This window comes from Gastrolobium bilobum, unplaced genomic scaffold (genome assembly GCF_033153095.1).
Source record: "Gastrolobium bilobum isolate Gb01-03AN ecotype WA unplaced genomic scaffold, APGP_CSIRO_Gbil_v1 utg48211, whole genome shotgun sequence".
NCBI lineage: Eukaryota > Viridiplantae > Streptophyta > Magnoliopsida > Fabales > Fabaceae > Gastrolobium > Gastrolobium bilobum.
This window is the reverse complement of record NW_026899981.1, coordinates 12,996-85,084: the sequence shown is the minus strand read 5'-3', so window position 1 is coordinate 85,084 and position 72,089 is coordinate 12,996. Positions and strand designations below refer to the sequence as shown.

At 32.0% G+C, this 72,089-nt stretch overlaps 3 protein-coding genes and 1 non-coding gene across 7 annotated transcripts; 2 read left to right on the top strand and 2 right to left on the bottom strand.

The window, feature by feature from the left end:
* Positions 1 to 7,967: 7,967 nt before the first annotated feature.
* On the bottom strand, positions 7,968 to 9,791 carry LOC133294614 (2-oxoglutarate-dependent dioxygenase 19-like). The gene is made up of 4 exons (XM_061493318.1): positions 9,324 to 9,791; positions 9,001 to 9,236; positions 8,561 to 8,888; positions 7,968 to 8,434 (listed from the first exon to the last, which is right to left on the bottom strand). Exons 1-4 carry the CDS (start codon positions 9,594 to 9,596, stop codon positions 8,189 to 8,191), a joined length of 1,083 nt encoding a protein of 360 aa, XP_061349302.1. The 5' UTR covers positions 9,597 to 9,791; the 3' UTR covers positions 7,968 to 8,188.
* Positions 9,792 to 11,226: 1,435 nt separating this feature from the next.
* TRNAA-CGC (transfer RNA alanine (anticodon CGC)) lies at positions 11,227 to 11,299 on the bottom strand. Its single transcript has one exon. It is a non-coding gene; the product is annotated as a tRNA-Ala (tRNA).
* A 12,604-nt stretch (positions 11,300 to 23,903) lies between these two features.
* LOC133294615 (protein BOBBER 1-like) lies at positions 23,904 to 29,530 on the top strand. Its single transcript, XM_061493319.1, has 6 exons — positions 23,904 to 24,330; positions 27,939 to 28,111; positions 28,279 to 28,327; positions 28,564 to 28,730; positions 29,106 to 29,189; positions 29,294 to 29,530. The coding sequence occupies exons 1-6, from the start codon at positions 23,976 to 23,978 to the stop codon at positions 29,330 to 29,332; spliced, it is 867 nt and encodes a 288-aa protein (XP_061349303.1). The 5' UTR covers positions 23,904 to 23,975; the 3' UTR covers positions 29,333 to 29,530.
* Positions 29,531 to 62,546: 33,016 nt separating this feature from the next.
* LOC133294616 (uncharacterized) lies at positions 62,547 to 68,593 on the top strand. 4 transcript variants are annotated; one of them, XM_061493322.1, is made up of 5 exons: positions 63,078 to 63,173; positions 64,155 to 64,223; positions 65,938 to 66,435; positions 67,553 to 67,699; positions 68,215 to 68,593. In XM_061493322.1, the coding sequence occupies exons 3-5, from the start codon at positions 65,962 to 65,964 to the stop codon at positions 68,302 to 68,304; spliced, it is 711 nt and encodes a 236-aa protein (XP_061349306.1). In that variant the 5' UTR covers positions 63,078 to 63,173; positions 64,155 to 64,223; positions 65,938 to 65,961; the 3' UTR covers positions 68,305 to 68,593. The 4 variants fall into 4 exon arrangements, with proteins under 4 accessions (XP_061349307.1, XP_061349304.1, XP_061349306.1 ...); XM_061493323.1 differs by lacking the exons at positions 63,078 to 63,173; positions 64,155 to 64,223 and adding an exon at positions 62,547 to 62,653; XM_061493320.1 differs by lacking the exon at positions 64,155 to 64,223 and having other exon boundaries at positions 62,938 to 63,173.
* Positions 68,594 to 72,089: the final 3,496 nt, after the last annotated feature.

Sequence of the window (72,089 nt, the reverse complement as noted above, 5' to 3'; positions counted from 1 at the left end):
CTTCACACCACTATGTTGTGCAGTTGATGCTGCAATTCCTGAGGAGCAAGTCCACCATATGCTTCGTGAGTGGAAAGCTGAGTTCAATGAGCCCTCTCATGCTTCTTCTTTGCATCAAGTAAGCTCATGCAGTATTTCACTCTGTCAGTATTTTGGATCTCACTCGTAATTATAACGAGTTTCTTAGTTTTTAACATCTTCCAAAAAAATGTCCTAAGTTGTGGTTCATCTTTTTCCATTCCTCGTGTTTTAAACATTGAGCTGTGGCATTTAAGTGCAACGAGTGCTAATGGCTTGTTTTTGTGTTATGTGCAATGGGCACTTTGTTGTGAATTTTTTTAACGTGCTCCAGAAGCATGTTACTGTTTTGTGATCCTTTTTCAAGAAAGGCAAAATTTTATCTCATTTATACCCTTATTTCTTTCCAAATTCCCTCCTAATCTTTCCCCCCCTTATATTTGGAAAGGGAACACTTGCCCTGACCATAGAAAATGAGCTCGTTCATTAGGAGCTATGACTGGAGATTTGATAGGCCAAGAGACTGAGAGTGGCTTCATTCGAGGGGATGTTGTTGGTGCCATATCGAGAGAGAGAGAGAGAGAGACAGAGCTGAGACAGATACATAAAGCATAGACCAAAAGATTATCTGCAGCATCCTAAATCCATTGAGGAAATTAATAATACATTAGTTTATCTCATTCCCAAGATCCGAAAACCTATGTTGGAGGCTCAATACAGACCCATAGCATTTTGCAATGTGCTTTATAAGGGTATGAGTAAAGTCATAGTTGGGAGGCCTAAAAAGGTGATGGAAAAATTGATTTCAGTCAATCGAGCCAGTTTTGTTCCTAGCAAAAACTTACAAGACAACATTATTGTGGCAATGGAAGTTACTCATACAATGTCAAGATTTAAAGGCAGAAAAGGTGTTATGGCTATCAAAATTGACCTTGAGAAAGCTTATGACAAGCTTAGTTGGTCATTCATCGATAAGGTTCTTGATGAAATTCATCTCTCTATATGGATGATTGATTTTATTATGGCGTCTATCACAACAAATAGATTTCAGATTTTATTTAACGGTGGAATGACAGATACAGTTACTCCTGAAAAAGGTATTCGATAAGGTGATACTCTTTCTCCATATATTTTTGTTCTTTGTATTGAAAAGCTATCTCTTCTCATCACACAAAGGGTGGAAAATGATATGTGGAAGCCAATCAAAGTTAGTCGAGGTGGTCCAGCTATTTCCCATCTCGTGTTTGCAGATGACATTATTCTATTCACTAAAGCCTCAACGGATCAAGCTCATCTGATAATGGATTCTTTAAATCAGTTTTGCAAGATGTCAGGCCAAAGTGTAAGCATCCATAAATCAACAATTTATTTCTCCCCTAACACCAACGATAGTATTACAGATTCAATTATTAATCTTACGGGCTACAAAAAAATAAAGTGTATCAGTAGATATTTGGGCTCATTTATTAATCAAGGTCGAGATTTAAAAAACAATTATGCAACTCTTATAGACCGCATTAGAAGTAAGCTTGATGGCAGGAAAAACCAGTATTTGTCCTCTGTTGGGAGAGTGACTCTTGCTAAATCTGTAACTAGTGCTATCCTTGCTTTTCATATGCAAAATAGCTTGTTGCCTGTTACATTGTGTGATGAGGTGGAACAGTTACAACGTGCTTTTATTTAGGGCAGCAACAGTGCTCATTTGGTTTCATGGGATACCATGTATAAATCATTGGAGATGGGAGGTTTTAGGATTATCAACCTTTGGATTCAAAATGAGGCTTATATGCATAAACTTGGGTGGAGAATTCTAACAAGAAATGATGATCTTTGGGTAAAGGTTTTGACTGATAAATATGGAAGAGGTGAATACTTGAGACATGGGATCATATCCAAGTCATATAACTCGAAGTTATGGCGTGATCTTAGTAAATGTTGGAACCGTTTCCTTTCAAGCCTCCATTGGGAAGTAAGAAATGGTGAGACAGCTAAATTATGGATGGATAATTGGTTGGGGCTAGACGAAAATCTTAGCTCTCTTGCTCATCAATCGATTCCCTTGTCGGATATCCATAAAACCATTGCTGATGTAGCCTCTTTAGGAGTTTGGGATACTCAATACATCAAAAATTTCTCGAATGAAGAAATTGTTTCCAAGATTGTATGCCAACCATATGATCTGATCAACAATTTGGAGGATAGGGTTGTTAGGAGTCAGAATCATGTATCTTCCTCTCTTGTTAAAATAGCTTATAGGAACCTGATGGATTTCCCAGCTTCACAGGATAATGCCTTATGGACGAAATTATGGTCTTGGAAAGGACCAAAAAGAATGAAGACCACAATGTGGTTGTCATTGCTCAACAGACTTCCGGTGAGAAGTAGAATAAGCAAATGGAACGGAGGTCCAAATGTGTGCAAAAGTTGATGCAATAAAGAAGAAACTACCATCCATATTCTCCGGGATTGCAAGCATGCTCAAAGCATCTGGAGAGATTGGTTTGGTTGTCGCTTGTAACACCACGTGTTAACCCGGTTTGTTAACATGTCATCGTATTAAGCCACGCTTAATATAAAAATGCGGAATAACTTTTTATGTTCAATTATGACGTCATTATACTTAGCCAAGTTGAATTATTAAAATCCAATTACAAAATATCGTCTGTATGTAAATTGCAAATGACAGCTAACTGAAATACCTCATAACATAGATGTGAGTATCTAAGTCACGGAACTACAACACGTAGTCCAGACAATATCCTGATACATTATTATTTACAACTGGAAACATGTAAAACATAAAGTCAAGTCCATGTGGCATGGACAATCCTCATGCTCACCAAATATGGCAACAAAGCCCAATAGCAGTCTCAACAATAACATCATGAAGCTAAAAGCATAAAAGCAACAGTCAATATCCACCATCCAACATAAGCAGCATAACAGCATATAAATCAGCTAAGCTCCGGCCTCCTGCCGCTAGAGGTCTCAACCCCCGCATTACCTGAACCTGAAATATGTGCCCCAAACATGGGATGAGATCTCTAAACAGAAATCTCAGTAAGATAAGGGGTCCTTAAGGATCTTCCACCCCAAGCTCATTTACATGTGCAATATAAGTTCCAAAAGCAGTTACACAGTATAAGTTCCAAAATAGTGCAATGCAGCAGATAATCATGTCATGTGTGTTATAACAATTCTACTGATCAGAAAAGTGCAAGAATATGTCTATTTCCCACACAGTACCAGCCCATGCTGTACCCGCCCCCAGTACCACCCCATGGCTTCCTGGCTAGGCGAAACACCACATACATATCATAAGCATTTTGCACTTAACAGCTCCATAGCATTTCAATAAAACAGTACATGAAAACACATCATGCATATAAATCATCCCCTCATGGGACATGGTGGAACATACAATGGCTAAACCGAGGACACGAAAGCTTACCTCTTAAGCAATACGTCCAAACCAAGAGCTCACACTAGCTCAAGCCCACAAACAACACAATCACAATCTGTTTATACAGTAAATAATTATCAATAACCATTACTCCAGGTTACATTAAGTGATTAAGGCTTTCCATATCATTTTAAGTCATTTTAGGCAGTTTCTGCAGGAGGTATTCGAATACTCCTGCTATCCAGAAATTATTCGACTACTTTCACTGAAGTATTCGAATACCACATGGTATTCGAATACCCACACCCCAGTATTCGAATACTACCCAGTATTCGACTACTTCTTGAAGGTATCCTAATACTTTTCTTCCCAGAAAAGTATCCTAATACTCCTGCAAGGAGTATTCGACTACCAGTGAACAAGTATTCGAATACTACACGAAAAGTATTCGAATACTTCTTCACCAGAATGCAGAAATACGAACAGTGATCTGCATAATCCCATTTTTAGGGGTCCAAATGCGATTGGGAGTCCAATGACTCCCTAAACAAATATTCATTAACATGTTATGAACTCAGAAACACATTTCTTTACTCAAATGCTTAAAGTTTCTCTTTTTAACCGATTAAACAAGCTTAAAACCTCAAAACGACAAAGGCTATGCTCATAGTATACCTCAAGCTCCAAAACTCCGAAAATGAGACACACAAGGGGCACTCTACACAGCACCAAGGTTCTGACTTTGCCAAGCCACAAAAATACAACACAAGCTTGGACTTTCCACTCAACGATGGCTCCAAGAAGCCTCCAATAGCATGAATAATGGCTCACACCAAGAATAACACCAACTCAGCCCACAAAACCCCCCACAAGACAGAAACCAACTCAGAAACAAGGCACCCTCACCTCCCCACCATGTACTACTAAATGTTTACAAGGTTAAGTGTGAAGAAATCTAAGTAAAAAAGTGAGTTCTTGGCCCTCAAAAAAGCACAAGGGTCCAAGCTTCAAGGGAAGGGACAATGGCGGAAGAGAATCAGCACTCAAGTCACTCACGTAGCAGCCAAATTATGGCCTAGGATTTTGTGCCTTTTAGCTTAAATAGGTCTACTTAAAATAACACTCAGTATTAACATTAACAGCGACGCTTAGCATTTTAATCCCAAAATTTAGATTCTGAACCTACTCATTTTTTTAAGATTTATCATATTTTTATTTTATTTTTCGCAGCACCTTTTCGGTACGCGCTTTTCCATAGCCAGTATCAGTTCTGGCACCAGTTCTCATTATTTTAACTTGAATTTTTTTTTACAAGTCCTATATATTATTCTAGTAACATATATACACTTTTTATAATTTTCTGGGATACTTCATCGGTACGCATTTATACCGAGTAACAGAACCAGTATCTGCACTTTTCGTCAGAAAAGCGACTTTCAGCATTATTACTCACTTACCATGATTATTTAAGCCTCATAATAATCATTAGGGTTTATTATGGAATTATTTCCTAATTTCACATAATTAATTAACTTCCTTAATTAACGGTGCGAGTTCTTACATCGCTTGCCTCACAACTTCTTTAGTTTGGACTTGAGTGATTGGATGCACATGAACTTGTGTGGTTCTTGGGGCCAAACTGATCATACAAATTGGATTGATGTATTCATTCCAACGTGCTAGTATCTAAGGACTGGGAGAAATCAAGATATTCATGATGCAAACTTTCACAGGCCACATAGAGGAAAGTGTGTGATTTCTGATTTTCTTCATCATATTTATGCTGCTAGAAACAAAATTAAGAGGAATATTTAGAGTACGCCTAAAGATCAGAATAAGCAATGGCAACCTCCAGAGCAAGGACGGTTGAAGTTAAATACTAATGGAGCTTCTTCATCTCTTAGAAAGCATGCTAGTTGCGGGGGTCTCATCAGAGATCGTAATGGTACTTTCATTAGAGGCTTCAAACAACAGCTTAGATATATTAACCCATTGGACGCAGAGCTATGGGGAATTCTGAAAGGTTTGGAACTAGCTTGGGGCACAAGAATAAGAAGATTAGTAGTGAAATATGATTATGTGAATGCCACATCCTTAATTCATAGCAGTGATCATAGTCCTAGGGAATCTTATATTGTCTCTCAAATACGAAAGTGGCTTCAAGAGGACTGGACAGTGCAATACAATCATATTTGCAGGGGGAAAAATACTTGCGCTCACTGGATTGCTACTTATCATCATAATGAAGACATGAATGTAGTTGTTTTCAACGGCTTTGCCCCTCTTTACTTACAAAAAAAAAAAAAAAATTGTGCCGAAGAGATTTTTTTACTTATCATCATAATGAAGACATGAATGATCGGTGAGAGAGAGAGACTTGAGGGAAAATGAACTGTGAATAAAAAATGAGGCTGAATAAAAAACAAGGCTGAATAATTTTTACTTATATAAAGGTTAATTTTGTAAATTTGGTCTGCAAATCTCAACAATATTTTAAAATCAACCAAACATGAAATCAGTAAACTTGAGTCAATATTAGTGGGAATATTTTAGTATACTGAACAACTTTTTGATAATATTCATGTGAAAATCACTTTCTCAGCATATTTCTGAAATCATAATTTTCGAGAACAATTTTTTTTTTCATATACCAAACAGCCCTAAAAGAAAATATAAAAATAAAATAAAAGAAAAGAGAGTGTTCCAAAAGCACTGATGTAAATAGGTCGGACTCGGTTGGGATTTGATATAAATAGGACCGGTCTATGACGCAATCTATTGCCTAATGGAAGCAAAATAATAGGTTTGGTCCGTCCTGTTTTTAGATGATTGGAAGGTCTATCTACAAGGCCTACTAAACCTATTATAATTTAAATTGTAATAAATTAAATATGGATTATTGAGAAATTAAAACACAAGAATAATTTTATAAAAAAGCATAAGAATAAACAGTCTCTTAAAAAACTTTTTGAAGTTAAGGAAAGATAAATTATTTATGCAAATTTGAGTATTCAATCTAAAATATGATATATTTTTTTTAAGGGTTCTCCACTTCTGCAACGACAAAATATGAGAAATTTTGTAGCAAACATATTTACACTAGAATCCGCGTGCATATCCTGGTATTTAAAAAAAAAAAATCAGGATTATTTTGATTTTCTATGTGATGCTGCAAAATTTCTTATCTGCAGCAACAGAAAAAGTATTAAAGCTTTTTTTTTCAAGGAAAAAGTGTTTGTCCTTTTAAATTTCACTCTCACAAAAAAGTGGGACCCACACTTTTATTTTATTTTTTGTCCACTCTCTCTCCTGTGGCGGACCCAGAAATTTTTATGATAGAGGGCGAAAATTAAAAATTAAAGTTACAAATATCATTAAAATTAATAAGAGAAGTTAAATATTATAAATATTTTTTAGGGAGGGGCTAATTATTAGGATTAATAGTCTATTGTTATTAAAAATATTATTTTATATATATAATAATAATTATTATCAAAATTTAGGGAGGGGCAACTGACGACCCTTGCCCCTCCCTTTGGTCCGCCATTGTCTCTTTTTCTCATGATCTATCTCTTTCTCTTACTTAAAATGACATAATTTTATATACTTAGAATGAAACACATTTTTCCTTTTTTTTCAATAGCAAACAAATTATTATATGATACTAAAAAGCAACATAAACAATGTTAGTCGGTGCACTTGTAATCATAGGCCAATTGGTGAAACTTTTTTAAAAAATAAATAAATTAATATATACATAAGTTAATCTTTAAATGACTAATTTAAAGCTTTACGGTTCAAGAATTATACGGCCTTTAGTTCATATAATTTTATCATTGAGACCCTGCATCAGTTTTTTGCGGTACAGAAAATGATGCATAAGTTTCACGGCATGCTCTGTGTGCGGTTCAAGGAACAAATGCTTTGCGTTTAACAGACTAATTTTGCTTCTTGTCAAAGGATTTGATGCTTGAAATGAACAATAGCTAGGATATACTATATGACCCACTACATTAATGGTGGTTCATGTATATCATGCACCCAAATAATTCAGGACCAAAAGTTTATGGTAAGAGAAAGACTAATGGTGGTTCATGTATATCATACACTATAAATGGGTATATGAATTACCTTTTCACTCAAGTGACAAGCTACCGATCCATCATGTACTGTTATAATGTCTCAAACATGATGTTAGTGGGGATTCGTGTGTCCATATTATAGAGTCCCAAACAAAAGCTATTTGTAGTGTGTGTATGAGAAGGACCACACAAAGTAGTAACCGAGTCACGAGATTGATATATATATATATATATGATCATGGCCACCAATTTGTAAACCATGATCATAATTGCCTGGAAAGCCACTTGAGTTAATCACAGGATGTGGTTACTATTATGCCTACGTTAAGGAGTCCTGTTCAGCAGTTTAAGACAGAAGTGTTATATCAATGAGTGGGCTACCTTGTACTGCAAAACCATATGCACAAGAAACACCAAATATGATATGATATGATGTCACTTACTCTAATAATTGACTAAGATTTTCAATTTATTACTTACTCTGATATGATATTAATTCGCTAATTTTGGTAATCACCGGGGCTTAAGCATATTTAGACACCACACCACACCACCAAATATGAACTACGTACATTATCACACACAAACAAATACAACTAACATTCACCATATTCAGATCTTTAAATTTGGGCAATTTCCATCCCATGTTCTTGAAAGGACTAGACCATAGTATATATAGTTTTTTTTAAGCATTAAGCCGAATCACGTCCAAGCCACTTTTGTCAGCAAATCGTCCCTTCTGCTGAAGGTTGTAATAGTCTTGGAACTTGATGCTTTTGAACAATGGTTTTTCTTTCTCCAATAGCTCCGGGGCAGGTCCAATTTCCTTATCAAGTGCGGGTCCATTCACCAGCACAAGACTTATCCTAGTGTCTTTGTTGTTGAGAATCGCTCGGTGTAAAACGCTCTTGTACCTCCCGTTACTCACAGCCTAATAATACAGAGGAAATTAAGGAAAGTAAACAATTCTTTCACTCATTATTTAAAAAAAAAAAAAAAAAAGTACTATAAAAGGAAAGCAACGTGATGTTATCATAGAAGAGAAATAAATAGTGACCTCAAGTTGATCATTAATGTTGACAACTAGGCATTTAGGAATGGGATTAACGTTAACCCATTTGCCATCATGCTTAACCTGAAGACCTCCAATTCCATTCTGTGTGAGTAGGGTGATTAAGCCATGATCAGAATGTGCCGGCATCCCCAGAGCAAGGTCTGGCTGTGGACATGGTGGGTAAAGGTTGACAGCAAAGATCTGAAACCCAGAGTCAAAACCTGTTGACTCAATTATGGAATTGGGTTCTAATCCCAAGCTCTCTGTTACTCCTTCAAGCAACTTCCACACCACTGCTCTGACTTTTTGGCAATACTCAAAAGCAACCTCCCTGCAGAAAAAAAAAAAAAAAAAAAAAACTTTTTTAAGGCCAAGAAAGAAACAGTGACAATAGTGCATGCAGAGGAGAGGAGAGAGGGTTTTGAAGTTAATTAATTAATTACCTGTAACCTGGTGGTTTGTTGGGGAAATTGAATTCAGGGTGTGTTATAACCTTGAGATAATCTCTCCAAAAATGATGCTTTTCTGCTTGAGGATGGAAGCTGGTGCCATGCCTGATGGGTGAGAAAGTTCCTTTGTCACCATACTCATTCTTTGCCTCCACAGGCAAATCATGAAACTCTTTTGAGTACCTCATCACTTCTTGTATCAGATTTTCGGGTATTCCATGATTTGTGAGCTGAACAGTGAGCAACACACTTGGGTTTAGTTTAATTTAGTGTATGTAAAGTTTTGTTGGGGGAAAGGAAAAAGGTTGAGGACTTACCATGAAGAAACCCCATTCAGCACAGGCCTTGGCGAGTTCATGGACAGCTGGAGAGTGGATTTGAGGGTCGTGTGAAGTGAGGAGAGAGAAGTCAATGACTGGGATGGAAGATGCAAGCTCGTCAGCGACATCATCACGGGGTTCAGTGAGAGAGTAGTAGGTTGAAGGGATGGGAGAGGCTCCGTTTGATTCTGCAAAGGCTTTGATGCTTGAAATGTCTGATGCATGAACCTTTGGTGGTTCTGATGAGGAAACGGTTGTAGCTGAAGCCATGGATACTTTTTAGTGAGTGAATGAATGGGAGTGATATTTCATTGTTTGAAGATAATGCGAAATTGTCGTCATCTGAGGAAGGTGATTTTGATAATAAACAAAAAATTACAGACAAAATCTGTGTCAGCTTAGCAGGGGAATTGTCCTACCACTAATGGATTCTAACGTCGATGGCTTTAGTTTTGAACTCTTTTCTCCCTCCTCAATTTCACCCCGTCTCTCTCATTTTTTAATCATTAATATTAATTTCCATATACTTTTTTCATTTCCCTCCATGTCCATCAATCACCTTCACCATCAGCATCACCCACTGCCCACTCCATGATCAATTTTCAATTAATTAAGAAATTAATATTTCCTGTTTGTAGTTTTTTTAAGGAAAGAATTATTTTTTTAATTTGTGTAACATCAGTTCTCCCATCATCACTAAATTATTAAATTACTGTAGTTTAAAAGAAAATCAAGTGTGAGATCACTCCATTGAATACTTTTTTTCATCACTTCTTGTATCAGATTTTCAGGTATAATGATTTTTTTTCATCAAAATAATTTTATCAATATTTTAAACACTTTTATATCTTTATGATTTTTTTATATTATAATTTTTTATCTATCTTTCGATTTTACGTAAAATCTCAATTTTAATTAAATTGATATGGGTAGAAGAAACTTGGTGAGGAGGGGGTGACAAAACTACCCCGGACTAATTTTGTTTCGAAAAACATTATATTAGTAAAAACAACAAATTATTTGATATTACAAGTCTACAATGGTGAGTCATCTGTTTCACGTTTCAAGTAAGCAATGCATATGTCGTTTGCATAGACAATGTGGACACACACACAATACAATGTCGTTTGTTTAGCCCGTATAATATAATATTCGCCGTTTTAAAACAGCGAAAGAGACAACACATTGTAGTCGACTCGATCAATCCAAGTGTCCCCTTCGCTCTTCTTGATCATGTCGTCCTTTTACGCAAGTTTGTCAAACTTTTTCCCTTTCAAAACGCAACGATTGCAAAGATCCAAGACTTGATCACGAATTATTGGATTAGAACAACCACAACTAATGCCCCTGCTTTTTTTGCTTTATTTATTTGTTTGATCTATTTGTCTTTGGATTTTAGAAACTCGGATATTTTTTAGTTATTTACCAAAATGTGTTACTTCTCTTAATTTTCTCCATTTTTCTTTATCTGAGGTGATATTAACCAATTCCCTCTTGCCAGCTCTACGCACCTTTTATAATCGTAGTCGCAACATTATTCCCTTCAGTTCAACACAAGACTTTCAGTTAAAAATTGTGATGTGGCATCATGCTATCATCAAAATTCAATGCATGCTTTAATCATATTATTGTGTTAATAAGTTTTATAATTAAAATGCTGTGAGAAGAGTTTTAGCTCAAAATAAGTATTTATTAAATTAAATTAAATAAATGATAAGAGGATGAGATTAGAGTAGTGATAAAATTATTTCTTTATATCTGTAATTACAATCTTATCCCTACGCTCGTTAATGAAAGTTTAATAATAATGGATTTTTTTAAATAAAGTCAAGAGTTCAGAATGACCCTGGGCCTGTATAACGAGGAAGAAAAAGACGGGGAAACATGACAAAAAGAACATTGGAGCTGCGGGGAATCGAACCCCGTGCCTCTCGCATGCGAAGCGAGCGCTCTACCATATGAGCTACAACCCCTTTGAATAGGTGCGTCCAATTATACATTAATGATAACTAGACCATAACCATTACGAACATTTGTAACCAAGATTAACAAATGACAAATATTAGTTTATTGGTTTGGTGTTTGTCATTTTAAATTATATAAGTTATGTAATTTTAGGAGAGAGATAGACACAAAAAATGAAAATCATGGGAGAGAGAAAGTGTGTGATTTTTTTAGTTTAAATTTTAAATCTAAAAAATTATTTTATGTCTATCTCTTTCTTAAAATGACATATTTTTATGTCATTTAAAGTAACAAACACTTAGTCTATATATATATATATAATTGTTTATGCGAGCTGATGTTACTTTTAATATAATTTCTCAAATCATTTTTTATATAAAAAATTAAATATATGAATACATTGTTATGTATACCAATGATCACCCTTCGTTTACTTTGACAAAAAATGTGCAACGTATATTATGACATTTGCAGAAAATATTAAATTTAAAAGAGACGCTAGGGTTGAGAAAAGTTAGACGATAATATTTTTTATTTATTTATTTTTTGGTTTTTAAGAAGGGCGGGAACTTATAATGCACCGATGCTTCAAAATATCTGACGTGTTGTGTCCGACACTCAATAATAAAGTCACGTTAAGGCAGGATTGGGCCTTGGTCCAACCTAATTTTTGAAAATTAGCCATGTTTTAAACGTGGCTAAATCACCATATCTAATTTATAGGCTAATTTTTAAAATTTAACCACGTTTTAAATGTGACAAAATAACCTTAGCTAGGTTTGGCACATGCTGATTTTGTTTAGCCCCGGCTAAGTTTTTAAGTTGGCTCTGCTACTGCCAATACTTTGACACTTTACCATGAGTTGTAGAGACTCAAAAAAGATTCAAAAGTTGCATTGCGTTGTGTTTTTAGTTTTAACTACTAGATTCATTGGATTACGATTATCATTTTATTGAATTTAATATAAATATTTGTGATATCTTATTTTTTCGGAAAATTGATGGGTATTATAAGTTTAGTTTTATTTTTTTGTTAAATTATTGAATATTAAATATAATATATACTACATAACTTAAAAATATTAATTAATATGAAAATGTATCCTAACATGTTGAAATATAATATATTTTAAAATTAATGTGTCGTAATATCGTGTTCTATATCGATGTCTGCGCAACATACGCTAGAAGTGCAAGTGAAAAAATGTGGTTCCATTTAATTTAATATTTTTTTTTATAATTCTCTCTCGATCGCTCTTTTTTTTTTTTTTTTTAGAAGAAATCATAGTGCTTTCGAAAAACTAAAAAAGCGCTCCTAAACAACAGCTACATTAAGGTGCGAGGAAACTCCGACAAGATCATATAGTAAACTCCTACACATATTAATGCAGTGAAGTCTAGAGCGAAGCTAGCAAGCTAACATGCTATTCAGTTATCTCTCTTAAACCATGCTACAAGCCTATAACCAAATTTAAAAATAATTTTTTATGCATTTAATTTTATAAACTTAACTTTGATTAAAAAAAATGAGATTAGAGTAACTAAAATCTTGCCAAACATGTTAGTTTGAGAGACAAACTATTGTTATTTGGGAACAGTGACCAAAGTGCCACTGTTCCACAACTTATTTCTCTAAATGTCAAGCTAACAATACAATTTTCTAATATGCCACGCGAGCAAAATTTTTACAGTACCCAGCGAACTTGGTAGCCAATAATTTTGTTACACGTGACATATTTTGGCAGAAAAAGTTAACTACCACGTGTCCAAGTTCGTTACTACTGGTAGCGAACTTAGTAGCCAATGATTTCGTGACATGTGGCACACTTTTGTTGTAGAAAAAGCTGACTGAACGAAGTTCGCTACCAGGGGTAGCGAACTTGGTGTGCTAGGTGGCACAATCTCATTGCCCGATCAGAATTAATGTTCCAATCACAATAAAAAAACAGAAAATGAAGGAAAATGACAATTAATTGTCATTAATGTATTAATCATAATTAATATACCAATCACAATTAATGTATCAATCGCAATTAATTTTGATCGGTACATTAATTGTTTGTGATATCATTGTTACAAATTCGAACGATGTTTGTGAGAGATAAAATATGACAAATGAGGTGTCATTGGGTAGATCTCGAAAAATTATATGAAATAAAATAAAATATATCTGATTTGGATATCTGAATCAAAAGTTATGGCACTCTGAAGTGATTGGTGATTGGTACATTAATTGTGATTGGTAAAATCAAAAGTTAATCCTATTTGTACGCTAATTATGATTGACACATTAATTGTGATTGCTAATTGACACATTAATTTTGATTGGCACATTAATCAAATTTCCATTTTCCTTCATTTTCTGTGTTTTATTGTGATTGATATATTAATTCTGATTGTGTCACGTGGCACCTAGTTCGCTTGGACCTTTAGCGAACTTGGTGCATGTCAGACACGTGGCACACCTAGTTCGCTGCATGTGGCAGCGAACTTCTCCAATGTGTCAGCATTTATTGCAACATAGTTTGCTACTGCAAGTAGCGAACTTGTTGTCCACCAGAAACGTGCCACATCAGCAAACCAAGTTCGGTCAGCAAACCAAGTTCGCTTGGCACTGTAGTGAACTTGCCCACGTGACATATTGGAAAATAACATTATTCGCCTGACATTTAGGTAAAAAAACTGATGAACAGTGACATTTTGATCACTATTTCTGTTATTTGCATGTTTGCTACGAAGCTATGCTTTGGACTACGCAAATATCCCCCCAACGTGTTCTATGTTTCCCTTGGTGCTCGAGGACGCCGCTTCCACAAATGTTATTTTTTGATTTTCAACGGAAGGGGAGTAAGAAATTTATAGGAAATGATTAAGGATTTTTTTTTTTTTTTTGTAAATAAAGAGGGGCTAAGCCCCAGAAACAGAAAGAAAATACAAATCAGAAATTAACAAGCTAGACATATTTCTAGCATCAGCAACTATAAGTTCCATCAACTGAGGAGGAGGATCTTTAAAAATCTTGAAATGGAGATTATTAGTCTGCCCAGCTTTAGCTAACCAATGAGCACATTTGTTGTTTTCTCTCTTGGTATGAACAAGATGAATAGTCCAATCTGCTTTTAACCATAATCTCAATCTGCTAGTGACTTGAGAGTCCCTAAGATCTTCATGCTGCTCCTTTAACATCTGGATGGCTTGGCTAGAATCAAATTCTAGCTCTATTCTTTTTAATCATGTTCCCCAAAGCAGTTCCAAACCTTTCAGTAATCCCCATAATTCTGCATCAAGAGGATTGCATGAACCTAAATTACAATAGAAGCTTCCCAAAAAGGATCCATTGTGATCTCTTAATGATTAAGGATTTTTAATTGATATGGCCTTGAGTCAGTGTCAATGAGTAATAGGACTCATTTATTCGATAATAAATAATATGGCTTTTTGACCTTAGTAGGTTGATTTTTATAAGGTTTTACCGGAATAATTCCTTGATCAAAAGTATTACCTATATAATGCATAACGACGCGGTACCATGGGAATCACGTTAGAACGTGGCACTTTAGCAACCGCGTTCTTTGCATTTGTTCCTAACGACTGGAACGTGATACCCTGGCAATCACGTCCTATTCCCAAGACTACTGGAACGTGATACCCTGGCAATCACGTCCTATTCCCAAGACGCGGTACACTCTCAGCCGCGTGTCAGTGCGTCCCATCCCAAAAAAAATTCAATAGAAAGCGGTAGTGTATATGTCGCGTTCCAAGTTACAAGTCAAGTCGGAGTCAAGCACATATATATGTTTCACCTAAAATGTAGGCATATTGATATATTCATTGTAAAAGAGTTCATAAAATCCAATAAATCAAATAGTACCCAATCTTATACCTCTGTTTTGTGTTTGGTCTGCTTTCCCGATTTCCAATATGTGAAAGAAACAATTTAACAATTTAATCCAAAATTTCAACGTGATGAGTGAGAGTTTTTTTTAATGATTTATGTTAAGGTAAACAAAAAAAATAGAATCCATGCAAAATTCATACTTCAAACCCAAAGGGCTTTCGTATGAGTGAGTGTGTAAGTGAATAACTTGTTGCTTTTATTGGATTTCTGGAACTCTTTTACCGTGAATATATCAATATGTTTAAATTTTAGGTGAAATATATATATATATGTTTGACTCTGACTTGACTTGTAACCTGGAACGCGACTTATACACTACCGCTTCCTGTTGAGTTCTTTTTGGGATGGGACGCACTGACACGCGGCTGAGAGTGTACCGCGTCTTGGGAATAGGACGTGATTGCCAAGGTATCACGTTCCAGTAGTCTTGGGAATAGGACGTGATTGCCAGGGTATCACGTTCCAGTCGTCAGGAACAAATGCAAAGGACGCGGTTGCTAAAGTGTCACGTCTTAACGTGATTCCCATGATACCACGTCGTTATGCATTATATAGGTAATACTTTTGATCAAAAAATTATTCCGGTAAAACCTTATCAAAATCAACCTACTAAGGTCAAAAAGCCAAATAATATGCTAAGTTTTTTTTAATTTAAATGATTAAAATTGAAGTCTTTCTTATTTAAATAATTAAATTAATACTAGAATTAGTTTAAATCCAAAATAAGTCAAATTTTAAGTTTGTCGATTTTATTTTAAATACAAGTGGGAATTGAACCCATCTTAATATATCAAATCTTCGTCCAAATTTTGGAAACTTTGTTGACGTGTCAATCTGTCCTTGCTTTTCAGGTTTGTGTTCACACTTGGCAGATTTTGAAATGTTTCTTCTTTTGGCAACTTTCAAAATTCGAATTTTTAAATTCATGGGTGGAAAAAATAATTCAATTTTATGTGGTGGAAGACAGTTGTATTGCCACTATTTTTTCATGGATAAGTGGAAAAGTAATAATATCCCATTACTTTTTGCATTGGTAGGTGGAAAAGTATTCAAATTCAAAATTTAAACTTAAAGATGATAAAAATGTTCATCATTAATATCTCTCTACTTTCTGCATAGGTAATTATTAAAAAACAAAATTATTTTGTGTATAAATAGGATATGTGTTACTGGATCTTTTTATTTGGTAATTAGTTTTTGTGCATATGTTTCTTCTCTTCTCTATCTATTTATCTTCTTCGTCTTCTTAAGTTGTTCTTCTATTCGATGAACATATAATATTTTTCATTCTTTTTGTAGCACTATTGTAGAGTAAAGCTGACGGGATGATTTGGAATCACTAGAATATGAATTTCTTTACTTCCTCATAGGAAGGTATGACATTCTTCTCTATCTTCTTTTTTTTTGTACAATTCTCTATCTTTTTTTCTTCTACGAGTATTTTTTCCATAACACAATATCATGAACGAGATGATATAATAAAATGTCTTTACTTTTAAATAATTAAATATTTATGTTTAGCCTTCATTGTCTGTGCTTTGTGGGCACCATCTCAGAATTCAACACGGTAAAAATTTCTCTTTTATCTTAAAGTTCTTATTTTTTCTATTTGTAATACCTACAAAAGCAAGATGAGTTTTTTCTTTTATTTTTTTTATCCATACATAATTTGTTTCTCACTGTTGTTGTTGCTCTTTAATTTATTTTTGTTCTTGACAAATATGTTTACCGTGGTGGTGGAAATGATGAGTTTGGTATGAATGATACTATTTCGACCTCATAAAACCATCATCTATTTCTTTAAAGGATGATTGAAGTGTGTCTGATGCTAGACCAGTGCAACCCAACAACATAGTTTCAAATGGTGATTTAGAAGAAGACAAGATAGAATAAGCTAGAATGTTGCTCTAATTCTATACTTTTGTTGCTAGAATTTTGTTCTCACATGTTTGTCTTGAATAAGCTACATATCTTTTAATATTCCTTAAACCAATAATTATTATAGTTGTTACATATATTAGTCTATTAATTATTAAAATTCTCCAAATTTAACTCAACAAAAATGAGGAGCCATTCAAATATTATGTGAAAAAAATCCTAACTATAAAAAAGATAAGTGGTGTTTGCTACAACTATTTACTTGGAGGAAGATGATGTTGAACATTCACAATGGAGACAATTTATTAAACATAGCGTAAGAGTAATATTTAAGTTTAAGAAACATAAATATATTAGAATGAATCACCATTCAATGACTAAATTGACCATAATGTTTAAGTCAGTTCATTATAGAAACAACAATGGAATTTTTTTTTTTTTTTTTTGATAACAACAACAATGGAATTTTAAAAGTTGTTAAAAGGAACAAAACCACTAATTATTATAACTAATAGGATTAATAAATTTTTTGGGTCTAAAAATAATAATATTTATATTTACCAAAAAGAATAATTATTATTATGTCTATTCAGCTTAATTATTATATTATACCTATTAGTAAACTTTTCAAATTCAAAATTAAAGTAACTCAATAGGTGTGAAAAAAAATTCAACATTCTTTGGTCAGGCAAACAGCTATGTTCTTCCATTATTTTTTATATCGAAAATTGTTAAATCTATTAATAATATAGTTGGCAAACAATTGTATTATTCTACTATTTTTTTGCATCGAAAATTATTAAACTTATTAATAATATTTATTATTATGTGTATTAGAATTAATTATTATACCTATTATGATTAATTAATTTTTTTTTACAAAAATAATATAAAGTAATAAATTTGTTATTAATGTTTTTGTTCTGGGGAAGATTTGGAAGTTATTATCAGATATTGACTTCATTATTACATTGGAAGTTCCAAGAAGGATAATAAAAAATGAGTGGATGTGTTGGGAAAACGCGCGCATATGGCTATAGCAACCAAAATAGGCATTTAATATTAATTTTGGAAGACACTTTTGACACGCCACTCGGCGCACGTTAAAGTGGTATATGATTATAAATAATACTTATTGCACAATAATAATTTATATATATATATATAATACTTATTGCACAATAATAAATTTTATATCTTCTTCATTGGCAGTTAGGTTTGAATTAAAATGTAGATATATACAAGGGTAGATTGAATTAATTTTAAAAATAACGTAAAATTGTTACGTTTTCTTATAATATCCAGCCCGGCCAAAATAAAAATATTAAATAAAAATAATGCAAAACTGTTACAGTTACTTATTGCACAATATTTATTATGTACAGACTTCTATGCATGTTTCCCTTTATTGTTTGTATAAAAAATTGTTAAGCCTATTAATTTATTATTATGTCTATTCGGAGGGAAAATATTTACTACCTAAAATTTAAACTTTTTAAATTTGAATTTTGAACTTGAGAGGTGGGAAAAGATTCAGCATTTAATATTGTCCACTACTTTCTGCATGGAAAATTATTAAGTATATTAATGATAGTTATTATTATGTGTATTAGGCTTAATTATTATACCTATTAGAATTAATTATAAAACTGAAAAAAAGATATGTAAAAAATAAATTTAATTTTAACAAAAAAATATTACTTAAACGAAAAAATAATTAAAATTATAAAAATATACTTTAAAATAAAGTAAATTAAAATCTTAACTTAAAATAATGATACAAAAAGAAAAAAGAATTCGTACAAGAAACTTTTAAAAAAATACTTAAGATAAATATTTTAAATATATATATATTTATATGCATATAATATAAATTAAAAGAGAAAAAAATTATTTTTTAAAAGTATGTATAATTAATTCTATCAACATGTTGAATTTTAAAATTAAATATATTAGAAAGAAATCAAACATTCATTCATTTGATGTAACAATATAATTAACACAATTTCCTATGTCGTGAATGATTACCTAGAAGCTATTACTTGGAGAATTTGCATAGACTTCTATGCATGTTTTCCTTTTTTTTGCATACAAAATTGTTAAGCCTATTAATTTATTATTATGTCTATTGGGAGGGAAAATATTTAATACTTAAAATTTAAATTTTTTAAATTTGAATTTTAAACTTGAGAGGTGGGAAACGATTCAGCATTTAATATTACCCACTACTTTCTGCATGAGAAATTATTAAGCATATTAATGATAATTATTATTATGTCTATTGAGCTTAATTATTACACCTATTAGAATTAGTTATAAAACTGGAAAAAAAGATATAGATAAAATAAATTTAATTTTAATAAAAAAATATTTAAAATTATAAAAATATACTTTAAAATAAAGTAAATTAAAATCTTAACTTAAAATAATGATACAAAAAGCAAAATGAATTTGTACAAGAAACTTTTTAAAAAATACTTAAGATAAATATTTTAAATGTATATATACGTATATATATACATGTATGTAATATAAATTAAAAGAGAAAAAAATTATTTTTTAAAAGTATGTATAATTAATTCTATTATCATGTTGAATTTTAAATTTTAAAATTAAATATATTAGAAAGAAATCAAACATTCATTCTTTTGATGTAAGAGTATAATTAACACAATTTTCTATGTTGTGAATGATTACCTAGAAGCTATTACTTGGAGAATGTGCATAGACTTCTATGCATGTTTCCGTTTATTTTTTGCATAGAAAATTGTTAAGCCTATTAATTTTTTATTATGTCTATTGGGAGGGAAAATATTTAATACTTAAAATTTAAATTTTCTAAATTTGAATTTTGAACTTGAGAGGTGGGAAAAGATTCAGCATTCAATATTGTCCACTACTTTCTGCATGAAAAATTATTAAGCATATTAATGATACTTATTATTATGTCTATTTGGCTTAATTATTATACCAAAATTAATTATAAAACTAGAAAAAAGATATGCATAAAAAAATTTAATTTTAATAATAAATTATGAATTAAATGAAAAAATATTTAAAATTATAAAAATATAATTTAAAATAAAGTAAATTAAAATCTTAACTTAATGTAATGATACAAAAAGGAAAAAAATTTCGTACAAGAAACTTTTTAAAAAATACTTAAGATAAATATTTTAAATGTATATATATATATATACATATATATATATATATATGTATATAATATAAATTTAAAAAGAAATTTTTTTTAAAAAAAGTATGTATAATTAATTCTATTATCATGTTGAATTTTAAATTTTAAAAAAATATATTAGAAAGAAATCAAACTTTCATTCTTTTGATGTAAGAGTATAATTAACACAATTTTCTATATCATGAATGATTACCTAGAAGCTATTACTTGGAGAATGTGCACGGACTTCTAAGCATGTTTCTCTTTATTTTTTGCATAGAAAATTGTTAAGGTTATTAATTTATTATTATGTCTATTCGGAGTGAAAATATTTAATACTTAAAATATAATCTTTTTAAATTTGAATTTTGAACTTGAGAGGTGGAAAAAGACTCAGCATTTAATATTGGCCACTACTTTCTGCATGGAAAATTATTAAGCATATTAATGATAGTTATTATTATGCCTATTGGGCTTAATTATTATACCTATTAGAATTAATTATAAAACTGGAAAAAAGATATGCATAAAAAACTTAATTTTAATAAAAAAATTACGAACTAAACGAAAAAAATATTTAAAATTATAAAAATAAACTTTAAAATAAAGTAAATTATAATATTAACTTAAAGTAATGATACAAAAAGGAAAAAAATTTCGTACAAGAAACTTTTAAAAAAATACTTATGATAAATATTTTAAATGTGTATATATATATATATATGTGTGTGTATATAATATAAATTAAAAGAGAAAAAATTATTTTTTAAAAGTATGTATAATTAATTCTATTATCATGTTGAATTTTAAATTTTTAAAAAATATATTAGAAAGAAATCAAACTTTCATTCTTTTGATGTAAGAGTATAATTAACACAATTTTCTATATCGTGAATGATTACCTAGAAGCTATTACTTGTAGAATGTGCACAGACTTCTAAGTATGTTTTCTTTTATTTTTTGCATAGAAAATTGTTAAGGTTATTAATTTATTATTATGTCTATTCGGAGGGAAAATATTTAATACTTAATAAACTTTTTAAATTTGAATTTTGAACTTGAGAGGTGGGAAAAGATTCAGCATTTAATATTGCTCACTACTTTCTGCATGAAAAATTATTAAGCATATTAATGATAGTGATTATTATGTCTATTAGGCTTAATTATTATACCTATCAGAATTAATTATAAAACTGGAAGAAAGATATGCATAAAAAACTTAATTTTAATAAAAAATTACGAATTAAACGTAAAAAATATTTAAAATTATAAAATATATTGATAGATATAAAAATCTATTACATGCCTATATAAAAATGCTGACAGTTAGAGGTGACAAAATAAGCTCGGTCCGGAGGGCCGACCCGCCCATGCTCACCAACACTTTTTTATATCTATTATTATGTTTATTGTCTAACTACAGAAAACATAGATAGATAATAATCTAGACGCAACTATAAGAATCATTTTTGTGGATAAATATAAAAATATATTACATGCTGATATAAAATGCTGACAGTTATAGTTGGCGAATTGGGCTTAGTCCCGAGGGCCGGCCCACCCTGTGCACCAACAGCTTTTTTTTATTCTTATGTTTATTGTCTAATTATATAACACATAGATAGATAGTAATCTAGAGGTAACTATAAGAAACTTTTTTTTGTGGATAAATATAAAAACCTATTACATGCCGGTATAAAATGCTGACATACATATGTGGCTAAATGGGTTCGGCCCGGAGGGCCGGACCACCCCGCCCGCCAATATTTTTTTTCTTATGTTTACTGTCTAAATATAGAAAATATAGACATATAGGAATCTAGATGCAACTATAAGAAATTTTTGTTGTTGATAATAGATATAAAAACGTATTACATGCTTATATAAAATGCTGATAGATATAATTATTTTTATTTAGAATTTATCAGAATTGCAAGCGTAGGTTGGACTATCTTTAATTTACCTTGAAGTCAAGCACAATATGTCAATTTTTTTGTTCTTCGTATGATGCACGATTTGAATCTATTATAGACATCATTTGACATTACATTGAAATCAGTTTATCAGAATTGCTCTTTTCTTTGTGCAACACATATGCAATAAACTATTATTTCCATATTCGATGTCATTAATGTAACATTATTAAAGTCTTTTCCAGACTACTATCAAAATTAACTTACGACTCTCTTACATATTATATCTACCCGGTAAATTATTTTTTGAATTATTGTGCGCTATAAAATTCCAACTAACAATCTAATTTATATTTTACGCTAACTTTTACAAGACAAACAAACCGATTTTTTTCTCCGTGCATCGCACGGGTAATCAACTAGTAATCTAATACAACCTATCTAAACTTCTTACCACTAGATCAATTCTAGTGACTTAGTTTGTCTGTTTTTATTGATAATTGTCTAAATGATCACATCTTTTAGGGGTGTTCATTAACTGATTCAAACCGCGGTAACCGAACAGAAAATTCAAAAATCGAATTAACCGAAAATTGAAAATTAAAAAAAAACCGCAAAATTTAATTGATATGGATCAATTTTTGAATTGGTTGGTGAAAATCGATCTAATGCAAACCGATCCAATGATTCTCCAACCTTATCATCTACTTACTTGGGCATTTCTCCAATCATAGCCCAAAAATCATATACCAAAATTTTAAATCCAAGATCCATTAATCCATCATGTTGGAGAAAGTGGATTGTGCTTTATCTATATGTTTTTTTTGGTAAGATACATAATATATTTTTATTACATGATTATTGTTGTACAACACTCCTGCGATGAAAATTTGGGTTACTTCGTATCTCAGGCTTTTCAAAAAATCGAAAACCGATCCAATCCAAACCGAATAAAATTGGATTGGATTGGATCGGATCAGATTTGAAAAAAATCCAAATCGAATGGATGATTACATGATTAAACTAAAGGGATTGGATCAGATGATTTTTGCTTTCAAAATCGATCCAATCTAGACTGCGAGCACCCATAATATCTTTTACCATTTTTAATTAATCTTATAAACTATCATACTTAGAAAATTCATTTTATCTCAAATTTTGTTCAAATAAAAATTAAATTTTGAAAATTCAAATAATAATTCAACATGTTAAACTAAAATCCAACACCATTATACTTTGATATGTTAGTTACGGTGCAACCCCTAATTATCAATAATATTGTACGATATATACGATACAATTCATAAGCTCAATAATACGTATAGTTAGATATATCCGAAAAGAATATTTAACTAATGATACGATATTATATATTATATATTACGATACGATACATATCGTGTATCATATGATATGAAAATTAAATCAAAATTTATAATTTTTAATATATATACTTAAAAATTAATTTAAAAAATTTATATTAATAAAAAAAATAATTAAATAAATATTCTAAATCTCTAAGGAATAAATATTATAAATTTTTTTACATTTTTGGATTCGGTACAATTTAACATACATGATACAAAAAAAATAGTGAACACGATACAATATATTAAACAATCTTGGTACAAACAACCTAGTAAACATGATTTAGGCCTCGTCCAGTGATATCCAAAAGAATCATGGGTACTTATAAATAGCAATATTATAGTACTATCTCGAATTATGTACTGTTTGTATCCCCCTTGTTGATGTTCCAGATTTCAGTTAACTTAAACCCTACTCCACTCACATTCCAATTCTGAACTCGCGAGTTAGCCATGGCGATTATCTCTGATTTCCACGAAGACGAGCAGAAAGAGACTCAATCCAAAACCAAAGCCTCCCCATCACATTCTTCTTCGTCTTCGTTCAGTGCGAGTTTTGATCGATCCAATCCCGTTGCGTTTCTGGAGAGAGTCTTCGAATTCATCTCCCAAGAATGCGACTTTCTGGAGACAGAGACGGCCGAGAAGGAGGTAGCGTCTTTGGTGCGCGCCGTGGGAGAGAAGAGGAAGAAGAAGAAGAGAGAGGAGCTGAAGGCCTCGGAGGAGAGAGAAAAAGCTGAGAAAAGGTTGAAGGAAGAGAAGGAACTCAAAGTGGAAGACAATAAGAACGAGGAAAGCGGCTCCAGAGGTAAGTTAAAAAAGAAAATGGATCAATGTGCATTTTTAGTTTGCTCTTGCATTCTTTCTTCTTTTTTCCCCCTTTTGTTTGTGCTGAGCTGATTGTGTTGCATTTGCATTATTATGAATTCTGAGGGAATAGCCATACTTCAATGGTAAATTATTGCCTGTATATCGTTTATTGGTTTGGTATTTTATATTTGTAGTGGCAACGTACGTGATAGGTATTAAACGTGTTAGCTTGGGAGAGTGATTGTGATGTACTTCTGCGCTGATTGTGATGGGTTTTAATGTTGATGAATCTTAGGACAAATGACATTATTTGAAAGTTTTGCAACTTTAAATTCATTATTTTATATAAAATGTTGTCATAGAATTTGTGGGAATTTCATGAAGAAAGAGAGTTGCAGAAATACCTATTTGTGGTTATGGGTTTTGTGGAGAGATCCCAAGATTTCTCTACTTTTGGTCATGAATAAATTCTAGGAAAATATGTTTTTTTGCTCTCTGCCTACCTACTACCTAGCGCCTGGGCGCTCAAGACTCAATGCATAGGCACGGGAGACAAAGGGCAATTTCCGATGCACGAGGCTCGTCAACTTTGCGAGGATAGGGGTGATAGTCGATTGTTCGCAACCTTATCTTTGCATTTTTGCAAAAAAGTTGTTTCCCAAATTCGAACCCATGACCCAGACTCAACACATTGGCACTAGAGACAAAAAAGAAGAAAAAGAATACTCCATCCATTTAACATTGTGATTCTTAGCAGAGGATTTTAACATAAATATAATTTTAGCATAATTCTGAGTATTACATGTTATTAAGAATGCACAAAATGAGGTTAAATGACATATGCACTCATTATTAATATGTAAAGTATGCGCATACAATTATTCTCAATAATATCATGAAGGTTATATGCATAGTCTATGTGATTCTTATATAACATGATTATATGAAATACTACAATAATAGCATTATAGCATGATATTGATACAATGTGAGCATGACATTCCAAGCATATGACATCAATAAATTAACATGATATCATGAATTGAGCATGATAAACTATGCAAATATGTCATATGAAAGACATTATTTTGTGAGAAAAATGATCCCAAATGTTTGGTGAATCTCGATAACGAATAATCCCCAAAGGTTGGGTGACCTTGGCTGGTATTTTCGCATTACTCCAGGATAGAGATAATCCCATATGGGGGGATGACTCTCAACAAGATCTCCAATGATTGGGTGACTTTTGGAATGTACCTTCCTATACCAAAGTTGCTCTAGAGGATTGCTATAAGGATTCAAATAATCAATAGGCAAGTGGGATGCCTTTGCAATGATTATGGGCTCTAATTACAGAAAGAAGAAGTAGTGTGAAATGAAAGGCAAGCCAGAAATGAGAATGAAATGAAAGATCTGAAATGACATTAAAATGAAAGGCCAGAAATGGCAAGACAGAAGAGAATAGATGATGCCAAGAAATGAAAATAAATGAAAGTTATGCTGCATTAATCATGCATTTCACTAAAGCTAGTAATTTTAAGATTGTTTATTCGCATTGTTTCCAACTTTCCATATCATTGATTTGTATGTTGAACATGCATAGAATGTTTATACGTCACTTTATCCTATGTTTATATGCAATCTGAATGTTTATTTAAGTCAAAAATACAAAAGTGAGATTTTTTGTGATTTACTAAAGCTGGAAGTGGTCATATTTGAAAACTCAAAATCCGTGAGAATTCATTTCTCATTATTATTCTCTTTATTTTCTGCGCCCTTTAGAGAAAAAGTCCTTCAGATACCAAAGGGGATATGCATAATAATATTGTAGTGGCCATGCATTCTATTTTCTAAAATAATAGTTTGGATTTGAATGTTGATATTGGCTTTGCTTTTTTGGTAATTAACTAACTTGTCACCTGTAGGACAAGATGTATGTTGGAGGTCCTAGTGCTATTTTGTTGCAAATATTGTATTAATGGTTAGACAAGTGACATGATAGTTAATCTGTTATGTAAGCATGTTTTTAGTCAGCCTGTACTGGTATTGCATTGTGGAGTGGTGTAAATTTAAATGTTTTGCTACTACCAAATTATTATATTGTGTAATTCAAATGCAAAAAATTTCTGTTGTGAAATATAACCTTAACCAAGTTATAAGATAGGTGTGACAGTTCTAAGCTAGCTAGGGGTGTTACATTTGGTGGTATCAGAGCAGTTGGACTAGGTGGCACTAAAATAGTGAGTCAATGTAGTATCAGAGCAGTTGGTCTATGATGTTTATTGTGATTTCTCTATACCTTGATTTCGGAGTAAGAAGACTAATTACCTCAATACAATGTTCAATATGGCAAGTCATAGACAAGGACGTTCTGCATGAAATGCTAGCATAAATTTCATGGTACATGTTTTTGCTCAGGTGTAAAATGTCTTGAGGGAGCAAGCAGCTGCCACAAACAAGATCTTTGAGCAACTACAAGGGAACAACAATCATGCTCCAAGTGGAAATTATGGAAACCATGCATAACAAGTAGCAACCGGAGGACTTAAATTGTTATTTCTGGGGATTAGTGGAGTTTAGGAAGAGTAAGCCTCCTTCATTTAAGGGGGAGTATGACCTGGTAGTAGCTACTGATTGGCTGAAGGAATTAGCGAAATTTATTTGAGTCTTAGAATGTATGGATATGCAAAAGGTGAATTTTGCAACTTTTATGTTAGTCGGTGTGGTGGAGCATTGTGCCCACACTGCACATGTCAGTTGGAGCGTATATGGCAAAATTTGAGGAGTTGGCAAAGTTGTTCTCATATGTGAGGAATCAACATGATGAGGAATGGGTGACTGCAAAATTTGAATCAAGTTTGAAATATGAGTTGAGGAACATAGTAGGAGCTTTGGAGATAAGGGATTTTTTGGCTTTGGTTATACATGTCGTATTATAGAATAGAATTTGAGGGATGTGGAATCTGACAAGCAGAAACAAGGTTGGTGGAAAAGAAAGAGGGAGGAAGATAAGCAGAAAGGGGGACAGATCTATATTTCAGCCCCAGGAAATAAGTACAAAAGAGATTTAAATAACGGCAAACAGATACAGATTAGCAATAGAATTCCCACATGTCCTAAATGTAAGAAGTCCTAGAGATGCCATAGGTGATATGCATAGCAATCTTGGAGTGGCGCATCTTATTTTCTTAAATAATAGTTTGGATTTGTAATAATAATTGTATGTCAGTATTAGCTTTGTTGTTTTGGTAGTTAACTTTAACTTGTCACCTGTGGGATCAGATGTATTTTAGAGGTTGTAAATATCTTATTAGTGTTGTTGACAGGTGACAGGATAGTGAATCTATTATGTAAGCATATTTTTAGTCAGCATGTACTGGTATTGTATTGTGGAGTGGTGTAAATTTAAATGTTACGTTACTACCAAATTATAAGTAACGTATTTTGTAATTCAAACATGAAAATTTTCGCTGAAAAACATAACCTTAACGAAGTTATAAGTAAGTGTAACATTTCTAAACTAGTTAGGTATGTTAGACTTGGTATTTTGAGTTTTACTTTAATTTATTTCTTTTCTTTTCTTTTCTTGTTTCGATACCTGGACAGTTCCAAACAAAGGTAACGGCCTGGATTTGGAAAAATATTCTTGGACGCAGACTCTACAGGAGGTTACTGTGAATGTTCCAGTGCCAAATGGAACCAAATCAAGGTTTGTCATCTGTGAGATAAAGAAAAACCACCTAAAAGTTGGACTCAAGGGCCAGCCCCCAATTATTGAGGTCAGTGTTTTCCCTATTATAGCATTCATTATTAAAAGGTGTTTCCTACTTAAGTTTTTTTTTTTTTTGTGTGTGTGTGAATGATCTTATCATGTGTCAAAGTTGATATTTTTTATCTTTAATTTTTAGTAATGACTCTGGTGATATGTGAATTTAAAAATTTGCAGGGGGAGTTATACCGGCCTGTCAAGCCTGATGACTGCTATTGGAGCATAGGTACAGCACTACTTGCAACAATGAATAATCCTTTGAAGGGGCAATAATCCATTAACATATTAGTGAATTTGATTTTTTAAAACACTAAAAATTCCGAGGTTGCATCATTCTGAATTATCACATAATTGTGTGCATGCATGAGCTAATATTGGGGTGTGATTTGGATTTTTTTGTTTATTGGTGAGGAGTCATGACCTCTTCATATTTTACCCATTACATCGAAACCTATTTTGCAGAGGATCAGAGTGCACTTTCTATTCTTTTGACTAAGCATGATCAAATGGAGTGGTGGAAATGTCTGGTAAAAGGTGATCCTGAAATTGATACCCAAAAAGTTGAACCTGAGAACAGCAAACTTTCTGACCTGGATCCAGAAACTCGACAGACTGTCGAAAAAATGATGGTAACTAATTGATGATATTTACTTTAATTGGTTATATAACTTTAGAGTTGTTTTTGGTCTGTCATCATCATCAATTCCTTAGATCCTTTTGTTGTTTAGTATCCATCCATCCTTCTGTTGGAGTTAAACTGTTAAAAATTATACCATATTAAGTATTTGGTATGTTTACTTCAAGCTGTTTATCTTGTAATCCGTTGAAGATATGTTAGCTGAATGAATATGTGCAACCGGAATTTGCTAAGCCTCAGATCAAAAGGATGAAGAATTGAACCCTTTTTCATATAGCCTCAAGATATATGCATCTGCTGACATTGCTTAGGATCTGAGGATGTTTCTTTGCGGGTTGGTTTACAATTTTGTTGTACTGCGATACAGTTTGATCAGAGGCAGAAGTCTATGGGCCTCCCTACCAGTGATGAGCTCCAAAAGCAGGAAGTTTTGAAGAAATTTATGGCTGAGGTGCACACTTGACTTTCTTACTGACTTGTCCTCATTGATTTCCCATCATAAGTTGCCTGACTGATCACCAAAATCTTCTAATGTTTATTGGCTATGTTCTGCAGCATCCAGAGATGGACTTCTCGAGTGCAAAAATATCATAAACGGTGCATTGCTCTTGGCTTGGTTTTTAATGGTCTGGCCTTACATGCAGCCTTGTCCCCCCTTGTATCTTATGTCGGTGGTACCTATGGTTGATGTTTATTATTTTGCTATCTCTTTTTGGGTTGAGAATACAATGGACTTAATAATAGTTGATCTTGTGGTTGAAGAATTTTCAGTGCTAATTATAGTATAAATATTATGTCTTTTAAATATCATGTCTGAGTAATTATTTTCGATGCTGTTCTGGTCTGAAGGTTAGGTCTATTTTTATTTTTATTTTTGGTAAGTAGGTCTATTTTTTCAATGACTGGGAGTGAGGAATTACATGTAGGGTTAGGCGTTTAATTAAAAAACCCAAGCTAACCATAAGCTGCTTATGTCCTAATTCTAAACAAGTAATATCCATGAATGAAGCATGAGGAGTGGATAATAAAAATAAAACATGAGAACAAAATAAAACATGCCCCAGCATTCGGAAGTCCATAAGGGGAAACCCAAAAGAGTTTCTGTTTTATGTTTCATGTATGATGATTTAGTGATTTTTGAATCTATCACTTTATGCATAGTTCCTTGGTACTTCTAGTGGTTTTATAAAAGAGATCCACTTGAGTTGCCGTTGTGTTGAGCAATCTGTCGAGCTGCTTTATGCAAGCATCAAGTTGGCGTTGAGCAGTGTATGGGTCTTGTTGTCTCACGGAAGTGTTCACAACTTTGAAGTGTCTAAACTCAACAACAACCACCAATCAAATTCCATTTTTTTCTTTTTTCATTCTAGATTTAATACCATAAATTTGTTGGGAATTCTTGAATAATAATAATAATAATAAAGGAAAAGGCAATACATGATGGGACTACTACTAATGCCCAAAAAAGTAACGCACTAAAGGTGCTTGAATGTCTCATGTTACCAAATAGGTCGTGTTTGTATCTACATTTTTCATGGGAAAAATCAACTTCTTGCCTTTTCTTTGTCCTTCACGTTGTCTACTCTAGTATATATGGCTTTAATGTTTCTAAAGTGAATGTAGATAAGTTATCTATATTCTCTTTCAAAACGACGTCATTTTGGGTTGAAAAATTAAAAAATTATAATAAAAAAGAGTATTATAACCCTGAAATAAATTATAATTACAAAAATATCTTGATTTTCGTCTCAAAACGATATCATTTTGAGCTCACTGTAGATAAATTATCTACTGGACGGTAGAAAAAGCCAACCTTAGTATATTCACGCTTTATGCTTTGGAATAAAACCAGTCTATGACCCATGACTTCGCAGAATAAAACTAGTCTATGACCAATAGCAGATGATTAACTTTAGTGCCAATAAGAATATTAGTTTGTTCTGGCTGAGTGCTCAGAAATTTAAATAATTCATAAATGTTACGTTTTAAGCCCAAAAAAAAAAAAGCTGTGAAGATGATAATAATATTATTATAAATTTATTAATCCGAAATGGAAGTTCCTACAACAAAAGAAACCGAGAAGAAAAGTCAATGAGAAATAAAGGGCCTGCATTATTTATTTATTTTAATAATTTCAACCTTTTATAAAGATGCGCTATTATTCGAATATCTGCTCCGTAATATTGTCTGGCGTGCTTAAATGTAGTTGGTTGGTTGTTATATTAATTTTAGTCCATTTCATAAAACTGTAAATACAGCAGTAAATCTATTTTTATATATTAAAATAAAATGTATTTATTTATAATAACTCTTTTTTAAAATTTCTTCTTTCTTAATGAAGAATACATATCAATTTTACTTTACACATCTCTCTTACTATTTTACTAGGGATACAAAATTAGAGACATGGAAAGAGAGAATTTCAGTCATACCAGTAAATACAAAACGCATAAGAGTTTGCATTATTATATATTTAATTTTTTGTTTTTTTTTTGTGTGAGCCCATTTCTCGATCTCTAGACATTTTTGTTTTGGACACGAACATGGAGGGTTCAAGGGCTTCCTGGGCCCATAACCCAGCATGTTGTGTCCTTGTGGGATAATTACAATTCAATAGAATGGAATTAAGTTGAAGATGTGGACAAATCTGGAACTGGAAGTAAAACCATACTCCTTGTCTCCTTACACATAGCAACCACGGGGAGACACGTGCCTCTTTTGCCACATGTCCCTTTCCACATAAAGGTAGATGATAGCAAACGGTACCTTCAATTCAACCCATTGTCGGGTTCTCCTGTAAGGCCATTAACCTTATGGTCCATATCATTGCATATAAACCACTACAAGAAAAAAGTTTATTTGTGACAAAAAATTTCGGCACAAATGATAATTTTTGACACAAATAATCAAATTTCGTCACAAATAATTTGCGACTCATAAATTTGTGACGAAATTTCATATGTAGTGACAAAATTTACGACACTAATAAGATTTTTTCTTACAGTGAACCCATCATTATTCTCCAAGTTCTGAGAGTGATACGCTTTTGTATTTTCTTCTATATTCAGTTTTGAACCCAAAAGATCAAAGTTTAATGATAATTTAAAACTGTATTTATTTTGAATAATTAACCAATTATTTTTATTTAATGAATTACCCATTAAATAAACTTTTCAGTAATCTTCAGTCTAAAATAAAACTATTCACGAAATTAGAGAGTTATGTTATGATGACCTCCTATGTGACATGTATAATCACTGCCTCGAGAAATTCTTCTTTCTTTTACAAGGAAGAATATTTCTCTATAATCTTTAATGGGACCTTTATATTTAATATAACCACCTAAACTCAAAGGCTATGATCTTCTATGGAGGAAGAAATCTCCCCACCGAGAAGGAAAGAATTTCTTCACTTACTGAGCACTAAAATAACTTGTTACTTTTTGTTGTATCAAGAAAGAATGGATATTTTCACTTAAAAAAAGAATATAATATATATAGTAATTATAGACTACATAATTGTTCTTTTTAGTCATTTTTTTTTAAGTTTCAAAAAGTAACTCATGTATACGAGCGCATCATATGTATAGAAACATGATGTAGAGATATATAGTCCCCGTTAGTTGTATGTGTAACTAATGTGGAGTTTATAAGGTCTTGGGCACTCCCACTCTTTGAGCTAGCTTTTGGAGTGGTGTATTCCAAAATTCTTTACACATATATAATTTTGTTATGTTACCAATTTCTTTTGTTAGAAAATAATATTAACCATTAAAAAGATAGTAGTAGGGCGTCACTGAGGTCTCTTTACACCCTTTTGTCTTCAATCTTTTATTCACCCTTAGTCTTCCCTTGACAAAAAAAGTAACGAATAAACCCTGGGGCAGGGCAGGAACAGTTGATCGTGAACTGTTTCCCCAGGATCGAGTCGTGTATTTGATCATTAGCAAATGTTCTTTGGAGCTAGAGGTAACAAATATACAAAGTCTTTATCCACTTATTATTAATAAGGGGTTGAATGAGAATACCATATTGATTCCAACTGAAAAAAAAGAGTAACGGGTGCTATCATCTCGTATCGAATTTACTGTATTCGTTAACAGAGATAAAATTGGAACGAATCCCAAAAAAAAAAGAAGAAGATAAAATTGCATGTCGTTATTTGCAGAAAATGATGTATGTCCCTTTAAGAGTAGTCACAATGGGTTTCAATAATTTCACTCAACATATCTTCTTTACCATGGATACGACGATATGTCATAATAAGATTGATGGCGATTGACAAGCACAAACAAAAAGATCAGCAATCGACATTCAATTTTGGCGTATTGTTATTTCATTTTAAGAAGAAGAAAAAAACTACATATTTAAGTAAAACAATTACCCCAAAAACAACAACTTATGCACGTTTATGTAATCATAAATCTCTTGGGGGAAAAAAATTCATATTCTCAATTTAAATATTGTTGTAATTATAATAGTTCTCTTTCTACAACTAAGCAATTAAGTATTGTGATCTAAAATCTGTAATCACCTCAAATAATTACGTTTTGTTAGTAAAAATTTCATAATGTCTGAGCTCAGCAAAATATGACATGTGGACACAGCAACGTGGTGTGGTGTGTGCAACTTGTCTGAAATATTTGGCATATTCTTTTTTTTTTTTTTGAATACAATATTTGGCATATTCTAAGCACAATAAGTGGATTTTTCTGAACAGCAGTGATGCATATTCACTATCATGGACCTGGATGTCCATGCCCATGCTGTGCCTCACCTTTCACTCACCTTAAGAATGCAAAATACATGACGTTGAGTTATCGTTTGTGTCATTTTCTGTATCTACTTGCCTTGCATCATTACGGCAAAGGCAATCTGGGCTAACAATTATATAAGAATATTAATTTTTTTATTTTTTTTTAAGAGAAGAGGGGGCAATGAAGCAAGATTGACTAGGTTTATATTCATGTAGCTAGTAATCATCATTTATATATATTATGGTGCAAGTGGATTATAATAGAATCATTTTATTATGTTACTGGACTGAAAAACCAGAACCTTATGATTGCTTGAGGGAAAATATGTTGGGATTTTTTTAGTCCCTCAACAAGGTGCAGTACAAATTTATGTTGTGGTGTAGTACACATTCATTCATAGTACATAAAGTATCAATTTAACCTAATTTTTTTTATAATATTTAATTATTTTTATTAATAGAATGAAGATGGTGAGGATCAGATTTATAACAGCTTATTTACATCCATCTAAAAATTTAAGCATTAATAATTTTATATTTCTTTAATATATTAAGCGATCGAAATTCAAACCCTTATCAAATTTAGTAAAATTCGTTTGCGCATTTTAAGTCAATAATTCAGTGGTTTAGTTTTTTTTTTTAATATCATTTAGAAATAATCCAATTTAATAGTTTCATCGTGTATCGATGTTATTTCTGGCTTCCGCTATACATGGGAGTCAAATCGAGTAATTGATATTGTTATACAAGAAAAATAAAGTATGTCAACATAGTAGTCCGTAAATATTTTAAATATATTTTATATAACACTTTAAATTATTTTTTAAAATTAATTTAATAATTTATACTCAATTGCGTTATAGTTTATAAAGTTAAATAATTTAGTTGTCATACTTTGAAAAACTAAATATTTAAGGGTTCCCTTGAGGATATTTGTTGAGAAGATAAAAATTAAAAAAATATTGATTTAAAAATGCAACATTTAATACGTCAGAAAATAAAAGTTTTACTTTTTATTTAATACCTCTTCTTGTGAATCTTTAGTAAGTACCGTAAACACTTGTTAGAATTTGTCTATTTAATTTCTTGATATAATTCAAGAAATTAGTTTTGAGATAAGTTATTGTCCCTTAGGGATGTTCATCAACCCATTTAAGCCACAGTGATAGAATCGAAAAGTTGAAAATTGAATTTTTTTTTTTTGTATATTTTAATTAGATTGGATCGATTTTCGATTTAGTTGATGAAAATCGATTTAATCCAAAATGATCCAATATATTATGTATTTACTATTTTTGAAAAATGATTTGGAATCTTGTTGTTTTGTAGACTTTGAATCTTTGATGTTATTGATAACAAATTATCTTGTTTTAATTTTTTATTATCTATTTTAACTCTTCATGAATTGTTTTAGTTTGAAGACTTGGATTTTCCGATGGTTTGTAACTTTGTATGACTTTATTTTGATATAGCTAGTGATTTATATGATTGAAATTTAAGGCTTTTTGAAAAAGCACAAACCGATCTAATGCAAACCGAATAAAATTGGATTGTATTGGATCAGATTTAAAAAAAAAATTCAAACCGAATAGATTATTAAATGATCAAACTAAAGGTATTGGATCAAATGATTTTTACTTCAAAATCGATCCAATACAGACCGCAAACACTCTTGTTGTCATTGAAAAGAAGTTTATTTTTTTTAATACTAAATAATTGGATATTTTCTTGCAATTAAGATTTAAAGTAATGATTCTAATATTTGAATTCTTAATATTATAAGTCAAATTAAAATTGCAATTTCTTTTATTGTGACAATCTATGTTGAGTAATTTTGAGAGAGATATTTACATGTGCATTATTTTCATGTGGTATTTTTTTAATAATTGATTTATGAGAAAAGTGTTTATCATTTTAAAAGACATAAAGTTATGTCATTTTAGGAGAGAGATAGACACAAAATAATTTTTTATTTAAAATTTAAATTAAAAAAAACAACAACACACTTTCTCCCCCATCATTATCATTTTTTGTATCCATCTCTCTACTAAAATGACATAACTTATGTTATTTAAAATGACAAACATCAAACTTTTTATTTAAATCAAAGGCTTTTTTATTTTTTGATATAAAATCACAGGCTAAAAAGATGGATACAAAAACACACTCGCACATGCCAAGTATTTTACAATATTTAAAAATTTGTAAGTACATGTTAATTTAGAGCTTTCATGTTTACCGAAAAAAAAAAAAAAAAACTTTCATCTCTAACTGCCGGAAAAAAGAGTTTTTTTATTTATATATAAATATTGATTGATATCCGAAATTCTAATGGATTTGGCTGATTTGATTTTGGGTTTATGTCTTTTTACTTTATTCAGAAATTGTGATTCTTAAGAATAAATTAAGGGTCTAACTAGATCAATAACTATTGGATAATAATTTTCATCTCTTACGTAATAATTTTATAAACTATTACTTTAGATAAAAGTATAAAATAATTTATAATCAGGTAATAAATCAACCTGTTGGGAAAAGAAATACGTTATATTAAAATATACTTTCACTCTCATTGCTGCATATATAGGCTCGTAATAAAATCAGTGGCGGACCCGCTTGCGGGCAAATGCCTGCAATTACGGTCATAAAAAATTTTATTTCAGTTTTTTTCTTTTTTTTAGTTGAAGGTCCTTATTTGTCTCTTGGTTCAATATATATTAGGAGTAAATACTTTTTTAAGTCCTTAGCAAAAAACACGATCCCTATTTTAATCCCTTACAAAAAAAAATTAGTCTCGAGATCCCTAAAAAATTCAAAGTGAATCAATTTAGTTAAAATCGTGGTCCCTCACAAATTCAAAAAAGACCTACATTAGTCCCTCAAAAAGATCAAAATTGGTCCATTTTGGATTTCATAGGAACCAGGTGACTAATTTTTTTTTATAATGGACTAAAGTGGGGACCAAAGTTTTTGTTAGGGACGAAAAAAGATATTTATTCTAATATTATTTAGCAACTTACAGAGATGATTAAAACAACGTAGCAGCGCAAATTGATTAAAGAGAAAACTTATTCTTCCTCCCCTGTCACGTACACATTCTCATGCTCTCTTCATCCTTTGTTTCCTTTTTCATTTTTATAAAAAGAGAGGATTGATTGTAGGTTTGACATTCTCAAATAAGTTAATATATAAAGATGAAGTTTTTACTGTGATTTTGCTTGCCTTATGTACTAGTAGTGATGACTTTTTTATTCACCAATATAAAATAGAATGATGATGTATGGTAGGATTTAGGGGGAATAATTGGTCAAACTATTGCCTACAGGTTGTTATGGAAGCAACTAGATTATGAGCAGGTTTAAGTATTGATTTAAACTTTTTTTACAACAAAAATTTTGAGAGTGCTGCCCTCGAACCCTCACCACTAAATGGGCGGATATAAATTTTTTTTCCTGAATCCGCCTTTGAATGTCTATAAAGTGATAGATTGAGTTCCAGTAAACTCCCGAATCACATTAATAGTGATATATTTTTTTTTCAGATAATTACTGATATCTAAATATCACCTCGTAAATAAAAGAACCACGTGTGATCGGAAACACCAAAAAAATTTCCCCATTGGCCATGGATGTTGCTTGGATATTTGGATATGAAATAAAGTTGAAGTTGCAGAATCCAACAAAATGTTTAGATACTAGTCATTCTATTTCTAGTAATGGAGAGAATTTATGGTGGACCGGGACCACCATCTTTTAGGTGGTCCTTTAGTATAAATAGAAGGGTAAAATTAGAAAAGAAGAAAAATAACAGGGATAAAAAAGAAAAGAAAAAATTAATGTTGTGAGAGAAAACACTAAATTATTAGGTGATCTGGAAAATAATAAATATTTCTCTATTAATGATTAGGGTGCCGTGAATGCTCCCTTGGTATAAAACACTGTGATGTATGATGTAGACATATAATAAGAGGCTAATTAGGCGCCGCAAAATCACTCGCTTCTAGCTTGTTAGCTTCTTCTTTTTTAATTATAGTTCATTTATCCTGATTTGACTGCAAATTGCTATTATATGATTATTATTCATTTTTTTTTTGTAAATAAAGAGGGGCTAAGCCCCAGAAACAGAAAGAAATTACAAATCAGAAATTAACAAGCTAGACATATTTCTAGCATCAGCAACTATAAGTTCCATCAACTGAGGAGGAGGATCTTTAAAAATCTTGAAATGAAGATTATTAGTCTGCCCAGCTTTAGCTAACCAATGAGCACATTTGTTGTTTTCTCTCTTGGTATGAACAAGATGAATAGTCCAATCTGCTTTTAACCATAATCTCAATCTGCTAGTGACTCGAGAGTCCCTAGGATCTTCATGCTGCTCCTTTAACATCTGGATGGCTTGGCTAGAATCACATTCTAGCTCTATTCTTTTTAATCCTGTTCCCCAAAGCAGTTCCAAACCTTTCAGTAATCCCCATAATTCTGCATCAAGAGGATTGCAGGAACCTAAATTACAATAGAAGCTTCCCAAAAAGGATCCATTGTGATCTCTTAATATACCATCACAACTAGCTTTTTTCATGCCACTAGAAGAAGCTCCATCACAATTCAACTTAACCCACCCTTGCTTGGGGGCTGTCCAAACGCTATCGTTAGAATCACCACGGCGCTGATAAATTCGGGCTTGCAGAATCTGTTGGACAAACATCCAAATTGAAGCCTGTGATTGCTCATGATGACAGAAATGATCTTCATGGATCTCCAAATTTCTCCACTTCCACAAAAACCAACAAGTAGTAAAGAAAATATCCCTCCAGTCCTTCACTTTATTGGAGGACCACATGTTATCGATATTTAAAGTCAACCAATCCTGCAAATTCGAATTCATAAAGGAATTGGGTATCGAACCTGTAAACCAAGATTGCCAAATTTTCCTAGCATGTCTACAATCACGAAGAACATGAATAATAGTTTCCTCATGATTTGGAAAACTGGGACAAACATTTGAACCTCCGCTCCACTTACTGGTTCTGCTGCGCACTGAAAGTTTAGCAAGCAAAGTCATCCACATAAACACTTTCACTCGTTCTGGTCCATTCCACGACCAAACTTTTTTCCATAAGCTAGTGTGAACATCTGCTGGGAAGTTCATAAGATTACAGTAAGCGACCTTAACCAAAGAAGTTGAGTGATGATTATTGATCCAAACTAATCTATCCTCCCCATTCCTTGGAATAAGCCTGAGATGATTTGTTACTGCATCAGCCAAATCTGACTCCAGAAATTGATGAACAACTTCAAGACGGAAACCATCATCCACCATGTAATCTGCAATTGATTTCTGACTCTCCTCCCACGGCACCTGATTGCTCGACAACTGCTGCAAATTTTCCTCCCATCCCAACCAGTTATCAGTCCAAAGCTTTACTTCAGAACCATCTGCTATTTCCCATCTAAGACCAGCAAGGAAATTACTCCAACATTTAGCAAGATCACGCCAAAGTTTAGAGTCATATGATTTTGCCTTTATACCTCTCCTTAAGTCTTGACCTATACCATACTTGGCTACTAAAATCTTAACCCATAAATCATCTTTCTTAGTTAACACCTTCCATGCCAGTTTATGAATATAAGCTTCATTTTGGAGTCGAAGGTTAATTATTGTTATTGAAGACAGTAGGTGATATTAAATCACTAGAGGTTTGAAACCATGTAAAGAACAGAAGGGGTAGATGATCAGAATTATCACTGTGCAATTCTAAATAAAATAAGAACAGACTTACTTGTCAGATATATGAGACAGAATGATAATGATATGCAGTATCAGAGGAATAAAAATCCGAGCCCACAGAACGTGTCTCCTTAAGACAATTTGCCCCCTCATCGATGCCAAAGGTTGATGGACACTTGTCTCCCAGGATAGAACGGATTTCGTCTGAAGAGTGGCGGCACTACCAGTCAACAGCCCAAACGAACACAACAAAATGCCAGAGGAAATCACACCAGAGTATGAACAGGAATATGCAAACCGGAAGGAGAAAAATTCCGGCAGAGTTTCAGTGCAGGAAAAATTGGATCCATTTTATGAAGGTGTCAGTGTCTATTTATAGACACTGACCGGTCACGTTTCAAAAGGCACCTATTCGACGACGAAACAACACATCCGTTGGACACGAAAAGACACATTCGTTCAACACGAAAAGGCACTCATTCAAGGATGAAACAACATGTCCGTTAGGATGAAACAACATGTCCGTTAGGATGAAACAACATATCTGTTCGGATGAAACAACACATCCGTTCAGATGAAACAACACATCCGTTCGGATGAAACAACACATCCTTTAGGATGAAAAGATACATCTGTTTGTCGAAGAAAAGACACACCCTTTCATTACCAAACTTCTTATTCATAACCCCTGATACATTTGTCATTGCATTTGTCATACGGAAAAAATGTCAAACCTCGGTGTGCATAGAAAGTTTATATGCAGATATTCAAAAAAAAAAAAGAAAGTTTATATGCAACCTGTATCATGAATTACTCTTTGTTTTTCATTTTTTAAAAAAAAAATGGTTAGCATTTTTGTATCGATTTTTCGTGTCCATATATTGCTTTTGAAAAGCATTTTCAACACTGTACGTACTCTCGACTTTTTGTACAAAGATGATGATTATAATATTGGTTTTTCATATTGATTTTGAAAAATAATTTCTTAAGGGTCGTGCCTTCAAATTGGTTTTGATATATTTCATTCTGTTTTGGTAATCATGCCTTGGTTGATATTGCTTTTCAATATAAATGTTGTGGTCATATACGATGTACCATTTCTATTATTTTTTTAATATCATTCCACATTGTGTGCTTATCGTTTTTCGTGATTCTATAGCATGAGTTATTTGGATGCACTGTTACGGTTTATATATTGGTTTGAAAGTGCATTTTTTGAAGCCATTTGTCTGGCATTCTCAATAGTCGTGTTTGTTCAATTACTTTGTTGGAATTTGACGTTTGCACTGTCAATTCTTTGAAAAAAAAAATTTGCATTGTTTACATTCGACCAAGTAACCGACTTGAATCAAACAGTTCATGTGATTATACCTGGAGCGTAGTTTTCATGTTGTCATAATCGCATCCTATCACATGCAGTGAATAAATTTTTTCACTTAAATATTGAGTTTCTTAAATTATGGATGGCTATTGCCATGAGTGGACTGATAAGGGTTTCTTCATTCTTGAATAAGATTCGAACATAGTTCATGCATGGGCTCTACAACCCGAACATGTGGTCTGATGAATAGAATGAGATTTTATGCAATGTCATATGATGAGTTTTATTTAATATTATATGTGAATATGGTTACTTCACATCTCGATTTTTGTGTGATGAACACAAACCATATGTTATTTTGCATCGCAATAAATACTAGGATTGAACGTTTGCTTCCTTTGTGGATGGATGATTATAGTATGATGCATTGATCATGTTCTTGATATTGGCCATGGTTATGGAACTGTTCCTCATGGTATTTAAATTTGTCTTTTTATCATACGTTTAAATGCCTCACATGATTAATACTTTAAATTCTTTTGAATATGGAAATACAACTCGTGACATTTTGTCTGAATGCATTTTTAGTTTTTAATGGCATTTGAACCAATTAATGTCTTGTAGTTACAAATTAACTATTGTAACTGTGACTGAGATATTTCCTTTATGAACCGATGCAATGGTGCATCATGATTTGTATTCAAAACTTCCATTTTTATTACCCGTTAATGTGAAGGCAGCCTCGAATGCATTTATTATCATAATTGCGGTGGAATTTGATGTTATTTGATGGTATATATTGTGCTTAGTGAATTTGATCGCATCGGAGGCCATTAACTTACGGTTTATGTATATGAATACTTTGTGACTAATTGCATTTATTGAGGTGTGGATTAAATGTAAAAATTAATTGTGTATTGCATGGAATTATATGCAATATGTGGTAACAATGGATATGAGAGTTTTATATCTAGTGAAATATTTGATACTATGTGAACTCAAAAGAGCTATCTTAGTGATGGCATGATCAAGGTCAATGGATAACTTTGAATATTGTAAATGACATGATAATTGTATATTATCTTATGGTTAAATTGGATTTATTATTTGATATATGCTAATGTTCAGTAAGAAAGTTAAAGGCATTAAGGAGCGATCGAGGGGAAGATTATAATGACCCTTCGAGGAGTTCAGTTTGGAGTGTGATATCATATAACAAATGATTGCTCCTTATGCTTCAAAATCCAATGGGATTGCTGAGAAAAAGACCCAGACATTAAATGATATGATCTTGTTGATGTCTGGTTTGTGGGGAAGAGTCATTTAATGACAAATTATATATAATCAGTAAAGTATCCCACAAGAAAATTAAGAACACCTCCTATGAAATATATGGAAAGGTAGGGAGCCTACCTTGAATTATCTTGAAGTGTGGGGGTGTTTGACAAAGAGCATACCATACGACATATGGAAAGGAAAAAAGCCATCCCTGAAACATTTTAGAGTGTGGGGGTGCTTGGCTAATGTTGCGGTTCCTAAACCCAAAAGGTTGAAAATCGGACCTAAAATCGTGGATTGTGTATTCATCGGTTATGCACTTAATAGTAGTGCTTATTGGTTTTTAGTTTGTAAATCTGATGTCTCAGATATACATGTTAATACGGTTATTGAGTCAAGGGAAGTTACTTTCTTTGAAGACGTATTTCCGTATAAGAAAATACATGAATAAAGTGGTAATAATGATGATCAGGTTGAGATACCTCGAGATGCTACAACTGATACTGATCCTGTAGAGGATATAGAAGATGAACCTAGACGTAGCAAGAGGCAAAAGACCGCCACATCTTTTGGACCTGATTTTATGACATATTTATTAGAAAATGAGCCTCGGACGTATAAGGAAGCTATAACGTCTCTGGAAGGACCATTCTGGGAAGAAGCTATCAATAGTGAGATAGAGTCTATCTTGTCCAACCACACTTGGGAGTTGGTAAATCTTCCTCCTGGCAATAAGCCTTTAGGAAGTAAGTGAGTGTTCAAAAGAAAAATGAAAGAGAATGGCATTATTGATAAATATAAAGCAAGACTTGTGGTAAAAGGCTACAGGCAACGTGAAGGTCTCGATTATTTCGATACTTATTCACCGGTTACAAAGATCACATCCATTAGGATGTTGATCGCGGTAGCTGCATTGAATGGATTACAAATACATCAAATGGATGTTAAGACCGCCTTCTTAAATGGCGACCTGGAAGAAGAGATATACTTAGAACAACCTGAAGGTTTTGTTGTTCCAGGACAAGAACAGAAAGTTTGTCGCTTAATAAAATCCCTTTACGGGTTAAAGCAAGCTCCAAAGCAATGGCATGAGAAATTTGACAATGTTATGTTATCAAATGGATTTCGAATCAATGAGTGTGACAAATGTGTCTATGTTCAAAATACTGAAAAAGGATTTTCCATTGTCTGTCTTTATGTAGACGACATGTTGATCATGGGTAGTAATAATCAAATGATTAAAGCTACTAAACAATTACTTAATAGTAAGTTTGATATGAAAGATATGGGGATAGCAGACGTTATCCTAGGTATTAAAATCCATAGAACATCTGCAGGGTTGGCCTTATCACAGGCTCACTATATAGCTAAGGTTCTTGAGAAATTCAAAAGTTTGAATATAATTCCTGTGAGGAACCCTGTCGATTGTAATCGTAGTTTACTAAAGAACACTGGTAAAGCTACAATACAAAAGCTATATGCTCAAGTGTTGGGAAGCCTGATGTATGTTATGAACTGCACCAGATCTGATATTGCTTATGCAGTAAGTCTGTTAAGTCGCTTTACTAGTAATCCAAATGAAAATCATTGGAAAGCTATGGTAAGAGTTTTGGGATACCTGAAGTATACTCAAAATTTTGCTTTGCATTACGAGAAATACCCCGCAGTTATAGAAGGGTATTGTGATGCAAATTGGATCACCGGCTCTAACGACACTAGATCCACAAGTGGATATGTGTTCACCCTTGGCGGAGGTGTTGTGTCTTGGAAATCGTCCAAGCAGACCTGCATTGCAAGGTTAACCATGGAAGCAGAATTTATTGCTTTAGATAAAGCCGGTGAAGAAGCCGAATGGCTTCGTAATTTTATTGGGGATGTTCCTAATTGGCCAAGACCGGTCCCAGCCGTATGCATACATTGTGATAGCCAAGCAGCTATTGGAAGGGCCAAGAACGTCATGTATAACGGTAAGTCTAGACACATACGTCGTAGACATGATACCGTAAGACAACTACTCTCGAATGGAATCATTTCAATTGACTATGTTAAGTCTAAGGAAAACATAGCGGATCCGTTAACCAAAGGGATTCCTAGAGAGTTGGTTGAAAATTTGTCGAAAGGAATGGGTTTAAGGCCTATCAATTGTTGAGCATTGCGGTAACTCTACCTAGAAGAGTGGAGATCCCATGAACTAGGTTCAAAGAGACAACTAAGTGATGGTCGACTGTTTAAACACTATGGAGTTTTTAAACTCATACTCATTCCTAAGACAAGACAGTGTATTTATGAGGGTAAGCACTTAGGCTTTTAATGATTTCTTAATATGTTGTGTTCTGATGATGTATAAGTGAGTTACATCACAAGAAATCACCTATGTGAGTGTGAAGTGAGGGCCGCTTCTATGAGAATTTTTCAAAGGCCGATTCTCTAAAACACTCGCAGAACCAGGCAGGTGTCCCACGGCCAAAATGGGCGCAACAAAGGACCAACAATGCTAGAGAAGCAATTGTGTGACTCCTATTGTCTAGGTATACACTAAAGGTTGACGGTTCAAGTCGACCTAGACCACCGATTGACCGAGTATATCCGATAGGTTTCCACTAGAGAAGGTTCAAAGGTAACTCCACCTATCTCAATGCAGTTGTTTCTCGTTGAGGAAATTACACTTTGCATTTATATTCTTATGCATTTTTGTCACGATGATTTGACTTCTTATCCATGTGGGGGATTGTTGGAATTTATATATATATATATATATATATATATATATATATATATATATATATATATATATAAATTCCAACAATTATTCTCAAACCACCTCTATCTTTGGGTTTATACATTTGATCCCAAGCTACTAAATGAGCCCGCCTTCTGCTATCCTGATCTCCCCAAATGAAAGCCCTTTGTATCTGCTCAATTTCATCACAAAACGTTACTGGTAAAAGACCATTCTGCATATGGAAAGAAGGGATTGCAGCAATGACCGATTTCACCAAAGTAACTCGACCAGCAAAAGAAAGGCAATGGCTTTTCCAACCATCCAGTTTTGAACGATTATTATTCATTTTTAAACAGAACATGGTGAGATAAATCATTTGTACAGCGTTGAGATGTCGTGAATTAATACATATGTATAGTATGAAGTTGTAAAATAAATTTTATTATCATATTTATTCGTTTCAAAAGGATGGACAAAGGATTTGAGGTATGGTTCGGGTACTCGAGTTACTTTACTTCTTGGTAAGTAACAATTGTCTTTATCATAATTTATGCTTGCCCTATCCAAAACCTTGCAACTTAGAACAAGAAATTAACTAGATGATGAATTTAAGTGGGAACGAATGTGACTTTTCTGCATAATAAACAGATTTCAGCTCAAGAACAACGATTTAGTCTTAAGGTTTACAAACAAAAAATACTTCCCTAATCAATTGTTTCTAGGTAAGAAAAAAATAGTTTACCCTAACTGTTTGCAAATCTTTGAAGATGGTAACTAAGCCTGCAGACATTGATTATAAAACTTAAAATTTTTAAGGAGTGATTTATTATATGAAGATATAATTTTTGTATAATAAATCACTCACCGAATTGTTCTTTTATTTATTATCATTTGAAGACTTTAATTATGTTGAAATTTTTTTTATAGAAAAATTTAGAAAAACAAAGGTTTAATTTAAATTTATAATATTAACAAAATACGTAATATGTTCAACTTAAAAAAAATCCTTTACGAGAAATATAAATAATTATTAAGATTGAGACACTTAATTCACATGTTTTAAAGTTGACTTATTTAATTCATTTTAAATTACTTTACCTCAAATTCTAACAAGTTCCAAGGTCGAATGTAGGACAAACGGTAAGTTTTTGAAAGTGGTTGAGGGTTTCCGGTTGCCACGATGGACAGACGCAAGAATGGACCACAACTTTTACTCTGAGAAATTCTTACATGGAATAAGAAAAAAAACTCTGCCATTTATTGTGAAATCAGTAATGTCTCAACAACAACATTAAAAATATTATTACAGTAAGTAATAATGATGACCGATATAATTATTATTATTATTATTTAATAAATTATATGTATTTTTTATGAAAAATAATTTTGTTCAGGATAAGTTTAAGATTAAGGTTTTAAATATTTTTTAAAGATGATATTGGAAAGGATGAAAGACATATTCTTATCTTTATCTGTTAAACGTAAACCCTTATGTATCAACTGAACTATTATTATTTAGTGACTGATATAATTATATAATATACTTTTTTTTGTATGTAATTGTATAATATACTTTAAATGATAGGAAAGAAGAAGAAGAACATTTCCTTAATCAAACGGCATCTAAAAATTTCTCCAATAATTTGTAAGTTCCGCCTGATAGTTGACAGCCACTCTCAGAGCCTTTCTTTCTGTTTCATCCACATCACATCAATATTTACATCCAAAAGAATCTAAAAAGTGACTTCAAGTTTGGGCCATTTAAGAGGATGTGAAAGAGCCCATTTTACTATAACAATTCCAATGACAATTTGTCTACAAAGACAAAAAAAAACACTCAGAAATGGTCCCCACCACCAGCTATCTCTCTCACTCACCAACGCACTTTTGTTCTTTTCCTATTTTCTAATTAATTCTAATTCAGGCCAAATGCTGCTTAGATTTGGTAGATAATAATTTTTTTTTTTTTTTTTTTTGAGAATCATGATTTGCAAAAATATGGTAAAAAAGTTATTTTCTTAAAAATATTATCAAAAAATTATTTGGTAGATTAAAATATTCCTGAGTTTTGTTCCAAAAAAATGCAAATTTTTTTCAATACATAGAATTTCAAGAATACCATCCATTTGGTGATATTTTTAGATGATATTTTGAAAAAAAAAATTATACACAAAACAAAATTTTGAAAAATTTATATTTCCAAAAAAAAATTCAGAAATCTTATAACAACGTGGGTAACCAATATCACTTTTTCAGGAATCTCAAAAATTCCCCTCATCAAACACCCTTTGGACACCCAAAACCCAAATTGGAATTGATGACATGAATATGGCCCTAAGACAAAAACACTTGTTGCATTCATTTATTTAAAAGGGAATTAAAATTAGCTAAGCTTAATTAGTAAATGAAATGCACGAAGATCAGAGTGGTCGTGGCTGATGGCTGATGAAGACAATGTTTTTTTTTGAAGATACGAAGACATTATTAGATCAGTTAATTCACGAGTCACAATGATTTGTGAATATTAGAATAGACACAATCACACACATACACAGATGGAAATCGAATATAGGCCAAGGTCATCAATATGCATTGTATTTTTCTTACCGATATTCGTTATAAGTCACTCAGTTTATAAGAGAATATAAATAAAATTAAAACTCTAAACAACAACAATTATTCATGGACTCAAGCTTAAATTATTAAAAAATAGAAATAAAATAAAATAAGCCCTCAACCCACAATAGTATCGGGGCCTCAGCGTGACCTCCTATGACTGTCTCTGCACTCCGCCAACGAAAATCACCATTTAAATGCGAAATATGAGTTATAGCCAAGAAAGGAGATCATTGTGTGCCGTAATAATAATGTATTCTTTTTTTAGTAAGTAAAGGAATAGAATATATAGAAGATGCTTATTTAGCACATGCAAACAAAAGAATGACGGAATTCATTTTATCTCATCCCATTAAGGCTTCCTCTAATCTAATCATCCTTTTGTTAAGTCAACTTGTTCTAGTAAATTTTGCGGCCAACAATCCCTGCCTTGATTCTTCACAACTACAATTTCAATTTTTTTTTTTCCGTTTGATTCCATAAATTCAGTGAAAAATGCGCAAACCATGACTTACAGATTCCACAGCACTGACCAAAAGAATTAAACACGTTTTGCAACCCACACAAACACAGGTGTAGAGCACAAAGTGAACCTATATATGTCCACGAAGTTTGCACTTTGCAGAACCAACATATAATTTGTTCATTCATTCCTTTGTCTGGTGATGCTGAAGGCCACATATATATATATATCACTCAATGTAGCTGCCAAATGGTACTACCCCAGAAGCACCCACACGTAGTGAAGCCATTAGAACAAACTATTTGCCATGAAACAGACATCTAAAATTAGCTTCGTTTTGTCGTCCACTACTAGCACCAAGCCAAAAGGCCTTTTCTTTTAGGTAGGTTCTCCCTAGAGAATTCCCTTTTTCCTAATGTGGGACTTTAAGGTTATTGTACCCTCCTATTTGAGTCACATTCAAATGTTTATCTCATCCCTCCTTGCTCAAAAAAAGAAGGAAAAGAGGGCCATGTACATCTCTCTCTCTCTCTCTCAATTCCCTTTTAAAAGAGAGTGGTTGAAATTCCTCGCAGACTTCTACATCCGTTCACTTTACAGCTAGCTAATTTCATATTCCTTCGCGTCCACGGAATTGCTTTCAGACTTTAAAGTTATTTTATAAAATTGACTTTGATGTATATGATTAAATTATGCCTCTGAAAATTATTATATCACCAATATTGAACTGGCGATTGTTTTATATAGTTCATATCAAGTTTACAATAATTATCATTCATAGTATATCAAAAGAGACTGCATGGTGACAAAGGAATAATTTTATCAAAAATTAGGTTCGCTTTCTCTGAATTAATGTTTCTTGAACTCAATTTTCAAATATGGAGGAATAGGGCAAACCACATTGAAAGAGAATTTGAATAATCTGATCAAATTTGAACACAGAATCTATCTTTTTCAATTTCATTTTATAGCCATATTATAATATAACAGTAATATGTTTTTTTTTTTTTTACTCTTATTAGTTTATTACATTCGGAATAAAATTTTGAATAGTGCGATAACTATCTTAGGTTACAAATCGGATGATGCATGCTTTAAATTGTTCATCTTGTTATAATTTACAAAAGTGTATTAGATTTAACATTTGAGTTTAATTTTAATCAAGTAAATCCCATGAAGATTTTTTAATCAAAAACCAAGTAACCATTACCCGCTTTTAATAAGTAAAAGTCCAGTTGATCCCATTAGGCATCTGAAAAGAACTTGGCAAGTTACGATTGGGCCTTTTTGGATGAGCTTTTTTTTCTCTAAAAGCTGCTCTCTCTTTTTTTAAAAAAAATAGCACTTTTCAGTTTTAGTTCATTTGGATATCTGCTTTTAAAAAAAGCAGAAATCACAAAAAAAGTCAAAAATCTACTTTTTCCATAAGCTAAAAATTTCAACTTCTAAAAAAAGTAGAAGTCAAAAGTCAAATATTTTTTTCAACAACTAAATATTTTTATAAAAATATAAATAGCTTTAACTTTTGTGAAAAGAACTTCTAAAATAAGGAAGAGATAAAAGTTACTTTTTTTAAAAGGGGAAAGAAACGGGCTCAAGTGCATTTGGACGACTGCTTTTAAAATAAGCAGAAGTCATAAAAAAAGTTAAAAATCTGCTTTTTCCATAAACTAAGTGACTGTTTGGATCCTCTCTTTTTTAAGCTAAAAGCTACTTATAAGCATAAGTTAGGCCAAACAGGTTTTGAGAAAAGCTCTTGTGATGAAAAGTTCTTTTTTTATAATGAAGAAAAAAGCTGAAAACTAAAAGCTCCTACGAGGAGCTTTTTTTTAAGCTCTTATCTATTTTTCTTGAATTGTGTGCTTTTTTTTTAAAATGAAAAGTGATAAAGATAGAGAGAGAGATAATTTTCTTGAAATATGTGCTTTTAAGTAATTTTTAAGCTAAATTTTTTATGTAATTTCCAAATAGCTTTTAGCTTCTTTCTTAGCTTTAGCTTATAAGTAGCTTCTAGCTTAAAAAATTTAGCTTCTCGAAAAAACAAAAGTCAAAAATCAATTTTTTTCTTCAAAAAAAAATATTTTTTTAAAAATCTAAATAATTTTAACTTTTATAAAAAGCAGTTTTAAAATAAGCAGGGTACAAAAATAATTTTTTTAAAAGATAATCCAAACACAATCTTATTAGGCACTGCAGCTTCAATGAGTTGTCACCATCTTTAACACAATCTTATTAGGCACTGCAGCTTCAATGAGTTGTAACCATCTTTAATTTGTTTCTTTCTTCCCCTTTGTTCTCTACTAAATTTCTCCAAAGCTGGCAATGCTTAGCCACTCTTAAAAGAAAAATTACATGCGATAAAGGTCTAATAGTTGGAAATATTTATTATGGTTCAGGAACATCCAATGATCTGGTGCTCCCTCTCACATCATTAATTTTTCCTTTTTCTTTTTATCTCCTACTATTTTTTTTTTCAATTTTACCCCTCTATTTACATTAAGGGACCACCTAAAAAATGGTGGTCCCGCACTACAATAAATAATCTCCTAATAGTTTATTGTGCCACAAAGTCATTGTTTGATTAATATAGAAAGAAAAATCCTAACATTATATTAATATAATCCCATCTTTTTGGTGAAAATATTTATTAATCCGATAATCTGTTGTTTTTTTTAATTACTTCCAATCATGTAAGCTAACAATCTCTTTGGTGTATTTGATAAAGAGAATAGGATAAGATACATTATTATATCCTATTTTTATCTCATGTTTGATAAATCAACCGGGTAGGATAAACTTATCCTATTTGCTAATTTTATCCTTCCTGGAAGCAAATAAGATATCCCAAGGGGTATGTTGAGTTAGGATTCAACCGGATAGGAGAACAAAAATAACTAAGAGCTTTGCCCCCAAAACTTCATAAGCTCCAAGGAAAATTTTTAAAAAGTTATGTAAAATTATATTATAAATGGTATTTTTATTTATTTATATCATATCTGAACACTGTTTAATTCCTATCAAACATATGATAGGATAACATAATAATATCTAGTCTCTATCATGTGCACATCAAACATAGAATAAGATATGAACTTATTGTTGAGATATATAGTCCCACATTGATTAAAAAAAAAGCACAAAAAGGTAAACCAAAAATGGGCCTCTGCAATTTCTACGCTTCTAGCCTAAAGGGCTCTTGCGTGAAGGGGCGTGTTGAGATATATAGTCCCACATTTATTGGATGTGCAACTAATATGGTATTTATAAGGTCTTGGGCACTCCCACCACTTGAACTAGCTTTTGGGGTGGTGACCTCAAGGTTCTTAACAGTTATCATGCCTATATCCTTTCATGTTGTCATCCAGTTTTATTATTCTATCCATCTTTATCCTATCATGTTCACCAAAAAGTCTTTAATATGTAAGACAAAATCATTGTTTTGGTTAATAAAGAAAAAAAAAATCCTAACATTATATTAATATAATCCCATCTTTTGGTGAAAATATTTATTAATCCCATAATCTGTTGTTTTTTTTAATTACTTCCAATCATGTAAGCTAAAAGTCTTGATATTGCGTAAATTCTTTGATTATTAGATTTACATGTAGCTATCACTGGAATTATTGGTCAAATTAATGTTTATATATTTTGTTTGTAAAATGGAGTATTTAGCGAAATTTTAGAAGTTTTAGGAATCAATTTTGGGTATTTTGTTACTTATCACTCTCAGCTTTTGGAGGCCCTATTTTCTTGGTATTTTCTCCTCTCTTTTTTTTTTTTTTGGTTTGGGTGACATATTTTCGGCCATTTCTGCTGTCACCTTTGCTATCGCTTGGAATCCTCGCTCGATCCCTCAATAGATTTATTTTTTTATTTTACGAATCTTATCTCCAAAATTTCTCAACTATAACTATATTTTGGGCTATTTTTTCTAGGAAATAATTGCGAATTTTACTATAATTATTATTGTATTGATGTGGATGGTTTCCTATTAAAATAAATAATAACTAAGAGGAAATCGGATATTTCGGTTTGGAGATAAGGAGATAAGATCCGTCTGGTACATAATTTAGGCCTGAACTTTTAAATTATATATGCCATAATGTATGGTACTACTTTATTAGTTCATTGCCCACTGAAATTCTTACTTGACGTCGCCATTCTCACTCATATTGATGTAATTGATAAATATAAAAATAAAAATTATGAACCTATATAAATTTTTAAAAAAACTGACTACACTTGCATTTTATTATTAATTATTCACCTACACAAAAGTTTGCCATATCATTGGATTTTATTTATCAAAATATTTGATTTATTAAGTTTATTTATTTATGTATTTATTTATTTTTTCCACTTTTTCTAGCCTTTTATTTGAATTTGTAGACCGCCGATCCCAACAAGGAGATGTTATATTGATTTATCAAATTATGTTATCACAATTGTCCAAAACATGACTTGTGTTTGAGATTCTTAAGAACTACATGGAAACTAGTGGACTAACATAAAATTGATATTCAGGTAGAAGCAAGATTAAGTAGTAGAAAATTTTATATGATGTCAAAACTTTAAGCCTGTGAAAAAAAAAATGTTAAAAGAAATAGTCTTAATTACTATTTTGAATGAAATGACTTTCATATTCAAAAAGTGCAAAATATTCAACTCTAATGAAAAAAAAAAATTAGTTGGGAAACATTGTAAAGAAAATAAAAGAAAAATCGTACAGACAATCTACTCAAATTGTCTTTTCATCTCTTAATGTTGGTGACTTGGTGGAACAACTCCTATTTGAAATGGATTAAATAACTATACTTTATACAAAAATTTAAAAAGTCCATATATTTTAAAAAGATTGTAATTAAGTCTTTAAATCTAATCCATTGGTAGGTTTTTAAGAACACTTTTAGTATGGACTCAATTATAATTTTTTAAAAATATATAAAATTATCCTAGCGTCCTAATATTATAGAAACTCAAAGATTAATTACTTTTTAATTAAGAAATAAGTTATACTTATCAATTTGTTTTTAGTGTCTCTTATTATCAATTTTGTTACCGTTCATATTAAATATAAACTTACTTAAATGATATTACTAAAAATTGTATGTTGAGCTGGTACCCACATAATATAAGAACAAGATCTTTCAATTTTCAATGATCATATTCCTTGAGAAGAAATATCGCTGTCATAATTTTATTCTTTCTGGTGCCATAAAAGTATGTGAAAATTAAAACGCAAGCGATTTCACTCCTCCTAATTAGAAATTTATAAGATCATAATTGTAGCCCTTTGTTAGTTAACTTCATATTGTATTTTTACTTGAAATATGAATATTTGTTAATAATTGATAATTTGATTTAACATGAATATAAAAGTCTAAAAAAATAAAACCTCTTTCCAAAATAGTAGTACAAAAAATAAAACCTGAATCCTAACAGAAGGGCACATGTTTTTCATAATAAAAAAAAAAGGTACCCCACTCCTCTATTCTACAACGAGTTTTTTTTTTTTTTTTTAGGATTTTGTATTTTTTTTCTTTACGTGGATCTAACAGTATCCTTTTCAATATTATACATTTCAGGTCTTGTTAAAATAAATAACTAGTAAGTCTAAAATTCTAGATCAAAATCAATCTTATACATGTGAATGAGACGTAATAAGTAAGGATATGATTGAATTGAACTGGATTTTTTTAAAAATTGAACTGGATTTTTTTAAAAATTGAATCGAATTGATTTAAATAGTTCAGTACGAACACGGTTCAGTTTAGTTCAAAATTGATTCGGTTCGGTTCGAAAATAGTTCGGTTCGTTTTAAAATCGGTTTGGGTCGACCCTCAAAAAATAAAAAAATTAAAAAAATAAATAAAGAAATAAAGTAATAAAAAGTGGTTCGGTTCGATTCAAAAACGGTTCAGTTCGATTCGAAATTGATTCGGTTCGATTCTTGAACTAGTTTTAAAAATCAGTTCTGTTAAAATAAAAAACATATAAATTATCGTGATTCAGCCATTAGGCCCACGTCCACACTGAAAATGTTTCTCTCCATCTCAATTATGATCAAGGAAGGGAGTCCCCTTTAATATAAATAGGAGATGATACAATAATTATGCCAAGTTATTTTTCCCATAATCCAAGATATCAAGTGATTTATTACTCTTTTATAAGTAATATTTAATATAGAATTACAATAAATCATTTATCCTAATTTGTTTCCACTAATAGCTTCAACATTATTACTCTTTTTATGAGTAATATTTGATACAGAATTACAATCAATCATTTATCTTAATTTGTTTCCACTAATAGCTTCAACAAGATTGGTTTATGAACTGGTTCTATAAAAATTGATTCGGTTTATGAAATGATTTTTAAAAATCGATTATTTTAAGTACATTTCAGCTCGTTTCATGATTTGGTTCAAATTTTTTTTGTTATTTTACACCTCTCTAGTAATAAAGTCACTAATAAATGAGCTATTTAAATACTTAACCTTGTCCGTAATAGATGTTCCACTCACGCACACATTTTTACCAAACACATTCATCCAAATGAGAATAAGTATAAATTGCATATTGTCTCGTCTAAGTAAACATTACTTCATAACACTACAGCAGATGATATACATTGCGATTTGCCACTTCACAAAAGCAACCATTAGGCATAAAAAAGAAAGAAAACTAAAATAAAGTCATAAATGATCCTATTTTTTGGCCATGTACAATTGTACATGTTACATTCCAAGGTCAAACTGGACTTAATAAGTATAACTTAATAGCTTGTAGCTTTTCAGAAGAGTCAACAATATATATGTAGTCAAACATGTTCCCTTATTTTAATTTAAAGGTTTATTATTTGATTCTTATACTTTAAAAACATTAATTTGAATACTGTATCCAGAAATATATAAAAACGTTTTAACAAAAAAGACTCAATTAAATATTTTTTAAACTATAGATTCAGTTAATAATTTTTACATTAAGGAGAGTTATTTTAATTTAAAAAAAAAAAAAAAGTATAGAGATTTAGATGGCAATTTAACTTTTTTGTTGTTGGTAAAATAGTAATTTAATATTTAACATTTAATAAATATTAATTGTAACGTCCTCTATAGCTAACTAATAGAGAATATTATGTTACTTATTAAACTATATTTTATCAATAATAACAATAAAATAGAGGAATATAAATTTTTAAACATGGATTGATAAAACAAACATACTTCATTACTTTGTACATGGATTTGGAGCGAAGCTTTGGTGCTACCGATGCAATTACATATTTTTTTGATATCTTTTCATTCATAATGGGTCTTTAAATAAAGATTACAACTGAAGCATAAACACTAAAAACATAATGGAAGGTAACTACCCAATTAAACATAATAGAAAGTAACTACCCAACAAAACAATATGGAGTATAACTAACCAACTAAACAATACAGAAAACATGGAGATACAGTTACATATTCATGGGATCATGGGTTTGTATCATTCCCCTCTCCATCAAGATGAACCTTGTCCCTAAGGTTCTTGATGTGACCAAGATTGGAGAAGGTCATTTGATGTTGGGTCAGGTTGATTATCATCGAGGAGTAAAAGAGTGGAAGAGTTTTTGCACTTATGGCCACGGGAGAAGTGTTCATCGCAAGTAAAACAGAGACCTTGTTCTCGTCTGACTTTCATTTCTTCTGCGGTTAATCGTCGAACACCTGGTGGGGGATTTGATGGTGAAGTGGACACAAATGAGAGGTCAAAGAGTTTATCTTCTCGGAGTTTGGCGAGACCCTGGACTTGAAAGATGGTTGCTGGTTGGAGAGCTTGTACCTCTTTTCGGATTGTTGGTTTAAGACCAGAGATAAAGTTATGAAGTAGGAACTCTGATGGGAGGTTGTAATGTGATTTGTTAAGGACTCATATGCAGTGATGTAGGCTTGAACAGTAGCTGCTTGTTGGAGTTTTGCAAGTGATCCCATGTGATCAACGTAGGGAGAATCACCAAAACGGAATTCAAGTGTCATAATGAAGTCGTGCCAGTCATGGAAGGGGTGGTTGGAGTGCATCCACTGAAACCAAGCAAGGGCTGGTCTGTCCATGTGAAACGAGGCAATCTAGAGTTTTTGTTGTTGTGGAGTATGGTGAAAGTCGAAGAACTGTGTAGCTTTGAACAGCCAGCCGAAAGGATTTGTTCCATCAAAGCGTGGGAAGTCAAGTTTGAAGGGTCTAGGTTGAAGGACAGGTGGGAAATGGGGAGGTGGTGGTGGTGGTGGCAGCGGAGGCGGAGGTGGAGGTGGAGTTGGTTTATTGATGGTTGGGGTGATATGCATGAGTTGATCAATACGGCCTATTAAAGTGGTAAGGGTAGTTTGAACCTCATTAAGGCGGTGAATGGTTTGATTGGATTATTTAGTAAGGTCGGAAATTTGTGTGAAAGTTTTGGTGGATGTTTCACCATGTTGGTTGATTTGGGAAAGAGCTTGGGTAAAGTTTTCGAAAAGTTTGTTAATTTGTGTGGAATGGATTTCTTGGGTTTCTTCAAGTTTTCTGAAGCGTGTTCCTTCAGCCATGGATGAGGAGAGTGATCTCAATGAAAGCACCAAATGATAGGTTCCTTTTTAGCAAAAAGGATAAGCTTAAGGAAAAGAGAAAAATAAATTAAATGATGCAATTTTTCTGATATCTTTTCATTCATAATGGGTCTTTAAATAAATATTACAACTGAAGCATAAACACTAAAAATATAATGAAAGGTAACTACCCAACTAAACATAATGAAAAGTAACTACCAAACTAAACAATATAGAGTATAACTAACCAACTAAACAATACAGAAAACATGGAAATACAGTTACATATTCATGGGATCATGGGTTTGTATCAGCTTCATATTTTTTTTTTCTATCAATTGAAAATTCTAAATTTTTCCCTTGAAAGGAGAAGTTGAAAGCGCGATTTTTTCTTTGATCAGAATCCGCACACAAAGAGAGAGGTAAAAGACATATTTTGCAAAACATAACTTAAAAAAAAAAGTATGCCACTTCTACATTAAATATACGACACATCTTGGTTATAAAAAAAAATACGACACATCTTGGTATTCCATGAATAGCAGATGCCACATAAAGCGCTATGCTGTAATATAAATGTTCCTAACTTTCTTTCTATAATGATGATCTACTTAATTATTTATGAAGTTCCATTCACCAAAATAAAAGGCAGACCAATTTTTTTTTTTTTATATAAATGTGAGAATTGAACACATACCCAAACTAACCATAGCCTAATACACATAACCAAAATCTTTCTTTTATATTACTTTTCACTTTTTTCCTTCGCAACGGTTAAACAAGAAAGCATCCAAACACTATCAGTTAAGCATTAAACAGAGGCAGTACTGCTTGATATCAGCCAGCCGAACAAATTTTGGGTGATCATGTAATAGGTACATCCCTCTTAAAAATAGAAAAAAATGGGGGTTTAAAGGGAAATAAAGGTAAAAATGTTGGTATAAATGGGATAAAAACTATCGCTTTTAGAAAAATAAATAAAAATAAGTTATTAATCTTATGTCACATAAAATAAATATTTTATATGAATAAAATAAAATTATGGGCTCATAATTTTTTTTAAAAAAAATTGAGTGTAAAATTTCATAAATATGTCACATCAAATAATTATGACATAAAACAATTATTCCTAAAAAAAATCCCAGCATAAAAATCGCATCCAAAGGAGCCCAACAACTCCAAATTCGACTTAAAATAAATGTTATTTTATTCATGCATGAAATGAAAGTGATGAATCTTGATGATGAGTAAGAAAAACGCAATTTTAAGGTGACCAGATATTAGTATTGCACCCATTCCAAGAATTAAGATAAAGGACCTGCGATGCTGACTCTGTACAGGTTCAAATATAAATACCTGTCGTCGTGTAGGGATGTAAATGGACTGGGTTGGATTAAGTTTTAGCTTAAATAGGTAAGTCTGTGTAAAAAATATTGGGTATGGTCTGGCCTATTAGCCTGTGTAGGCTCCAAATTACAAGTCTGGCCTGACCTATATTCAAAAAATAAAAGTTTTGGCCTAAGTCTGTTAGCCTATTTAAGCCTACTGAACATTCAACAATTAAATGAATAACAAAAATAAAAATATTTTATTATTCAAAATTATTAAATAATAATTTTATATATTTTAAATAAATAATATGATATAGGCCTGCCTGTAGGCTTATAGGCACGACATGTACTAAAAAGCCTATGGCCTATTTTCTAAATAGATTTTTTTAAAAGTCTAGGCCTATTCTATTTTACTACTTATAATAGGTCAAATCTGACTTAATATAGACTAGACCATAGACCCTTATAAGCCGACCTAGCCCCTTTACACCCCTACGTGCATGGCATGCAACACCTAAATAAAATAACCTCTTTGTTGAATTAAAGTAAAATAAATGTCATCAAAGACTTTTGATATATATGGTAAAGAGTTTGGATTTCTTAATAAAAAATTTTGAACTAAATTTTGAGAATGGAAATTTTTTGGAAGATCTACCTCTTTTAATAGAGTTTGACAAGTGCTCCAATTAAATATAATTCGAAAGATGAACCAGTTCGAAAACAAAATAAAATAAATAAATAATAAAATAAATGACTAATAGAAAAAAATTCCCCTTTTATAGTTGTAAGATAAAATGAAATTCAATAACATTATGACTGACAGAAAATAAAATCCTCTTATCTTTATGCATGTACGCTATAAAAAAAATAAAGTTCAATAACAAATAACATAATAATTAAGGGCTGTTTGATTATTATTTTTAAAAAATAAAGTTCAATAACAAATAGCATAATAATTAAGGGCTGTTTGATTATTATTTTTAAAATAGATTTTTGGTTTAAAAAAAATTATCTGGTAAGACTTGATTTATAAAAAAAAAAATGAAAAACTATAACTATTTTTTTTAGAATTAAATTTAAAGATTATTTTTGTTTTTTTGTTTTGGTTTTCAATTTTCAAAACAAAAAAATAATAGAAAATACATGTTTTTATAACTCAACATCAACAACACCTTTATCCCAAATTAATTGGGATCGGTGGTAGATAAACTCAAATAAAAGATACGAAAAAGTTGAAAAAATAAAAAAAGAAATAAATAAAATAGTAATATATATATATATATATATATATATATATATATATATATGGGACAAGTTATATTTACAAACTTTTTTGTTTACAAATTTTTACAAACTACACTAAGTACGACCGGTCCTACTTTAATCATGCAGTGTACGACCGGTCGTATTTAGTGTAATTTGCAAAAAAAAATTATAAACTGATCATATCCCTATATATATATATATATATATATATATATATATATATATATATATAAGTAAAAAAGAAGGGGAAAAGAAAAAGAGAGGAAAATGACTAAAAATGGACCATTATAGCTTTTCTCCATTCCTTTCTAAGGCATACCGTCCGTCAATCTATATCTCACTCCATTAAATCTTATTTTACTACATTTTTTCAAGTAAGTTTCGGTCTACATCTATCTTTTTTTGTGTTGAGCTCTTGGTAACAAATTTTTGTTCTTACGGGAGCATCCAGGGGCCTTCTCATTACGTGCCCAAACCATCTCAATCTATGTACTCTCATCTTTTCAGTCACCAGTAGTACTCTTACCTTTCATCGAATATCTTCATTTCTTATCTTATCCATCATTGTATAACCATACATCCATCTTAACATCCTCATCTTTGCTACTCTCATTTTATGCTCATGTTGCCTATGTGCTAGCCAACATTCAGCTTCATATAGCATTGCAGGTCTTACTGTTGTTCTATAGAATTTTCCTTTAACTTAAGGGGGATTTTGCGATCACACAAAAATTCAGATGTACTATGCCATTTCATCCACCCTGCTCTGATTCTATGCTTTACATCCTCACCAATCTCTCCACCTTTTTGCAAAATGGATCCCAGGTATCTAAAAGCATTCTACTTGGGTACCTCTTAACCACTTAGATGCATGGGATCTTGGTCTACATCTTTTACCAGAGAGAACTCACACTTCAAATACTCAGTCCTGCTCCGACTTAATGTGAATCCTTTAGATTCCAACGTGCTTCTCCACAATTCAAGTTTTCTATTAACATCGTCTTTGTTCTCATCAATAAACACAATATCATCTGCAAAAAAGCATACACCATGGCACTTCCTCTTGAATATATTTTGTTAGTTCATCCATAACTAAAGCAAAGAGATAAAGACTTAGAGCCGAACCTTGATGTACACCTATTGTGATAGAAAAATAACTTGATGTTCCGTTACAAGCTTTCACACATGTAGTAGCCCCATCATACATATCCTTGATTGCCTTTACATACTTTGAAAGTACTTTTTTCTTCTCAAGAACCCACCATAAAACTTTTCTTGGGACCCTATCGTATGCTTTCTCAAGATCTATGAACACCACATGATTTTATAACTATTCTAAAAACTAAATTAAAAAAAAAAACATAACACAATCAAACAAGCCTTAAATCTCTAGGATTGAAAGACGTTTTATAAATAGAATTTGTATTCTCTCAATCAAGACAATTTTTCATATAATGGTCACACATAGAATCTCCATTCAAAAAATTACACTTAGTTAATTTTTTTCTGTCTTCTTCGTACTATACTTAATTCTTTCTCCAACATTGATTGGTCCGTCACACCGAGTCAGTGATACACGAGAGTACCTTAAAAATTTTCCTCTCAATCTTATACACACGTCATCCCATATTTTAATATGGGATATGATATGTTTACAATTTTTTTTTGCAATTTACACTAAGTACAACCGGTCGTACACTGCATAATTAAAGTATGACCGATCGTACTTAATGTAGTTTATAAAAATTTGTAAACAAAAAAATTTGTAAATATAACATGCCACTTTTAATATACATATAAGGTGGTTAGAAGAGAAGAATATCTCGTAATGCCAATCCTTTGTCATTAGAATGAGATTGACCCATATAATCAATTCACCCATTCAAAACACTTGTCTTGTAAAATAAAATCGCAAAAAATAAGGAAACTAGCTAATATTCTAAATTTAACTTCATTACCAAAATATATATATAAAAAATTGATTGTCTCAAAATTCCATCTACATCAATGACATAAGTTGACTACAGTAATACAAATCTTTATCTATTAAACACGAAGTAGAAGGAGAAAGGTTCTATTAATTGATTTACTTTGGTTGGAGAACCATATTCTTTCTTAAATTTTACGAGTCTTACAAGTTTGACAATTTAAAGTGTGACGTTGCGAATTCGAATTTTTTAATTTATAAGTACAATAAGAATATTTTAAAAATAATATTAAACAGCAGCAGGAATCTATCACCATGTGTACTCTAAATTAGTTAATTGAATACAAAGAAAATCAAAAGTAACGACAGTACTTTAGTAGATTGCTTAATTTCAAACCCTTTTGTTGACTCTCTAAGTTAAAATTAATCATTAAATGACTTGTACATGTCAATTAATATATACACGATAGTTTTAAATTTGTCCATATTATCTTTTGAAAAAATTTAAATTTTTTATCGTCTTTATTTATTTTTCATTTCTATAATATAAAATCAGAACAATTCAAAAAGAAATGAATTAAAAGAGGGCCTTTTTAATTTTTTTTAAAAATAGGAATAAATTAAAAAAATACCAATTAATATGTAAAAACTATATAAAAAGAGGTTATGAATGAAAGTTTCTACATACGAGTTAAGAAATTTTAGGATCCTTTCATTTGATGTTAAATCTTCATGATAACTATTCTAAAATGAGATAAAATTTAAAAATTTAAATATACTATTGCCACATATACACACAGGGAAAAGTATTTCTCCGGTCACTAATGAGCCTAAAATGACATCACTTTTGGGCTATAAGATTAAATAGTTATAATGATAAAGACTAATATATCCCTGTAATAAATTAGAATTATAAAAATATCCTGATTACTGCCACAAAACGACGTCGTTTTGAGTTTACTGGAGATAATTTATCTCCATTGACTTGAGAAATCCTTTACCCATATATATATATATGGGAAAAAAGTATCTAATGTTACTTTAGACAACTTTATCTAATGTTTATCGAAACGACGTCGTTTTGGTGTTGAAAAATTAAAATGATAAAGACTATTATAACCTGAAATAAATTAAAATTATAAAAATACTTTGATTTTCGCTCCAAAACAACGTCGTTTCGATGAACATTAGATAAAATTATCTAAAGTAACTTTAGAAAAAAACAAACCCTATATATATATATTCTAAAACTAATTTGCTTGATCACTGACCATGTAAGTCATTCAGTAGACAATGATTCTAATTTAATCAGTAATCTCGAGATCAAATTCTAATAATATCGAGATCAAATTCTAAATACATGATTGGGTTCTTTTTTTAAAGTTATTTCAGACAATTTTGTCTAATATTCACTGAAATAATATCATTTTGGGACAGAAATCATGATGTATTTATAATTTTGATTTATTTCAGGATTATAATATTTTTTATTATTTTAATTTTTTAATCCTAAAATTATATCATTTTAATGAACATTAAATAAAATTGTATAAATATATCAACTCGATACATCAAACCGACTAATGAATAAACTAGTGGAGAACTTTTTTTTTTAAGAAAAACTAACATGCTTGATAAAGAGGGTTTAATTTTGTGCTCCCGTGCATATTTCAATGAGTGAGTCAAGAGGGAGATAAAAAAAGATGAGAGAGAAAAATATTTTTTTCTATATATATCATATTTTTAGTGGAAGGATCACTGTGAACTAGGACCACGTTAAATTTTTTCAAGTGCCATCACAGCGCGTTGGCATGGATGTGAACAAACGACTACACTGGCCTACTGTTGCACTCACTGATGAGTGACGATGATCACTGTTTTGCTTCAGCCTCCCATCCCCACCATCACCATTATGTCCGCACTCCCCTCAAATTGGCCAGGTGCATTTCATCTCTTTCTACTATTTGCATATATGATATGATAATACTATAATATATATATTTAACCTTCATTAAAAAACAGTTTTTTTATTTACAAAGAATATGACAAGAAAGATGGGGACACTGCATTACAAAATGGTGATGTCCTTTTCCTACTTTGTCCTTTTTTTATACTTTCTTACATCATATTTCTACTCAAATTACTTCCCTATTTACTGGGACCATGTGTTTTATATATATATATATATATAAAATATAAATTCTCTTTCTTGTTCATCCTAAAATCAAAGCTCCTTAGCACCCATTTCTTCTCTTTCTCTCTCTAGCATTTTACTGCTATTTGTACTGTTATCTGTGTGTGTGTGTGTGCTTCTCTTGCTCTGTTTCGTGTGGAAAAGATTTCTGTGTTGGAGAAATGTATGCAGAGACTGGTCTTCTCTTCCCTTATTCGCACAGCTTCTCTCAAGAGCTTCATCAACTTGAAGAGTACTGCGAAACCCAGAAGTTCAATGTTTCAATGGTACCTTGCTATTCCTCTCTTAGCCTATTACTGTGTCTGCTCGTTCCTTTATCCATGCTCTGTGGATTTGCATTTGCTTGAAGGGTTTTTCCTTATATCGAATAAAGTTCGAAACTTTCTTGTCTCTCTTACGCTCTGCTCTTTCTTCCGTTCCCTTATTGGTCTCTATTCATTTCTTTGGAGTGAATGGGGCAACAGAAAATGGGTCACTTTTGTTTTTAGCATTAAACTACGTTTTTATGCGGTTTATGTCTAAATTTGCGCTTTAAATTTTATTTCTCACATTTCAAATTTCTGTAAAGTTTTTTTTTTTTTTTTAATATATAATTTTGTTATTCCTTGCTCGATTGATGATAACAAGCTGAAGAAGGAAAACTGATTACCAAACTGTTTCAAATGTAATATATGTTTATTCATTTGATTTTTGCACCTTCCCTTCTTTCTGAATGTTTTCTCATAGATATAGCACAAGTGGAAACAGCTGGAGTTGGATTCATATGCTGGATCTGGAAAAGTATGAGAAAAGGAAAGGAAAAAAGTATAAAAGGGAAATATTCTATTTGTGATAGTTCCGTGTTCTATAATCTTTCTTCTATTTATTTTTAAGTTTCTAGTGTGAAATCTAAGTGGGATTTGTCTTTTTGTGCCGCACTAAGGGAGATTAAAGAGGAAAAGGCCTTTTATTCGCTTTTCTTCTTTATAGTAAGGAAGAAAAGGTTAGATTAGAGGAAAGGGTTTGTTAATTCTCAAGTTAATCATTTTTTCATGGTATTGTCGGGCACTAAATATAGTTGTAGAAAAGTTACTTCTTTTTCTGCTCCTGTTGAATACATGATAGGAGTAGGTTGTTTCCATATGGTGTGGCTTGCTGCTTTGGTCATTAAAATTTCAAACAATGTTTTTGAGGCAAGGGCTTTTGTGCCTTGGTAATAAGGGAAGGTGCATCTTGACTAATCCACCTCCCGGTTTGGTCAAACGCAGGCCATCCACTTCGGATCTAGGGATTTACAAGGATATTGCTTACAGCATAACCTTAAATAATTGACATAGGTAGGATTCAAACCTTTGCAGTATAAGATATTTTGATGTGTGTATATTTGTTCTTCACTGAATTGCTTTTAACCTTTGCAGCTCAGATATTTTGATATGTGTATATTGGTTCTTCAATGAATTGCTTTTAACTGGGTTCCTTTATCTAACACTAATTTTAATGATTTGAGTATTCATAACAAGGAAACTAGCAATCCATATTCTCCAGCTAAGTTATAGTCAAGTTCATTTTTTTTTTCCCAAGCCGTTCATCGAAACCCAACTATTCTTATTCAAGTACTATCGAACCCATATAGGAGGTGGTTCTCCTAACACCGTTTTCCCCGTTCCAAAGGCTTGAACTCAAGATCTCTATTTAAAGGGAACAAACTTATTACTACTTGAACCAATAGTAATTGGTACAGTCAAGTTCATTCTAGACTCTGCGGGGTGCCAGATTCACTCTTTTGGCTGTCAACGTCTGGACTTTCTTTCAAAGTCAGGTTTTTGGTTGAGGCATGAGCTTTAAAGTTGAAATCATCTATCTAATTCCAATTCAAATAACCTGAATCTAGTCAGCCCTTCTTTTCCATGTGAAGGTTCAGCTGGATATGTATTGGCACCTTTCGTTTACACAAGGCTTCTGATTTGCACTTTGCAGCATGAATATGGTTTTTTGCTATTGTATGTAGTATTTGATTTGTACTGAAATTAACAGGTAGAAAATCCTTGCCTTCTTTATCTTTTATCATTTAGCCTGCAATGTGTACTATTCTGATAAGAAGTACTCGAGTCAATTTCCTAAACCAGAGATTTTGACGTATTTCTTAGATTGTGCTTGAAACTCCTTGAAGCCCTTGCTCAAGTCTCTTCCTGTCACATAGCTTTTCCAGTCATCTCACTTATCTCAGATAGATTCTCTCTCTCTCTCAGTTGTTTCTCTTTTTCTCTTTCTGAAAAAGTTGAGGAACAACATCTATTTGGTCTAAATCCCATCTTTAAACCATGGTTTGTATGATGACAATGACATGCAACTGGAATCTTTTGCCCATTCTAAGAATTCATAATCTGGTCAGTTGCTTTAAGAACATTTTTACTTGATGTAATCATGCAAATGTTATCATGAAAACTTTTGCCATCGTTGATGTCAGGAATCCCATCTTGGAGCTAGTTCTCAACATTACCAAGTTAAACATGATGATAGAAATTGTGATTAAGAATAAACATATCTTTTTTCCAAAAAAATAAAAAATAAACATCTCTTGTTGGAAACAAGTAAGCTCACAACAATTGACTATGGACAGAGACTAAATGTTAAAAAGTTCTGTTCGTAAACCATTTTTTGGTTTTTTTTTTTTGGGGGGGTGGGGGTGCGGGTGGGTGCAGGGTGAGGGAGAGAAAGAGAAAGTGTAATCATTGTAACCCTCAATGCTTTGGAATTAACCGAGTGATATGTCCATTCCTTTAGTTGTTGTTACTACAATTATTGTTTTTGCAACAATACTATTATTTAGCATTTTACATGTTATAATAATTTTGTCTGTGCTGAGTAATTATTCAACATCTATTCTGTTTTTTATATTCTGAAGCTAACTTTCTGTTTTTACTTATTACATTCTGGTAATCCATTCTTTATTTTTATCTTTGTTGTGCTCTATAATTAAAGTTAATTTCGTTTCTGTGACTGTATTACATCTGTTACCATTTTGTTTATTTCCTTATGTCGTTAATGCAGAGTGACCTTGTTCAGTCTTCTGCCATGTCAGAGTATGATTTGGCAGCAGAGGGAGATTTGTTCAAAGCACCTGAACCTATTATTGAAGAGCCAGTCGTGGACGTGGATCCCATGACAGCAGCCATCTCGATGATATCTTGTGGGGAAGATGTCTCATCACAGGGACTAAAATCCACAGATATTGATATTCTTCAAAATGAACAGCTTCTGAGCGAGGTATTCTATGAGTGCAAAAAGGATCTCTTAGAAAAGGCGGCAATAGAGTCACCACTCTCTGAGATTCTGGATATCAAGGTTCCTGTTCTGAACATAGATGAGAACTCAATTCAAGAAAACAAGCCACTTCCTGACATGCCAAAGAGCATCAGTTCGGGAAGTTTAAGCTCAATGGACTGGATGCATGGAGCTGCAATGAATCCTGCTTTCCTTGATATCCCGGGAATAGATTTCAATGCAGTTTATGGCATGCGTAGATCATTTAGTGAAGGAGATATAAAGGTCTGACTTAACTGATTCGTATGTGTATTGTGTCTTGTGCTTTTTATAAATTTAATTGAATCACCATGAAATTAAACAGCATCTATTGAAGCTATAAAGGTAACGGCTTAAAAGGCCCGAAGGTCATGCCTTCTTTTTGGGGGTGAGGGAGATCAGAGTAAAATTTTAGTAGATTATAAGGAAAACATCTAACTACACTGCATCTCTGGAAGCAACTTTGTCTTGAATTAGATTTAGTGATTTCAGAATTCTTCTTCTTTCCCTGACATGTTTAGAGTGATAGATTAAAATTTTATAGCCGTTGTAGCTATCTTATCAAGTAATGACATTTTTATAATAGTCTTGGACTCCTGTCATAATCTTCTTCCACCTCGATATATAGAGACTTTGCTACCTTTTGAACTCAATCAATAAGGAAAACTTCATCTATACCAAGTATCAATTGATCTTCTGTTAAGTCTCATGATTAAAGCAAATGACGAAAAGGGAAATGACAACATTACCTGAATCTGATTGCTAAATTAGAAATAACAAATTTTGCAGTCTCTTCTTATAATATCTCATATTTCATAGATCGCTTTAAGTTTTGTCAAAATCTATTTGTTTAAATGTCTCAAAATTTCATCTGCTTATGTGATCAGAAATTAGAAGGCTTTGCCAAAATACTCCTAATTCTTTGAAGAGTGATTCCTTTTGCTATGTGTTATGTTATCCATATGATTGATTTATTTCTTGATATACTGGAAATGCTGCTCCTTTATCAACCTGTAGTGTTATTTGATATATGAAAGAAAATTCACCCTTATCTGAAATCATTATTTGGAAGTCTTGTCTTTTCAAACACCCCTTCCCTTTTTTACATCCAGAAATGGGATACTTTCTCCAGGAAATTAGGCTTCCTTGTGTGGAATCACAAACAATTTCTGCATCAAATTCTCCCTAGTTATTTATTCCTCTCATTTGGGTGAATAAACCCACCAAAATCTAGTGATTTACTTGAAGTATAGTACACACATCACTTAGCTGGATGATGAAGTCTATATGCACTGAGAAATCTGTAGATTTCTGGCCATTGTCACTGTATGGAGCTGGATGATTGATACTGTTTTTGTGACAGACTCTTGGTAATGGTAACATGAACATTGTCCAATCTCCCCATGAGAGGCCCTTTCCTATCTGCAACTGCACCAGTGAAGAACGCCAAGAAAAGCTCTCCAGATACAGGAATAAGAAGACAAAGAGGAATTTTGGGAGGAAAATCAAGGTAACTATAGGCTCACCATCCCTCTACTACTTGAGAACTTTACTTGGACAGAAAGCCTTGAAAATTCTATTCAATGCATTACATCACGTATCTCTTGAAAGTTTTGCATTGCCATATAATGGGATGGAAAAATATTATTTGGTTAATGCTTCCTGCTTGGAACATGACATTCATCTTTGTCTTCTGTTTAGATGGTTTCTAGAATTTGTTTTTTTCACTTCCTTTGGTGATTTTAAGGTTGCATATATGTCATGGATGAGTAGTGTCTGTTATAAATCATAATCATTACATCAACTTTCGAATCTTCTGAGTGTGTCATTATTCATTGCTGTTGTTTTATAGTATTCAAATGCAATAAAAAGCATCTTCAGTAACCATGCCTAATCCCTCGGTATGATTTAGAGTTTTTTAGTATGGCATCAACAGCAATTTTCTTTTGCAACCAAGTTTTACTGACGCTATTTTCAGCCTATAAACAGATTCCAAACTCAACTGATGATGTCCTTTGGTTTCAGTATGCTTGCAGGAAGGCTCTTGCTGACAGTCAACCAAGAATCCGTGGAAGATTTGCAAAGACTGAAGAATCTGATGCTAAGAGGCAATGACTCTTAACTGATTTAATGGGAAGAAAGTAGGAATCATGTTGCCATATCTGAGATTCAAGCTCAGCAGTAATGTGTGCTTGGAATTTATGTAATTGGTGGAGTTATTTGAGTTCAACAGATATTGGCAAAATATAAACCAGACCTCAAACTCCTCAGGGTAGAGTTCATCTCTTATCTTTCTGTATTAACCTTCTCTGTTGTGGCAAATAACCTTTCTATATGTGTAAATAGGTTGGTTGAATAAAAGAAGGAAAAAGAGATGGCTGTACCGTGTTCATATCTATGATGAAATTAGTTGCACTAGTTTTTTTTTTCTTCTGAATTTTGGGGTTCCATTCTCTTTGCATTATTCATCGTTTAACCCGTCCCTTCAGTTTGAAGGTTAAAATTAAGTGAATGGAAAACATCCAGCTTCTTGTTCAGCCATATGCAGATTAACGTGCTAGAATGAAGATTCTATAAACTCCTCTGCTACAATGCCATGGCATCATAAGCATCTTCATGACAGGGTTATATTATAGTTTCAATTTTATATAAATTTCAAAATTATATATATATAAAAGTTAATTTTGATTATTTATATATGATTATATAATTAAAGATGATTTTATTCAACTAAGACGTATCATGATTGAACAGGTAGATCATTGCCCTGTACATGTTAATGCCATGTCAGTAACAGTCTTGCACCAAACCTAACCATTAACATGCTTATCTTATGCAATAAATTCAGGAAAGTAGATTTCCATTAAAAATAATTCAGGTATAGAAAATTTTTATTTAGTTTTTTATATTAAGTGTATTTGTCACCAAGTCACCTTTGACTAACAGATAGAATTTTGGAAAGATAAAAAAGCATATTTAATTCATCGAGTAAATTATTGCAACTGTTATTTTCATTTATTATACAAAACTTTACGGATCACTTGAGTGGTTCTCGCTTCTTATCCCTACTACATAGAATATCTCACTTCATCACTTTTTCCTAACTTCTGTCCACTACAAATAACCATCCACTAGATATTGTATCGTACCATTAAGTCACGTGCAAACTACTCATTAGGGGCACAATCTCTTAGTGCATTTCATTTATATATGACCCCCTATAACTAACAAGAGGGATCTCATCTGATAACTTATCTCAATATTTACAAGACTTGCCACCATAGCTACAATCTTCACATTTGTTGTGTTCAGAGCACATTTATCCACTAAGCAGGAGACTCACAAACACACCAATTGTTAATACTGTCTTACTGACTTTGGCCTAAGATGCAGAACTTCTCATTGACTGTCATCTTTACCATAAGCTCCGTAGATATAAATACTAGACATTGATGTTCACTTCCGAGCATTTCGCGCCGTATGTGAAAATTGTTAAATTTCGATTCCTCCCACTACACAACCACAGGAAAACAAACAACACACTAGATGCAGAACCCAAGCAAATATTCATATCGCCATTCGAATTTGGGTCTTGCGTCGTATGCCCGTCAATTATGTGCTGACGCTTCAAACATTGGATGAGACTTGAAAAAACATATAAGCTAAGTATTCTTACTTTTTCCTCATCTTTAACTCAACTCCAACTTGATAAATTTTTAGTTGTATTTCACCTTTGCTTTGCGTTCGCTCTCTTCAATGTGTGATAAGTTATTACTTATTTGCCTCTCAACAAATGGTAATAATAGTCGTATCATAATATTGTAATGGAAGACACAACAAACCGAGAGGGAATGATAGATAAAAGAGATATACATGATAACGGAGTGGATCCTCTTATGTGTTAATTAACATGACCATATCATGTGAGGCAATCATAATCATACATGAGTGAGTTAATGGTGATAAGGAAGGAGAGAAAAAAATATAAGGATAGGAAGTTATACAATAATCACCGTTGATTTAATTATTAATAATTAAAATCCTCCCACATAATATGATCATGTTAAATTACACATGAAAAAATCCATTTCCATGATAATGCGTCCTCTCATTTGTTTTGACGTTTGTCTATTATCATCACATAATAATCCCATTGGCCTTCACAAATTGGTCCATCAATCTGTCTGTCACATCATATCACACCTAGCAAACCACTCAACCTTTCCCCAATTTTCAGAAAAATATTAAGAAAATATAAATATAACCGGTTAAACCAATTACTCGCCTAATCTGAAGTTATATAATCTAAGTCAAAAATCCATATATAAAATTGAGTAAATAACTCTTTTTGGTCCCTGACAATATTCACGAAGTCCTTTTTGGTCTCTAGCAATAAAAAAGGGATATCGTGGTCCCTAAATTTTACAAATTAAGCCCACGTTAGTCCTTCTGTTAGTGGGACTATAACGCCGTGAATAACGTCTCTGATGTGTACTGTTAAAATGCTGAGTCAGCATTGAGGAATCCACCTAGATAAAAAACGACGTCGTTTGGTACCTTAATTTTTTCGTTCTTTCTTTCTTCTTCTCTCCAATACAGGTCCCCTCCACCAGCACCCATGTTCATTACAGTTCACCACCACCATGGTAAATGAGGGCTGGTCAACAAGACTTAAAAATGGTAAATGAACACCCATTTAGTCGAGGTTGGCAATGACAACGTCAACAATCTCCTGGATAGTGTTGTCTTCGCCAAAATCTTTTGTCCAGTACTTGCACTCTGAGATTACACGATTCACAACAGTCTCAAGTCTGTCAGCAAAAGAAGAGAACCGAAGATGCCTCAACATCATGGTCGAGGAGAGAAGCAAAGCAACTGGATTAGCCTCACCATCATGGTAAAAGCACAAGAGGGTGCTAGAAGATAGAGATGAATAATACAATGGAATATTTTATAAAACAGAGCATTAGAATGTAAATGAAAAAAGATGGTAATGATACCGTAAATTTGGTAGTTAGCTGTTATGATGTACTTGCGGAGCATTAGACTGATCCTGCTGAGAAACTCCGCGAGTACATCATAATGCACAAGAATGACAAGAGTGAAACGAAATGCTCGTGAAATGTTAATTTCCTGTTGATTTTACAAGTTTCTTTCACTTGTTTGTTTCTAAGTATGGTTAGTAACATAAACCATGGTCTTGAAAATTTTAACTCTTTCTGTATTATATGCAATAGGTTTGCAGCGAATCATCTATTATTTAAGGTTGTTAATGGTTTTTTCTATTCTTAGTTGAGGTTTGAGGAAACTTGAGTGACTGCTACTGCATAATCTCAATTGAGCTGAAGCTCTTAGTTTTGTAGAATTTTTTAGTTAGTAGCTTTTCTAGACTAACCTCACCGGAGGATGTATAAGGTTGAAATGCTTGTTCTTGATCTTGACATGAGGGAGATCCCAATGTTCATTATGTATTCAGCAACCATGAATACTATGTTACAAGTAGTATGCTAACTGTATTTATGCCTCAGAATTCGAATAGACATGCTTAAGAACACTGTTATAGTGTTGTACAATATTTCCTGCTGTAAAATGAATTCATTGGTTTGTTGTAGAATACAGGGCGTCGAGATCTGTGTTCACTTGGCCTAACAGTGTAGAGATAAAACACTTCGAGTTTGAGTTTTAGATATAACTGTCAACAGTACAATTAAACTGATACATAAGGTTTGCTTTACTGCACATGCCTATTTCTTTTGATTTTCTTTAGCATAACCTTATCTTATTAAAGGCTAACATCTTTTAAACTGCATATTATCATATCATATTTGTATATATCTGCAGTTTGTATCATATCTCAAATTATTTTTCTTCTCCTGTGTGTTTGATTTGGGTTTGTTGGA

Excerpts from the sequence above, each read along its gene's own strand:
- LOC133294615 (XM_061493319.1), top strand. The coding sequence starts at position 23,976 with ATGGCGATTATCTCTGATTTCCACGAAGACGAGCAGAAAGAGACTCAA. Across the intron at positions 24,331-27,938 it reads CGAGGAAAGCGGCTCCAGAG|TTCCAAACAAAGGTAACGGC; the intron begins GTAAGTTAAAAA and ends ATACCTGGACAG. Across the intron at positions 28,731-29,105 it reads AGACTGTCGAAAAAATGATG|TTTGATCAGAGGCAGAAGTC; the intron begins GTAACTAATTGA and ends ACTGCGATACAG.
- LOC133294616 (XM_061493320.1), top strand. The coding sequence starts at position 63,069 with ATGTATGCAGAGACTGGTCTTCTCTTCCCTTATTCGCACAGCTTCTCT. Across the intron at positions 63,174-65,937 it reads AGAAGTTCAATGTTTCAATG|AGTGACCTTGTTCAGTCTTC; the intron begins GTACCTTGCTAT and ends TCGTTAATGCAG. Across the intron at positions 67,700-68,214 it reads ATTTTGGGAGGAAAATCAAG|TATGCTTGCAGGAAGGCTCT; the intron begins GTAACTATAGGC and ends CTTTGGTTTCAG.
- LOC133294614 (XM_061493318.1), bottom strand. The coding sequence starts at position 9,596 with ATGGCTTCAGCTACAACCGTTTCCTCATCAGAACCACCAAAGGTTCAT. Across the intron at positions 8,889-9,000 it reads AACAAACCACCAGGTTACAG|GGAGGTTGCTTTTGAGTATT; the intron begins GTAATTAATTAA and ends TTTTTTCTGCAG. Across the intron at positions 8,435-8,560 it reads ACATTAATGATCAACTTGAG|GCTGTGAGTAACGGGAGGTA; the intron begins GTCACTATTTAT and ends CTGTATTATTAG.